The 72,089-nt window shown below is 31.1% G+C and overlaps 6 protein-coding genes across 7 annotated transcripts in view; 1 reads left to right on the top strand and 5 right to left on the bottom strand.

The window, feature by feature from the left end:
- The window catches only part of LOC124928763 (acetolactate synthase 1, chloroplastic-like), an 8,514-nt gene extending 8,309 nt beyond the window's left edge, over window positions 1-205 (bottom strand). The window contains exon 1 of the mRNA XM_047469015.1: window positions 139-205. Within this exon, the coding sequence (XP_047324971.1) occupies window positions 139-205 (67 nt within the window). The remainder of the gene's footprint in view (window positions 1-138) is intronic.
- A 10,725-nt stretch (window positions 206-10,930) lies between these two features.
- Window positions 10,931-15,510, bottom strand: LOC124945111 (nuclear transcription factor Y subunit C-1-like). The gene is made up of 2 exons (XM_047485491.1): window positions 14,707-15,510; window positions 10,931-11,107 (listed from the first exon to the last, which is right to left on the bottom strand). Exons 1-2 carry the CDS (start codon window positions 15,360-15,362, stop codon window positions 11,104-11,106), a joined length of 660 nt encoding a protein of 219 aa, XP_047341447.1. The 5' UTR covers window positions 15,363-15,510; the 3' UTR covers window positions 10,931-11,103.
- Window positions 15,511-20,630: 5,120 nt separating this feature from the next.
- On the bottom strand, window positions 20,631-31,003 carry LOC124945035 (telomerase reverse transcriptase). 2 transcript variants are annotated; one of them, XM_047485404.1, is made up of 13 exons: window positions 30,704-31,003; window positions 30,431-30,508; window positions 29,888-29,953; window positions 29,652-29,808; window positions 28,491-28,559; window positions 28,142-28,350; window positions 27,408-27,534; window positions 27,007-27,151; window positions 26,396-26,534; window positions 24,129-25,355; window positions 22,360-22,874; window positions 21,094-21,366; window positions 20,631-21,005 (listed from the first exon to the last, which is right to left on the bottom strand). In XM_047485404.1, the coding sequence occupies exons 1-13, from the start codon at window positions 31,001-31,003 to the stop codon at window positions 20,732-20,734; spliced, it is 3,579 nt and encodes a 1,192-aa protein (XP_047341360.1). In that variant the 3' UTR covers window positions 20,631-20,731. The 2 variants fall into 2 exon arrangements, with proteins under 2 accessions (XP_047341360.1, XP_047341368.1); XM_047485412.1 differs by having other exon boundaries at window positions 28,142-28,341.
- A 1,131-nt stretch (window positions 31,004-32,134) lies between these two features.
- Window positions 32,135-33,938, bottom strand: LOC124921416 (mitochondrial import inner membrane translocase subunit TIM8). Its single transcript, XM_047462079.1, has 2 exons — window positions 33,789-33,938; window positions 32,135-32,534 (listed from the first exon to the last, which is right to left on the bottom strand). Exons 1-2 carry the CDS (start codon window positions 33,834-33,836, stop codon window positions 32,337-32,339), a joined length of 246 nt encoding a protein of 81 aa, XP_047318035.1. The 5' UTR covers window positions 33,837-33,938; the 3' UTR covers window positions 32,135-32,336.
- Window positions 33,939-35,650: 1,712 nt separating this feature from the next.
- Window positions 35,651-42,615, top strand: LOC124945007 (pyruvate dehydrogenase E1 component subunit beta-1, mitochondrial). The gene is made up of 14 exons (XM_047485370.1): window positions 35,651-35,790; window positions 35,869-35,928; window positions 36,384-36,464; window positions 36,551-36,577; window positions 36,664-36,726; window positions 36,825-36,911; window positions 37,359-37,484; window positions 40,246-40,379; window positions 40,469-40,541; window positions 40,625-40,690; window positions 41,026-41,064; window positions 41,204-41,328; window positions 41,505-41,619; window positions 42,352-42,615. Exons 1-14 carry the CDS (start codon window positions 35,737-35,739, stop codon window positions 42,403-42,405), a joined length of 1,104 nt encoding a protein of 367 aa, XP_047341326.1. The 5' UTR covers window positions 35,651-35,736; the 3' UTR covers window positions 42,406-42,615.
- A 1,757-nt stretch (window positions 42,616-44,372) lies between these two features.
- LOC124920931 (ubiquitin-conjugating enzyme E2 27) lies at window positions 44,373-48,021 on the bottom strand. The gene is made up of 5 exons (XM_047461520.1): window positions 47,791-48,021; window positions 46,533-46,581; window positions 46,220-46,379; window positions 45,432-45,521; window positions 44,373-44,650 (listed from the first exon to the last, which is right to left on the bottom strand). Exons 1-5 carry the CDS (start codon window positions 47,966-47,968, stop codon window positions 44,543-44,545), a joined length of 585 nt encoding a protein of 194 aa, XP_047317476.1. The 5' UTR covers window positions 47,969-48,021; the 3' UTR covers window positions 44,373-44,542.
- Window positions 48,022-72,089: the final 24,068 nt, after the last annotated feature.

Below are 72,089 nucleotides of genomic sequence, written 5' to 3'. Positions count from 1 at the left end.
TAAAGGAGAACCAGAAAGAGCAGAAGGCTCTGATGGCTGCTGAAAGCAAAGGAAAATGGGCCGATAGCGATTCGGACGACTCATAATCCGGCGACAGTGATGATAAAGTTGTTACTTGTTTCATGAATGAGAAAGAATCTGAGGTATTTGATTTCTCCTCTGAAGAATTTACAAGAGATGACTTAACTACTACACTTAATGACATTGTCATTGAGTACAAAAAGTTGTCAGACTCTTTCAATAAAATGAGATTGAAATATGAAACTGATAACTCTTCTTCATCTCAAACTTCTGAACCAAAAGATTTTGAAAACAAAGTGGTTGAGCTCTCTTCCGAGAATGATAATCTCAAGGAAAGGATTCAAACACTTTCGTCTGAAAACTAGTTGACTTATGTGGTTAGTTCCTGGACGATGTCTAGAGATGCAGTCAGACAACATATAAGTATGATGAGGCCTGCCAGATGCAAATCCGGTTTAGAATTTGACAATGCCATCCCAGGAAAGTCTTGTGAAAAGTTAAACCCGATGAAATACAAGCTTAAGACAATAAGTTTTGTTAGGGGTAGTTTAACTGTTAAAGGAACTGATTCAAGCTATGATGATTTGACTTCAAGTGATGAGATGATTTATGTAAAGTCAACTTCAAGCTGGCTGAAACCTGAGAGAAGGACAGCCAATTGGTACGGCAAGGAAAAACTTGATAGGAAGTCAATAAATGTTTACCAAAAATCATCCTTTGAAGCTAAAGAATCATCAACAGGCAGAGAGCAATTTGCCAAATACTGTATACATACACACAACGGGAAGTCTATCAAGATAATCAATGTATGGATTCCCAAGGGACTAATCCATCACGGACCCAAAGAAAAATGGGTATCAGATTTGTTATTGTCTATGAATACAGATAAAGCAGGACTGCATCGTAGAAGATTATGCATGACATATGGACAGCCGGCTGCTGACAAACATAGCATATGGACAGTCGGTTGCTGACAAACATAACATATGAAGGAAACAAACATGAAATGGTTAACATCCTCACTAAGCCACTTCTCAAGTCTAAGTTTTCTTACCTTAAAAATATTTTAGGATTGTTAGATTACAATAATGGCTAATCTAATTTAATTATAAACTCGTCTGGTTTGATAATTTAGTTTAAATAATGAAAAAATGAAAAATTGTTAGAGTAAATTAGTTAATTAACTTAGAATAATTAGTCAACGATTATAAAACTACCAGGTTTTGAGTATTTATTTTAAATAATCAAAAAATGAGAAAATATTATAATATAATTTATGAAAATATTTTAATAATGAATGGATAAAACTAAGTTCAATTATATAAGTTATATATATATATATATAATTGCTAAGACATATCAAGTATATTAATATATTTGAAAATAACAACAAAGTGTTGTAGTACAGTGGTAAGTACTTCCATCTGTCACACGGGAAGATTAAAGGAAGAACAGACAAGGAGAAACTTGATGATCTGGGCTCTCTTGCTAATTAAACTCTCTACAAAAATATATTCAAGCTTTTGCCTTAGCGTTTTCCGTGAGAGACAGTTCATACAAAGCATTGTATTAAGCCTTACATCTGTGTGATTGTTTGTAAGTTGAATAGATAATATTTATTCAACATGTGTTGTGTACTAGGAGTTCGGAAACAGGAAGTGTCTAAGTCTTGGTTGTCCGACTGGGTTTGTATAAGCAGTGTATTCAAACCAAAGTCTTCTAGTGAATATTCTTTCCAAGGTTGAGAAGAATATCCTTCTTGAGGTCAAGAAAAGGGTTGACGTAAGAGAGTTTATTCCGAATATCCATAAACAACTTTTGTGTCTTGTGTTCTTTACTTTCTGAATCTCCCAACCATTTATTTGTCGCTTCAAGTCGAAAAAAATACTTTCGCACTTGACTTCGTTCAAGAGTTTGTGACGGCTTGCGAAGAATAGAAACTGATATTAACTTCTAATAGAGTTAATATCAAATGAAGTGAGTGTGTAAGCGTTCAACGTATTCAAACCTCCGTCTCTATCGTTGATTCCGATCCTAACACTTGGTCAAATCTCGGCTCGAACTCGGTTTGACTGAGCTCGAGTTGAGTCCGAGTAGCTCGATTATAATTGAGCTTTGTATTTGTTGTTCGAGGAGCTCGCCAGTAGCTCATTTTATATATATATATATATATAAACCCTAATTTTATCCTTAGCCGCCACTTTCATTCACAAGCTCTCTCTCACTATAGTCTTCTCATTCCATTCATCCTCAAATGTTGCAAACTCAATTCTTCTCCCATCAATTCCTCCATCAAAGATACTTGAAAGCAATTATTCCGTTACAGATTCTTCTATTAACGGAGTAGTGTCTTTCGTCTTCACCAAACTTTGAGTTCAATGAACAATTTTGTTCCTTAAAATCACTCAAGTACTTCATATTATAGTCTATATTTTTTAGAAAATTTACAAAAAGAAAAAAATATTATTAGTAATAATAGCTCTAACATTATTGAAGGAAGAAAAGTGGTAGTAAGTCGATAGATTTGTGTTTGTGCTGGAAAAAACAAGTATATATAAGCCAATATAATGTTCTTCTTCCTCCATGATCTATTAAACTTACAACAGGTTGGAGAACATGTTCTTTTATTCATTAAATTACAATAAACTTTGTTCTTCTTCCTCTTTGTTTGATCTATTAAACTTTGTTCACAATCTTCTCCAAAATAGTTCAACATTTCACCATTACTACTCATTTTAATTGCTATAGACATTACCCTGTCAAAGCAGTCCTTTATTTTTAACACATAACCCAATCTCAGAGCTTAACGAACATAATATAAGAATATTCAAATTAAAAATAAAAAACTCAGATGATAATCTAGATTTAGATCCCAAATCAAAAAACTGGATAAATTCTAAAAACTAAGGAAGATTAGATAATTAAAATTCTGAAAGAAATCCTAAGCATGAATCCTCTTCTCCATTTCACTAATGGAAATACATGCATACCAAATAAGTATTGACAGAAATGGTACCTTTTGACAGATAAGAAGACCCTTCTTCAATATGGAGAGCGGGATTTGATCCATCTGGAGAATCTACATTGGGAGAGGAGATAGGAAACGACGGCTCAAGGAAATTTCTATACGGTAATCAAGAAAGAAGTGTTGGAAAAGACGGAGCATTTTGCCTGCGAAAAATCAAGATGTTTCGCCAAAATTATGGGTAGACAGTGGTGAACAACTTTTAGTATTTGTGATGAGCATCTTCTAAATATTTTATAATTCTTAAATGATGTTTGTGATTGAATGAACATTTGTTATCTTTAAATTATTTGATGGTATTTACATTTGTTATTTTAAAATAATGTTGTGATTATATGTGTAGTTTGTTAAATATATATTATATTATGTTTGAGATATTGTTTAGTGGCAGTAAAAATATAATTTTAATTAATAAAATTTAATTTTTGAGTTTTTGAGTTCGAGCTCGAGTAGTTCCAATTGTCATCGAGCCGAGTTCGAGTATAAATTTTAATGCTCGATCGAGTTCGAGTATTTATAATATAATTCGAGTTCGAGTTCGAGTAGTATGGTACTCGACTCGACTCGTTTACATCTCTAGATCAGAGTTATCTTCTAACTACTCCCTCTCTAATAATTTCACGTCGGTGGTCTCGAGGATTTAAAAAGTTGTACACATCTCGATTCATTTATCATTTATCATGTTTTTGACCCATTTAACGCACAGTAATATGTATTCGACTAGATTACTACATACATTGAAGGCATTATTATTATTATTTGTTTTTGACATGTTTAACTTATGTTTAGCTTGTTTGTTATATTTTAACATATTTATTATTATACCCTCCTGAATCACTTAATACACATTAGTATAAGTAAGTTTATTTTGTTTTTATATATTTTGTAATTTATTTATAATTTAATTAATGTGATTAATGTTTATTTAAAATAATTTATAAAATAATTTTTTTATAAGTAATAAATTATTAATATAACATGACTCAAAATAAAAACATTAAAAAATATCATCTAAAAAAGTTAAAAGAACTACTTTTATAGTTATTCTTATAAATAAGATAAAACAAAAATGAATAAATCTAATGTATAATCGGATCTCAAAGTTTTTCATTTAAATTTATTAGATTAATCAACAAGTTAAAATAAGTAGTACTTGTTAATTAATTGTTTCAAATATCTGGATAATTCCGATAATTTGAACACAACCCAAATCAAATTGTCTTGTTCAAATAGTTAGTCAGGTTTTATTTGAAGCTTTTTTGTTTTATTTTTAATTCAACTAGCATTTAGTTCCGTGCATTTGCACGATTAATAATATAAAAAATCGTGAAAAAAAATTACGGATAACATTTTTAATTTTATTTTTAATCGTTTTAAGTTTATGGGTGGGTCAACCCACAATCCGACCCAAGTATTCATTTACTCAACATCATATTATATTATATTATATTATATATATTAGTTAGTTAAAAAATTGAATTTATATTAATGTTAAAACGTCCTGTGTTTATCAAATTTGGTGTTGAATTTAAAATATAAAGTCTTTGTAACCTAGTTGGTTAAAGAGTTGTACTTGTTCTGTTATGTTGCAAATTCGAAACATACCTCTAGCATTTTTAATTTTATTTTTAACCGTTTTAAATTTAAAGACGGGTCAACCCACAATCCGACCTAACTATCCAAATTAACCCCAGCTCTCGACTCGGCAATCCGGATACTTTAAAAATTAAGAATTATATATATATATAGATTAGTTAGTTAAAAAGTTGAACTTATATTAATATTAAAAGGTCCCGCGTTTATCAAATTTAGTGTTGATTTTAAAATATAAATTCTTTGTAGCCTAGTTGGTTAAAGAGTTGTATTTGTTTTGTTAGGTTGCAAGTTCGAAACATACCTCTAGCATTTTTAATTTTATTTTTAACCGTTTTAAATTTAAAGGCGGGTCAACCTACAATCCGACCCAAGTATCCAAATTAACCACAGCTCTCAACCCGGCAATCCAGACACTTTAAAAATTAAGCATCATTATATATATAGACTATAATAAAATATTATTTATCTCCTCTCTCCTCTCTCATCTATTACATTAAACAATTTATGAATCAAAATATTAAATACTTTCAATTTAAAAATAAAAATTTATCATTACATATTAATATTTTTAAAATTTTTTACCCATTAAAAACTCATTTATTTAAATTTATCAATCAATTAAGTGAGCAAAAAGAAGTTATTGAGTGAGTTAGGCAGTGAATTGAGTCTCTAACAACTTCCTCATTTATCTTCAACCATGGGGACCTCCTCTATGCAACATTTTTTACAACTTTTTATTTTTAAATATTTTAAAACATATTTTTATCACATTAAAAAAATATATTATTAACAAATAAAAGAAAATTGGAAGAATACTATTTATTATAGGAAAGTTGCTACTAAACCAAATTATAATATTTTAATTAGAAAAATAAAATAAAATAATTTATTTGATAAAAAAAATTATATAATTACATTAATGTGTGAATGTGATTTGGTTGACAATTAATTATCATTTATTTATGTGTACTATTCATTTATATAACAAACTAGTTTCTTTTATAAATGAATTTTCATTACAAATATTATATTACATTTATTTTAAAAATATAATTATATAAAATAATTTAAACTTTTTAATAAAAATACAAACAATGTAATTCTAATAAAAAAAATTATATTTAACATGTATAAATTACAAACAAACTTTCAATATATTGGTAAAATTAAAAATCTAATTCTTAGTATTTGTTTATCTTTTGTGTTAATATAACTAAAATATGATATATTAGTATATTATATGACAATAGTAAAAAATTATAAAAAATAATTTTAGACAAGTAATTTTATATCTATAGAATAAGTAATATTTTATGTATACATAAATATATATATATATATATATACATAAATATATATATATATATATATATATACATATATACATATATATATATACATAAATACATATATATATATATATATATATATTTATGTATATATATAATAAATAAGTTTACATTTATTTATAGAAATTTTTCTATTGATATATTTTTACACTTTTTTTTTCTTAGGTTATTATTTCTCTTAATTCACCTTATTAAAAAATAATAAATGTATTTTTAATTGACGAAAGAGTACACGTATATAAAAAATTATATAATTGATAATGTTATTTTTTATATATATTATATATAAAAGAAATAAATTAAGAAAAATATTATTTTATATCTACAAAATTTATTATAAGATTGAGATACTTGAAATTTCTTAAATTCACAATCATATCTACCACGTTTTGAGTTAGGTCTCTACAACATAAACAAAAATTGTCATCAGCTGAAATTGTTATTCTCTCAAATTCCCACCTATCTATAAAATTAAGTTTTTATAAGAGAAAATGTTGTTTCAATTAATCATGTTCTCTCAAAATCACATATATCACCTCTTTTGGGTTAGATCTTGACAAAGAGAATATAATTCTCATTTAAGCTGAATCATCATTCTCCCAAATATGCACGCTAGTAACAATTTAAAAATTAGAGTTTGATGGTTTTGGAAAAAGAATTAAGGTGGATTTATAAAAATAGAAAAAAAAAATTATAAATAAACCGAGTGAGTGAATGAATGTGAGTTTTACTTTTAATAAAATATAAAAACAAAATATAAATTAAATTGAAAAAAAAAGGTGAAACTAACGTAAAAAAATTATTATTATTAATTAATTTTTTCAGTGTGGATTGAAGTCTATCTCAGCCTAGTAGGTTTGTCTCTACGCACCAACATGTCTTATATACCATTAATTGAATTAGGTATCTATAATGGAGAATGTCGAATCACTATTATCTTAAATACACACCCACTTATATTATATATTGGGTTAGGTATTCACAAAGAGAAGACATCTTACACTTCATTTCGAACAATTAATCTCTCAATTTTGCACACATATATTATCATAATTGTTGTATTAGTCTTTATAATATTCGTCTAACACTTATCTATAAGATTTATGAAATATGAACCTATTTTAATAGTGTGTAATTGTTGAATTATATTTATAATTTTATATATTAGGAAGAGAATATATATATATATATATATATATATATATATATATATATATATATATATATATATATATATATATATATATATATATATATATTATATGTTATATTAAAAAATACATAAGATAATATTTTTTTCTTAAAAAGAAGTGATTACAAAATATTTATTTAAATTTGTCTCTCCATACTTATTATGTATGATTTGTAAAACCTCTAATTTATTATTATATATATTTCAAACTTTTGCAAACCTAGGATACAAATAATGTATTTTTAGATAAATTGAATAATTAACTCAAATTATAAAACTTATACAAATAAGTTCACTTTAATTTAAAACATAATGTTTCACAATTTATCTAGACACAAATCAAGAAAATATTTAAAAAGATTGCCAATATTTGTAATAAAAAAAAATTAAAAAACATATAAGTGACTAAAATAACACCAAACTAATGCAACGAAACTAAGTCAAACTCAAAAGATGGGTTAAACAATCAACAGAAATGGAGAATAATGGAGAACTTTAGAAATTAGAGTTTGAGAGATTAGAAGAATAGTTGAGAGTTCTAGAGATTTAGAGATTAGGTTTTGAGAAATTAGAAAACCTACATTTTCTCTTTGAGAGCTTTCACATTATAAATACTAACAAAATAAACAAACAAGTCCCTTAAGTTATGAGGTAAATATAAAATGAGAATGATAAAAACAGTAATAATAAAACGGAAATAATTCTTCACACTTCTCCCTCAAGATGAAAATCTTGTAGATAAAGCTTGGAACGTAAATCATCAAATTGAGTACCATTCAAAGCCTTAGTAAAAATGTCCGCAACTTGATTTTTGGTTGAGATATGTCAAAGATCAATAAAGTCGGTTTTGTATTTGTCCCGAACTACGTGACAATCGATGTCAATGTGTTTTGTACGCTCATGGAAGACGGGGTTTTGAGTGATATGAACTGCAGCCTGGTTGTCGCACCAAAGAGGAATAGAATTTGTAGTTTGACGCCCATATCCGAGAGTAAGTACGATATCCATTACAATTCACAAACAGTTGATGCAAGACTATGATACTCTACTTCAGTAGAAGATCGAGATATTGTGGTTTGCTTCTTCGTTTTCCAAGATATAGGTGCAGTCCCTAATTTGATACAATATCCCGTAAGCGATCGTCGACTATCCGAGCACTTTGCTCAGTCAGCATCAGAAAAAGCTTCAAGAACAACAGAATTAGAAAAAGGAAAAAAATTCCAAGGGAAGGTGTTCCTTTGAGGTACCTAACAATTTGTAAACCAGCATCCCAATGAACTTTAGTTGGTTTGTGCATGTATTGACTTAGTTGTTGAACTGCGAATGCAATGTCCGGCCGTGTAAAATTTAGGTAAATTAACCAGCCAATGAGTCTACGAAATGATTCTGGTTCAACAAAGACACTTTGTGAATCTGGTTCAAGTTTGATGCCTTTAAGCATCGGGGATTTAGCCGACTTAACTTCAATGAGTCCAACATCAGCAATGATGTCAAGAATGTATTTTCTTTGATTGACAAACAAACCTTTAGAGGTTTTGCCAATTTCAATACCAAGGAAGTACTTTGCTTCCTTTAAGTCTTTAATAGGAAATTTAGAGTCAATGAATGCTTTTGTTTAAGATATTTCATCAAGAATGTTACCAGCCACTAAAGCATCATCAACATAAATCAATACCACAGTAATAGTAGAGTTCATTTGTTTGATGAACAAACAGTGATCATGAGATGATTGAACAAAACCAAAACTAGTAAGATTATTTGAAAATTCGGTATTTCATTGTCTAGAAGCCTGCTTGAGTCCATAAAGACTTCTTTTTAATTTGCAATCTTGATTTGGATTCCCTTCAATATCACCATTTGGTTGTTGCATATAAATGTCTTCCTCTAAATGACCATGGAGAAAAGCATTATACACATCAATTTGATGAAGAAACCAATTTTTAGCAGCACTTAATGCAATTAAAAGTCGTACAATCACAAGTTTTGCTACTGGAGCAAAACTTTGATGAAAATCAATGTCATTTATTTGATTATATCCTTTGGCAACTAACCAAGCTTTAAATTTGTCGATTGTACCATCTGAATTTAATTTGGTTTATAAATCCACTTGCTGCCAATAGCCTTTTTACCATGTGGAAGAGTGGTAATTTCCCAAGTTTTATTGGCTTTCAAGACTCAAATTTCATCATTCATAACTTTGATCCAATTAGAATTAAGAGATGCTTCTTTGTATATTTTTGGTTCACAGACATTTGAAATGTTAGATAGAAAACATTTATAAATAGTATTTGTGCAATTAAAAATAAAAAGAAATGTTGGTGGAAGCATATGATTTGTGTTTTGTGTAGCCATGATATGATTAATCATATAGTCATCAAACCAGTGAGGCTTATTTCGAATTGCCAAAAGATATAAGGATTGTCAGCATTAGCACAATAGCAAAGTTGGAAAAAAAAAAGTATTAATGAAGGTTTTTGTTGACAATATTAAAATATAAGGAGTTACTTCTGACTATTTTCTAGTTCAAATATTTTTTTATTTTGAGAAATTAAAAAGTTATTTTATTTTTATTTTTTTGTTCTCTAATTTTCTAACCTCGAATGATGTCTCTTTACTTTTTTTATTATTCAGATTTGAGTTTGTGTTATATTTTGTTTGATGCGACATTTTATTTTACCGGATTAGATTTGTCGTCTCGAATTTTTGTAATTTGAATAATACTCTCAATATTTGGTGGGTCGTCTACGGTTTATACCCTCCAATCGTGTTGAGTATCATTTATCGTGTCCGTCTCTTTCTTTGTAACAAAAAAAAAATAATGATGCAGTCGGATATGGAGTTATTGTTTGTTTTTGTTAATAAAGAGGTTGTATTTCATCTTTTATTTGAAGGTTCTTTTATAGATATACTATTGGATGGGCAGTTATCATTTGACCTAATTTTTTTTTAATAAAGAGGTTGTATTTTCATTTTTGTTGTTTAAAATTATAACTATGACATAGCGAGGGAGATAAGATTGAACCAAATTATTCAAGGTTTTGTTGACTATGATTATGACAATTGGGATGATGTTAATATTCTATATTTAAAAAACAAAAACAAATTATTTCTACATTCTATTTTTTATTTCCATATTCTTTCTCATGTGCACTAGAAAATCTTCAATTCTAATAAGAAACAAAATTTAGTTATTCAAAGTTAATAACATAATTATACCTATAAATGAATGGTTTGATTAATCAATTTTTTAGTTCAGATATTTTTTACAAAATTATCAAGAGAATAAAGTTATCACTAACTTAAGGAAGACAAGTTAGTAAGGAAATGAAATTATCATTTATAGGTATAATTGTGAATGCTTTTATCGGAAATGAAATTATTTAAATTACATATATATATATATATTATTTCAATATAACATCATAATTTAAGATTAATGAATTTAAAAAATGTCACTATTGACTGCCATTATAAACTATAAAAGCATTAACATTAAATTGTTAACATAAAAAACACAAATGCATGTAAAATATAGTTTCTCTACTCTCAAATACATTTAACCTTAAAATAATGCTTGATCTAAGTCCATCTTACAAATAAATATTAAGTATGAAAAAATATAATATTTATAGGTCAATTCTTTTACGTCGAAATCATTTGTAACAATTGACTTGACCTCGCCTTAAGTATTCTAATAAGTTAAAATCCAACATAAACAACATACTTACTACTAGATGGCAAACAACATTAACATAAAAACTAATTATTTAATAGTACTTGAACAAACCAAGTCTAATAAGTTAACTTACAATAAGTACACTCTCCATCATAGTTTGTTTCACAAGATTAAGATAAAAGTGAAAAACAACAATAACAACTGCCAATTTGCTTCAGCATCAACAAGTCAAACAATCCAAGTTTTAACTGCAAATCAGAAATAAATCAACCATTAATACAAATAAACAAGGAGTTTTTTTAAAAAAGCGTTGTCAGGGTCAGCGCTTTCGCGCACAACAACCCATATTCATGTGACATCTATATTCAGTTAGTTGCGCTAATCCAATCCTCTTTTGTGCTCAACCAATTGAAGAATTAAGTCGTATTCACATGACATTCCACTTCTACTTTTCAGTAAAAATGCATACAAATTTTGATTATATTAAATTTAACCTTCAACAGTTAGCTATACAGTGACCTCACCATTCTTGTTTGTTTAGATACATTATTACTTCAACAACACTAACAAGGTCTCTATATGTATACATGTTTTTGAGAGAAAACTCAATATAGCAAAAAATTGTTGTATACCTATGATATCCTACTTTTGCATTTATGTGTTTAATACGTCTAAAAGAATTGGTTTCTTTCAAAATAACTTGAATGAATTTGAACAGATAATTGAGGAGTAACCATTAGACAAACATAATTGATTGCAAAGAAGCAAGTACCAGAAAATTAAATACTCCAAACATTTATTTAACTTCAAAAGAGCTAATAATGATAACAAGTTTCTCAACTTTTTGGTCACTTAGTGTAAAAACAGAAAAGAAGAAAAACTATATATTCAATGGTAGTGGAGTGAGGAAGAATTTTTCTTACAGACTTGACACAGATAATATGGATTCTCAGTCACATAAAATGGACCATCCTGAAAATCTTGTAGTTATACATTGTATTTTTGTCACCAATTAGATTAATAATGGGATGTTTAGATATGCATTTATTCAAATGACTCCAACAAATCTTTATTATGATACATAAAACAATCTCTATAAATAAAGCAGAAAATCACACTCTATAGTTTAGATTATTATCCAAAAAACAATAGTTATATCAAATGAAACAAAAAAAAACATTATACAAAAATGAAAAAGTGATCACTTTTCTAGTTTTAACTTTGGTCATTTTTCAATGAAATCATAATTGTGACAAAATAACTGTTTTCAAATAGGCTCAAAATAGTTGATGCTCCCACATAAGTTGTACCTTTTTTAGTTGCTAGAGAAAGAGAAAAGTTGTCTAAATGAAAATATTTTCTTTAAGAACAAATTAGATATTTACAACAATCATCTTTACAATCAAGAATATATGATGTTATTGGTTCATTATGAGGAATTTGGCTTGAGTTGTTTTAAACATTTTATCATAGTTAATTAATCAACCAATCATAATATCAACCTTATTAATAAAAATTTAACTACAAGAAATTAATTGTTTAAACAACCAATATTTTTTTCTGATTTTAGTTAAATAATTATGAAATATTATTTAAATCCTCAGAATCCTCACTCTGCATCTGAAGTACAAGTACTGCTCTTCTCACCATAGAAGAAACTCATTTTTCTATTAAAACTTGAAACAGGAAACAATAATTGTTCTCCCTAACAACATACCAAAAAAATAACATAAAGTGCATGATCTATTAACATTACACATAATAATTTCTATCTATTTGCAATTACAAATCTGAAAATGTGGTTTTTTGGGACAACTGATCTCTGTCTCTTTTAATTTTCATATTTAAATATAAAGAAATGGGGTCAGTAGTATGTATGCCTAGGTTTCAAATTTAGCCAGGTTTAATGGTGATGCAGAAAAGTTAATGTTTCGTAATGGTAACATTAGGAAACAGTTTTCATTTGAAAACTGGCTCCACGAAGATACTGTCCATAATTTATGAATATGAGTCACACTAAGTTCAATTTCTACAAGAAATGTGGTAGAATTGATCCATTTCAATCCACACCAAGATATCTAAATGGAATCACATTTGGAAACAAGGTATATCTGAACTTAATATGACCCAGATTCAAAAATTAATTGAAAATTTCTCTGTATTCTGAGAAGTCTAATATGATGTTGCATTTCAAATAGCTTATAAATGTTCACTTATGAGTTTATTTGACATGTTAAACTTAGTTATCTTATTTTGAAACAATACATATAAGGTTATTTAAGAAAGTTCACAGTTTCTTTATTCAAAGATGACAGAGCAAAAAATATTTTTTTACCATAGATGTAGAGATGATAGATAACAAAAACCCAACTAAGCTCAAATGTGACATTTTTAACTATTTGCTAACCCAATTGAAAAAACAACCAAGTTATCTCAAACCCGAGCCTCATCTTACACTACCATTTCATGATATTTCACACAATTTGTTTGATGTCACTAAACCCACTTGAGAACGCTTGAAATGAATAAGTGGTTAAAAAGTGAGCAATTGTTACTCACAAGCTACTATTCTTATTGTCAAATAAACAATACAGGCAAAAAAAATTTGAAACAATTTGAGTTTGCTAAAGATGTTTTAGTCAGTCATGAACCTAAGTAAAAGAAAATCAGTAATATCAACACCAGTTTGGACTTTGGACAAACAAAGAAAAAAAGTTAACATATTGATCCAAAGGCATCGCTCATAAAAATAATTATCTTTAATAAGTAAACAACTTTTCAAGTTAGATTCTCAGAAAGTATAGACTTCCATTTTTTTTATTTTGAGACTTCTGATTATCTCTAATATTCTTCAGCTTTTATAGCGATGATTATAATCTAGAAAATCTACATTGGTTATATTTGTAAAAAAACACAAATCCATAATGATATATAAAATAATTTGATCATAATTCATATTAAAATCTCCATACCAAATGAAGTAAAAAAATATATTATAAAAAATAATTTGTATAGCAAATGAAGTAACAAAAATTACACTACTGTAATCTCGATCATGATCCACAAAAAAACTTATACATAACAGGAAAAATGTTCATTTTCAGTTTTAATTTCTAAAATTGTCTCAAGTATCATGACTGCAAAATACCAATTTTCAAATAACCTTCACATGTCAATGGAAAAACAATTAAAGATCATCAACAATTGTTTATTCTGATAAAAAGAATTTCTGGAATATATATATATATATAATAGATAGATATGTAATCGAACTCTGGGTCATTGTAACCAGATGAATACCATGACAATAACTTAAAAAACATATCTTTACTAAAATACAGGTAAGTATAATGATTAGGGGAAGCATTAATGATTAGTTAAGAGCTTTGTTTGAATATCTTTCATTTGCCACCATTTTACATAATATCACATCATCAGTATGCTTCATCATCATTTACTAGTTAAGAAGTAAAAGTTGGATAAATTTGTATACTGTCCTGTCCATATACCTTGTTGTATAGCTTTGTAACTCTTTTAAATACCAATTTTGCAGTAAATATCAGGGTTTGGCCGAGAGAGAGATTTGGAAATACACAATATCTGTATTTTTGTATTGTTTGATTGAATGAATAAACACATGCACTGATGAACAACATATAAGAAGACCAAACAGCCTAATAAAAGACCAATGAAATCTACAGGAAGCTACTATATAGAGATCTAAGAGATGAGCAAAGCAAGCAAGAAAGAAAGAAAACACATAATCCCCACAAAATGATAGCAATTATTAAACTTAATCATCAGCATTAGCATTAGAAAACATGAAAGAGTGAGAAAGAGAGCATACCCTTGACCATCTAGGTTTCCCGTCCCATTGCTGCTACCACTCCCATAGGGAACTTCATCTGAGGGATTCTGCTGCCAAACAGACTGCCAAGCTTGCGAAGGGGGTTGCACATACATTCCAGGATCCACACCAGGCAACGCAGGCCGACCCATCATGACTCCAGGCGGAGCCGGCTGTCCCATCGGCGGGTAATAATACGGAACTCCACTAGCTGTAGCACCCATAAGTGCACCCATTCCAGCACCCTCATCCTTGATCTCATCTCTTGGGACAATATCAACAAGGAAATCAAATATATCGGTGCGAGTAATAGCAGCAGCGATGTCATTCTTCTGGAGTGTCCTACGCTTGTTTTCCTCAGCGTGGATCCAAGATCTGATTGTGAGTTCAAGAATGAAGAGCTCACAAGCTTTGGAGAACAAAATCGGAGCTTCTGCTGAAATCATACGGACGTCTTCATCTGCCTTCATAATCTTCTTAATCCTTGCCAAAGGGAGTTGGTGGTTCTTGAAATCGTTGACTTGTTCGATCTCTTGCCTTTGAATGTTCCAAAAGGCCTGAAGTTGTTGTTGCTGTTGCTGGAGGAGGTGGTGGTAGGGTTGTTGAGGAGGGAACGAAGTGGGTGGCGGTGGCTGCTGCTGGTTGTTGTTGTCCATATTGATTGATGGGTTTTGTTCAAAATCAAAGTGGAGAGTAGATTTGAGGATGAAGAAGAAGAAAGAAGACCACCACGAGAAAGAGAGGGTTTTGAGAAGGAAAAGGGGCTTCTTCAGGTAAAGGTAACAGTTGTTGGCTTGAGATTCGCCATTGTTTATTTCTTTTACTCTTTAATAACTAGTCATCTAATCGGGAAATTGGACGAAATGACCCTAAAAATTGGGTTATTTGCCTCCGTGGTCACCCAATAATAAATTTGATCTGGTGACCACTTTATTTTTTTTAGACGAAATTACCCTTTTCGCGTAACGCGAAGGGACTTCGCAAAACGCGAAGTGAAACAGTGTGAATATATATACTAAAATTTTTTCATTTTCTTCATTTCGTTTCTCTCTCTTCTCTCTCTCCTCTCTCTCCTCTCTCTTCTCTCTCTTCTCTCTCTGTTCTTGTTCGTCGGCGGCGGCGGTGGCGGCGAAGCGACGGCGAGGGCGCCTACGGAAAACAACATCAAATGAAAGATAAGTAAACTTAACCTAACCTGAATCGATTTTCATCATACACATCCATGTTTCAAACCAAAACTCTAACCCTAAATCGTTTAATCTATTCATATTGGTTAATATTTGTTTATATTTGGTTGATATTGGTTGATATTTGTTGGTATTTGTTGATATTTGTTGATATTTGGTTCATTATTCTTCATATTGGTTGATATTTTGGTTCATTATTGTTCATGATGATATTTGCAGCTCATTAGAGTTCCGTTTCAGGGAAGATTCGCGTCTCCCGTCTCGCTAAGCACTTAGCGATTCGTTAAGCACTTAGCGTTACGCAAAGCACTTAACGTTTCGTTAAGCACTTAGCGTAACGCTAAGGCGCGCATATGAAGAGGTTTGACTGGTTATCAAAGAAGAATCTCAGAGCAGGATATTTCTTATGGGCAATGATTGCATATGGATTAGGTATTTGTCACTATCTCTATCATCATACTCACAAATTCACAATCTTGTTGAGAAATTACCAAACATAAAATTAAAAGTGATTTTTCTTCCTTTGGTTATGATCCAGATAGTGTAGTTTTGGTTACTTCATTTGGTTATACTCATTCAGCTTATTTGTACTTTCATAATCAAGATCTTATTGAAAAATTACCAATTATTTTCTCTTATCATAATCAAGATCTTATTGGAAATTGGACGAAGCCTTAGCGTTTCGCTAAGCCTTAGCGTTTCGCTAAGACCTTCTCGTTTCTTTCTTAATCATCAATCACATCTATTTACCAATTTCCAATAAGATCTTGATAAAATAGTTCCCTTAATAATTTTAATGATAAAATTAGCATTCTTCCCAACTATTATTATTATTATATATGAATAATTTATTATATATAATATTATGAAAGTACTTCGTATATTCTATTTCGCTTTTTTTTACTAAATTTTGAAGTTAGAATTAAAATATTATATATAAATTTAATTGAAGGGGTGAGATTTAAACAAAAAATAATTAAAATAATATTATTTTTATTTTTATTTTTCTTGTCTAACTCAATATTTCAAAAGAATATTTTTTTTTTTATATTCTAGTTATGGCCTTGTTTGAATTCGGCTATTTAAATGACCTGATTATTTAAATAATTGATGATAATTTTGAGGTGGTTATTTCTTTTTAGTAAAAAGACTTAAATATTAATATATAATGATAAATAAAAAATAATAATTTAAAATAAAAGTTATTTTAATATTTTGATTAATGAATTGAGTGATGTAATGAAAGAGATTAAAAGTGATATGATATATTTTTGTTATTGTTATTCAAATAACTATAATGTATTATAATGTATGCTTATGTTTAATGGTTGAAATATTCTACTTTTGAACTTTGTTAGAGGGAATTCCCTATTATTAATAAAAAATAATGAAATTTTTATAAAATAAATTAAATTTTGTATGATACATTTTTTTCCAACCAAATATATTTTAGTATGAATTAAAAAAAATGAAAAACTTTAAATAGTTCGTAATTAGTATAAGAATATTTTTTTTGTGATAAAATAAATTACTTAAAAAGCTAAGTTATGAATTAAATGGTTACTAATTGAATTAATATTTAACAATAATAGGAAATCTAAAGATATTAGACCATCTTTAATCAAAAAATTCATTTTCAAACTCATTTTGGTGTAAATGTAATTATTTTTCAACCGAAAAACTCATTCTCAAACTCAAAAAAATATTCTTATAATATTCTTCTTTACATCAACTTTTATAACTTTTTAATATCACCCCGTATATTTTACAATGTTATAAATTATACCATAATATTTTAATATCATCCCATTATTTTAAATTTGATTGTAATTTATTATAAAAATTCATTAAAATTTCAAAATTTACTATACACAAACTAAATAAAACCATCATTTGTATTTTTGTGTATTATTGTAATATATTTTACGTATTTTTCCTAATTGTTTTTGTTATTTTTTAGTTATTTTTATTAATATTATTCATTATTATAAATTTATGATATTTAAAAAAATATTAATAAAAATATATATGATAAAATCAAAAAATTATATATATAAATAAAATATATAAAAAATTAAATATAAAATTTACTCAAATTAAAAGTTAAAAGATTAAATGAAAGGTGTGAAATAAATAATATAAAAAAGTTAAATATTCAAATTAAAATATTTTAAACTTCAGAGTTGTTTTAAAATTTTATAAAGAAATTTGCATTTATGAACATTACAAACGCATTGGAATTCCATTGGGGGAGAGAAAGAAGAAATACCCATTTTGGGTATAAATTTGTCCTCCGTTAGAGTGGAAAAGAGATTTTTGATATGAGTTTGGTGTTCGATAGGAGATGGTCTTATATATGAAAGTCAAGGTTTTTAAAAGAGTTCAACTCCACGTGAACTTGGATGTCATTATCCTAGTTAAGTTTTGAACTTTTTTTTGTTTTCAAAATTCACATTGTACATACAGCGATTTGATTTTTCTTATATTTTTTTTTTTATCTTGGCTTGATTCTTATTATTCCTACATTTTTTTTAAGACTTTGACCTTAACGAACGTGGTACCCTAGTTTCAATATCAATTATTTTTTTTTCATAAAAATAAATTTTGCCTAAGACTAAATTGTGAATTGTAAGTTTAACATGTTAACTAAGTACATAAATCAAATGTATTTAAGGTATAAGAAAAAAGACGGATTTACGTTAGAGCTCTAATTTTTTTTTAACAATAAAGTGTGACATGACCTACTTATATATATATATATATATATTTTTTTTTTAATTCTCAAAAAAAAAAAAATTTGGTTCATTCACCCGTTTCATTTATAATTTTTTCTTCATTTTCAAAATTTAAATCTAATTTCTGGATTCATCATGAATCCTTATCCTAGGATACTCCTTATCTCCGCCATCTTTAAGACAAGGATTTGACAAGGCAGGCAGGACTCTCTCTATCCGACCATGCATCATCTTCAACCTTTTGGCAGCTTCTTTTAATTAATTCATTTGAAGGAAAGTTAGTACAACCAAAAGAAGCCAAAAATTTTGGTAAAAATTCCTATCTTTTGCAATTATATATTATGTCATCTTTAAACAATGATTGTGGACATATGTTTGATTTCATTCAAAAAAAAAATGTTTTTACCAAACTATATATGTTTATAATCTTTTCATGAAATTTTGGATAAAGGATACATGCTTTTAATAAAACTAGTATCTTTTGCACGAGTAATAATATAAAAAATCGTGAAAAAAATATTATGGTATAAATGTTTATGGGCGGGTCAACCTACAATCCGACCCAAGTATTCATTTACTCTCACATATATCCAAATTAATCACAGCTCTCGATCCGGCAATCCGGACACTTTAAAAATTAAGCATATATATATATATATATATATATATATATATATATATATATATATATATATATATATATATATATATATATATATATATATATTAGTTAGTTAAAAAGTTGAACTTATATTGTTAAAATATCCCGTGTTCATCAAATTTAGTATTGAATTTAAAATAAAAAGTGTTATTAGTCTAGTTGGTTAAAGAGTTGTATTTTTTTTGTTAGGTTGCAAGTTTGAACCATATTTATATCATTTTTAATTATATTTTTTAACCGTTTTAAGTTAATGGGCGGGTCAACCTACAATCCGACCCAAATATTCATTTACTCTCACATATATATTCAAACTAACCACAGCTCTCGACTCGACAATCCGAACACTTTATGAATTTATGATCAATGATCTAAAACAATTTGAAACGCCTATATGGACATGGTTACCACTTAAAATGGCTATAAAAATTGAACTTTTTCTTATGAACAATAATTAAAAAACAGTTTAAGTCGTCTATAGCAACGATCAAAAAAATTAGTGGTTTGAATGAAAAGGGTTAAGTACTCAGAGGTAAAAAAAAAAAAAAAAAAAAAAGGGAATTATTGAAATTTTTTTTTTTTTTTTAACAAAGAGAAACATTTTTGTTTTTTAAATATAATATTTAGAAACAATAATATACTTTTGACTATATTTGTTATGATAAATGTAGTTTGATAAAATATATATTCATTTAGAAATAGTTTTTTAGTATATATATTTACTCTTAAATATTTTTTTTATTACTTTTGTATACAATTAGTTTTATTTTTTTATTATGATTCATAGAAAACAAAACACTCATTTTCTACATAGACACGTGATCAACTCTATTAAATATTTAAATGTATACATTTTGTTTGTCATATATTGAATATATCTTCCTTTATAAAATATTATTATTAAAATTGAGATGTATAGTTTTAAAAACAATGTAAACATACAAATTTGACAACATAAATATGAAAAAATAAAAATATATTGAAATAAGGAGGTAATATACATGCATCAAAATGAAATCAGCTAAATGAATTTTGTTAATTTAGATAAAATGAAATCATTTTATAAAATCATGGATATATATGCTACGATTTTTAGTTTGGGATAAATTTAATTATAAATTTGGTATTTAACCCAATAAAATTAAAAGTTAAAAAAACATAACAAAAAAAAAGAAGTGTGACCCTTCTTTTTCCTTATTTTTTTTTCTCAATTTATTACTTTATATTTTCTAAACAAAGTGAGAAAAATATTAAGAATTAAAAAAGATAAGATGTGGATTCAAAGATATAAATATATAGAACATTTCTTGACATCCAAAAACAAAATGACCACAAACTAACATTGTCTAAAACAATCCCAAATATCAAAAACACCAATCATCCATCCTTGTAATACCAACACAAACATAATTAGTACACAAAAAGACAGCATAGAATCCTTGGTTCTAATATTTGATATTCCAAAAAACCGATGAATGAGAATCATCGACGGCATACTTGAGATCTTCGGAGACACAACTTGTGGCATTCTCATGTGCTAATAACTTCCTTCTCAGCAACAACAATAAATCCTTGTACCGAGATTGTTTTCTCTTCAAAATCCGAATGTAAGCAACAAAGCCAAGCCACACAACCTCTCTTTTCTTTATCTGAAGAATGGGATTCATACACTCTTGTTTCTTTGAGCGCATCCTCCTCTTAAGCAATTTATGCATAAACCTAATAGTAAAAGAAATACATAAATATGTGTATTAGTCGAGAATTATATTAATCCAAATAACACAATTACATTTGTAGACATACATACCTCAAGGACTTTTCAATACTGTCAATATAAGATTTTGGATTAAATTTGCAGAGACCAGAAATGTCGCGAACATAACAATGGAACTTCATTGCGCATAATAAGAACACTTGATAAATATTCAGTCTAACGACAGCCGCTGAGTTGATATTTGAGTCGTAGAAAATAGGATGGCACTTCGGAAGAAGGTAGTCGCGTAGTTTACGCTTCAAATGTTTGCCTGGTTTACCTTGCCAGTTTACAGTGAGGGTTGAACTCAAATGAGTCTCCAGATATCTGTTCATTATTTAGAAAACCAAACAATGGTAAAAAATATTACAAAGTTCAATCATAAAAGGTAAATTCAATTAATGGATCATTTTGGTGAAGAAAAATTCATGCAATTTATTTTAAAGCACGCTAACAACAATTGTTATCTGGATATTTTTAATGTTTTCGTAAAGGGTTCCATATGAACCAAACACTAGGGTGAGGCGAACTTGGTGCGCCTAAACCACAGCACCTCTTTTCAGAATATTTTTTCCTAAATGGTGTAACCATTTCATAAAAAAAATGTAAAGGAGAAGAATTCCCTTTGTAATATGGAATATTAGTAGTACAGGGGTAATATAGTAATTAATAGTAGCATAAGGGTAGTATGATAATTAGTAATAGTGTAAGGGTAATAGGGTCAGGGCCAGCTCTAGGGTGAGGCGAACTAGGCGACCGCCTATGGCCACTTTCTCTGTTACATTTTCTTAATTTGTTTATATAATGTTATTCTAGTTCAGGGTCGGCCCTAGGGTGAGGCGAACTTGGAGAGTGCCTAGGGACTCCCAACCCCTTTTCAGAATTAAAAATAAATACTTACAAAGTTTGAAGTTAGTCTATAAAATTCTAAAGAAAAATTAACCAACTACACTATACAATTTTTTTTATAATTTTTGACACTACAATATTATATATCTTAATTTTTTCTTAATAGGGTGATTAATAGTATAGGCATAGTAGAGTAAGTTGGTAAATTAGAGGGTTAGTAGCCTATAAATAGTAGAGGTATGTATTATTTGGAGTACATAATGAAATAGTATTGAATGTTGTTTATCTCCTCTAAACGCTTAGGCCATTCTCGTATCATCAACATTTCTTATACAAATCCTGGTATCTAGGCCGGTATGTTACATATGTTTCCACAAATACTATAATACCAGATTGCCAAGAACAAAAATTTTAATCATATATACTGAGATGTTACCAAATAACACGAGGGAAAAGAAAAGGAGGGCACACCTGGTATAATCGGCCTGAACTTCTAGGGTACTACAGTTGATAAACATCCCACTCCATCGGAGAAACGGGACACCATCTTCTCCTTTATATACTCTTTTCGATTCATTTCCTGATACTTGCTCAACGTCAAAATTCATACCAAACTTTTGCTTGTTCATATAACAGTTGTACTCCGGAAATCCTTTCTGCAATTTAGTGAACATGTTTGTAGCTTGCTTCTTTGAAGTGGATATAAATATGATGTCATCGATAAACCTAAGCAATACATACTTAGAGCGTACATAGGGAGGTTCATCTATACAGCTGTGTTTAGCAGTACTTTTGAGGAATGGTAGAAGTATACTATTTTCCATGTGTCCATAATAAAATGAGCAGAGAAGAGAAGACAGAATACTTCCTTGAGGTATTCCAATATTTTGCTTGTAGAACTTTTTATTGAAACGGAGTATGTTGTTATTCACATGTTCTTTCAGGATGGAAGAAATCTCATGTCCCCATATCCTTTTGCTCCAATCCTGAAAAAGTTAAAAGTATTTTAATGTATGAACCCAAAGTCTCCCAGATGTAAACCGCAACTTTGCTAATGGATAAAAGCATTCTAAAATAATCAACTTTTTCATCAAACAGTTTTTTCCCCAAGAAAATGGATACAAAAAACTACAACAAGATCTTAATCTACTGAAGTCAAATGAGCAAAGAAACAAAAGAGAGTAAGAAGCGTACAAATTTAATGTAATTGAAGCCAAAATGATGCAAAGGTATATGTTGCAAACATCCAAATATGACTATCTACTTCAAAATACAAAATTATACATCTATCACAGTACAAACTCCACCCACTGAAAGTAGATAATGCACAACTAAAAACCAGTAAATACTTTGACTGTTACATTATTTTATTGACAAAAAGAAGATGAGTAGGAATTTGTACACCACTTAAAGTAGTTCCTAAGTATATTTGTACTCTAGACGTTCATGTATATATTTTTGGAAAGTTCATGTGCAAACTGTATATATATATATATATATATATATATATATATATATATATATATATATATATATATATGTGTGCTTCTCCTTATAAATATTATAAATTATCAAAATAACATGAAACTATAATACTTCATATTTTCTAAAAACTATTTATCTGGTTTTAATAATTAAAATACATGCTATTAAACCTTCAAATTTTAATATTTCTTCGCTTTTTTTTTTAAGAGCCGGGCCAGAAGAATAGAATTAAGAGCTTATTTGGGTTATTTGAAGGTTTATGAATCAAAATCTTGTTTGATAAAAAAAATGGATTTTTTGGGATTACTTGAGTTAATTTACAAAAATATCCTTTTGTATTAAAAATTATAATTTATAAGGATATTTGTGTGGTTTAGTTCATAAATTAAGTGATGTGATGGTTTAAAAAATAGATGATGCGATAGAAAGTTTTTTTTGAAACTCCCTGATCAAACCGTCCCGTATAAAGATAAAAAAAAGGACTAAGAATTTATTTGCTGAAAATCATAATGATAAGTTTTTAAAGAATTATATTTGTAAAAAAATAATTTACTAAATGTTTTTTTTAGCTTACCTAGGTTCACTTTGAAGGTTATATATGTCAAAGAAAAATTAATAATTTAAAACCCCAATTTTAAATAACTTGGAGCATATAGAATTAAACTTTTCACCATCAAGTTGAATAAATAACACCCCTACCCCCAAAAAAATAAAAATAAATAAGCTGTCATTTCAAAGAAGTCCAATCTTAATACCTGCCTGATGAGTACACTCTGGAATGAACCATTTGGATAAACTGGGACTTCAGCCGATCCACTCATGTCTCTATTAACAAGAACTAGGTTAGGATGTACCCATAAAGATTTTTTTGCACACACAACTTGTTGGAACCTTTTTAAAATATAGTCATCATCCAATAGAACAGTCCTCATTATAGTAAGCAGTTTGTCCTGATAAATGGAATCAAAAGCTCCAGATACGTCAGCGACAACAACGAATACATCAGGCTTGGTAGCTGACTTACTCATTAAATCAGTTAAGAACAAAAATAGCTTTTTGTGAACATCATTGTAATCAAATACTGATGAGCCTAACTTCTCTGGTTCTTCAGTTTGCAAACCTTTGAGGATGGCATGAAAATCGCGCAAGACAATGTTGACAGGCTTGAAAGACTTATATCTGACCTGTTTATGCAAACCCATTTTCCTATTAGACACCTGCTTACTAACTCGCAAAGGATGCTCCTCAAGAGGAATCCTTGATGATGATTTAAGATTAGCAAGTACTCTTACTCCATTTCCCTTTGGACAAAGTCTAATCTTTGAAAAACCAAATGCCCTTCTGCTTGTAATCATCCTAACCGATGAGTCAGTGATTGGGGAATAGTTCTCATTTTCCAAGTCACTTACTGCCTGGGTCTTGAACTTCTCCCATACTGATAATCGATAATAAAATACATCTAGCTTCCCATGATCATGTTCTGTAACATAGAAGTTGGCTTGCACCAAGGGCATCACTAAATTTGAAAATAGCCAAAAAATCCAACTTTCTAAAACGTTACGTTTGATAGAATGAACATGATAGTGTGATTGGCTGTTTGTTCTATTGATGTTGCAGAAAGAGTGTTTAGTCGAGAGAAATGGAAACTTAGATATCTTCAACCCATGCATGCACTGCTTTAAAGAGAACTTTTCATATCTTCGGAGATGAATAAATCTGGTGATGTTTCTTCTCAAAATTCTCCAATTGGAAGGCAATCCAAGCATATCTTCAGGAACTATACTCCTACAAACAGCCCAAATTAACGAAACCACCTGATTCTTTGAACAATATGCTTGACTTAAATCAAACTGAGAGTTAGCAGCTTCTGAGGATCCATCACAAACTTTAGTATTCAAACCAGGAACATTTTCAACTGGTTTCTTCTGATGTTTCACATGTACGTTTCCCATAAACTCTATCCCTGATTTATTCTCTTGAGACTGTGTATAAATATTGTTTGGCCAGAAACATAAAGCAAAAGGTTATCAGTAGTTTTACTCGAATTTTAGTACATTCAACACATAGCATAAAGCAAAATGGATGTCCTATATAATGAAGTTATAGAGGGAAAGTGAAAGGATGAACTAGAAATAATAACATGTCTCAAATCAAGAAACATTTCCGGAAAATTCAACAAGATAACAAGCATAATTGAAACCAGAAAATATGGCAACATCATAATTTAAAATACTTGTAAACCAAAAACTGTCTTTACATTGGATGATTTGGTGATACTAGAGAGAAGTGTCTTAGGACTTGTTTGATGAAAGGCTATTTGAATTTAATCATCCAAATAACCTTTTATCCCATCATCAATCAAATCATTAAATTATCATCTAAAATACTAAAATAATCTTACTTTATTTGTATAACACTTTAATATAGTAAATCCAAAGGTATATTTTAATCATTTAAATCAAATAATCCACTTTCTTCACCAAACAATATTTTTTTTCTTTCAAATAACGAATATTATTTCCAAATAACGAATACATCAAACAAGCTCTTGGATATTTGAGATAAGTGAATCTCGAAATGCTTTAACCTATTTAAATTGTGTTTATCTAAATTATTTTTAATAATAAATTTGACTATGTATACCCTAAATAGCTAAAATGCCAACAAGAATGTTCCAACAAAGATAACTAAAGGAAAACATAAATAACACAGCATTTTCTCTGTCAAGGTTATTCATACTGAAGCTACCAAGAAAATCCACATAAGAACAAGCCATAAAACGTCAGTAAAGACAAAGAAACAAGGCAAACAAATTTAAAGGAAAATAAAAATAAGATTCTAGTGTCCTGGGTTTAATATAAAAATAAATACTGATACCAAACAAAGGAGTGAATAGACCATCATTTGCACATGCAACAAAAAGAGGAGCTCGTGAAGTTGGCATGACCTAAAAATGTTTCTTTTTTCATCGTTTCTGCAGCAATAGGAAACTAACATGAGAAATTCGCTGATAAATGCCAACCTGAAAGGTGGAGCCACTTGAAAGTCCAACATTTTGCTCTATAGATGTAATAGAACAATGCTTTTCCAACAGCTTTGCATGTTTGCAACAGTGAGCTCTACGAATCAGAGCTTTTAGCAATTTGGTAACTGAATGATATCTGGAGAACCAACATTAAAACATTCAGAGAAAATGACTTGCACAAAAATGAATAAAAGCATGCAGTACTGTTTCACATTTGCAGCAGATGAAATTCTTGAACTGCTAGACATAAATTTGACAAGCATGTAAATTATTTTCTACTCTTACAAACACTTGCTACCTTTATTTAATAGTTCAGAATCTTTAAGAGATCAAGGTCATATTTCCTTTCCCATCTCAACATGGCATAATCATCTTTTATATTAAAGGGGAAATCCTTCTTTCTTTTCAAACCCACAGGTGCCTTCTATATTAAGCTGGGACAATAAATACAGCATAAACAGTCATCATCAATCATACATAGTTTCTACATGACCAACACCAATGAACACCAGATCATACACAACACAACCAAAAGCATATATAAGTTGGAAGAACACACATTTTGCACTAACAAACTTTAGACATCATATTGCTCCTCCATTACTTACATGCACTTAGAATTGGTGTGGCAACAATTAATATTTGGAGGGCTTGAACATGATGGAGCACAAATATTAGCATCAGCTATGCCAAATATGTCTTTAAAGAGAATATTTGCACCTGACAAATTGGCCTTCAAAGAATTCAGTAAATCTGAAGATTGTCAAGGCATTGCTAACTTCTTTGTAACATTAGAACAGGGTTGCAAGATAAATTCTTATCATTTGCTTAAAGGAAAATAAATAAATAAAGAGATCTTTTAAAGAGGAATTAATACATCACTATCCTTCAATATAAGAAGATGCAAGATAATAATCAAATCACTAGTAAAACATAACACTACATAAGAGTCAAAGAAAACATACTCCATGTTAGGGGGAAAAGGAAAATTTAACTGTAAGGAGGATACTTTTTCTAGGAAGGATAAATGAGGAACATTCCTGGCTATAGAACATGGATTTCCTAACAATCTGAGCCTCACTATCCAATTGCCGAAGGTTTTCAAACAAAGCACAACAGTGGCACTGTAATGGCATCTGCATAGACACATTCACCAGTAGGGTATTAGAACAAGAAAAAATAGGGAAAAAGCTGACAACAAAAACATATCATTGTTTGTAGTATTCCATTAGCTTCTGCTTCCCAGGAAACTGATGTGTCATAAAGTGATATTTGTAATAAGCTAGTAATAATATTAATAGCCTATCACACATATCACTTTAATAGACATATCAGAAACCTTATTTTGAATTTCATATTGAATAAGGGCAAGGAAGGGAAAGAATAACAAGAATAGTGGGGAATATGAGTTGGTATTAACCTTGGTGGAAGGATGAAGGGGGGCATTAAGAATATTGAAATGATAATGTTCACATAAATTGGTAATAAATTCAGTGCAAGGAAATTTATACTGTTCTTAAACATTTTGAATTGATAGGTTGCTGCCAGATGTCAAAAAAGAATGCACGTTGTGCTTTTTCTGTAGTCATAAAAGCATTCAAACTCATTTCTATGTGAAAAGCCCACAGTTCCATTTTCTTCTAATAACATGTTCAATATAATCCAAATTTTCTTCAAAAGGAACGCTTACTTCCACCTGACTTCAAAACAAACTGAAAATACTATATTTTGCCTGCCAATCACCTGTTTAGTCTGTTTATGTTCAAATTTGTTATCCGGACATATTGAGCTTTTTTCTGCAATAATATCTCTTGAAGATGACAACAGTATAGGGATTTCTCTAATGTCCAACTTCCGATTCCTTTTGCGTCTCTGCAACCTAGGTTCCCTAGAACGCTTTTTAGACTTCTCTACTGCCATCTGACTTCCTTGCTTTTCCCTTTCTGCATTTCCTTCAATATTAACATTACCAATTTAAGTATGAATATTTGTTTCTCTAAGTAACAGTTTCTAATGCTCATTTTCTCTTAATGCCCATCCACTTTGAGTGAAGTTGTATCACCAATGCCAAAGTATTGGAAAGAGCCACTACCTTGAGAGATGGCAACTTGCGTTTTATTTGTAATTAAAACAGCTTCATCGTCTATTTTCCTTCGTTTGCCTGCCAAAAAAATGATTTCAAGTAATCTGGAGTACCTTGCCTTACTGGTGTTACAATATTGGAAAGTGACAGATTGCCAGATAATCTTTAGACAAAAAGTGATTGCACAAACTGATAGAGAACAGTGCATAACTATTATAAAAGAGAAGGATAGAAGAATACAGAATATTAATGTGATAAGAAATCAGGCCAAAGCAGCCAAGAAAAGCATCTAACTGGGTACTTAAAGTTGCTATCATTACTGTAGCTGATAATTAACAAATAGATCATTCATTTAGTAGTTGTACAGCTCTATATAATCTTGATCATATTGACCCTCTTTTTTACCTATGAGACGGTTTTCCTCTTCAAAAAACAGCTAAGGAAGAAAATTTGGTAACCTTTATTGATTATTATCAGTATCAATCTAAAATCAACTATTCAGTGCCTAGAAAAAGACAATAAATTCTAGGCTCTAGCAAGTTTTGGTAGAAAACTCATGGCACAAGAATAGAAGTTACTCTGTTCGAAGGATAATATAGTCTCTGTAGAAGATAAATAATGCAGAATAGCTTATTTTTTTCTTTCTAAATGTCAACTTTTTATTAGAAAGAAAATGCAAGATGCGTTTAAGGAATTACAAATTGAAGGGAGAAGAGAAACAAAAACAAAAAGAAAAGAACGAGAAAATATAATCTAAATGCCAATAAGATCAAAAAATTCTCAACCCGTACAAGAGTTGTAGTCTCTCATAAGTTCCTTATGGCCAACTATATCCATCTAAATATATGTTACAGTCTATGAAAGAAAAAGAAAACAGATAAACAAAAAGGGGAAGAAGCTATGTTTCACTAAAGCCGTGAACCAATGTCTACTCCAGTCATTCATCGGAAGACGTGCAATTTTGCTAAAGAACTAATTTGATACTCTCATACAATGTAGAATTATTGAGAAAATATATATATATATATATATGTATATATGACCCATATACTAAAAATCCTGAATTAATAATCGAATAAAAGCTCTATCTAAGAAGATAAAAGTATATAAATCAATCCTACAATACAAGTCTTGTTTAAATTTTCACAAACTTCATAAACTCTTGCTTACAAGGGTGAGGTTGCTTTTCAGGCAGCACTGTATGCTTCAAATTGAAACAGAAATTACTTATAGGAAGGCCTGCCACCTGATGATATCCTCCTCTCTCGGGAAATGGCAAAAATATTGATGAGAATTTTAACAGATGTAACATAATCATATCACCAACCTGCATTTTAAAGAGTTGTTAGTTTTGTCATAAGTATTATGAATGAGATGCAATCATCCAATGCAAGCAGAAAGCCTACCCTTTTCAAAAGAAGATGCCATTCAGAACTTGATAGGATCTCTACAATTGGGCTTGAACGTTTTAGCTGTCAGATATCACTTGTAGAAAATTAGTGTCTTGCATATACGTCTGATGCAAGAATCTTGTAACATACCACCATAAAAAACAGAGTATTTGTGTATCATCATCATCATGAAAAACAACACAGTAATTGTGTATTGAAAATTGTTCATTCTCCAGAACACTTTCCATATTTTTGGTAATGTGTTAACTAACTAACTAAATGTGAAAGCACGTTTGCTAGCAATCAAATTCAATTGAACTAGTGAATCTGAACAGTGTTATTCCAGACCTTGTGAATATATGGTAAGCATAAGAAAATGGAAAGACGAGAAACTAGTAAATATAATTTGAATAATTAGAGTAACATCAAACAAGAAAGTAGTGACCCATCCATGGTTATGGTATGAACATCTTGTATCAAACATTCCATGGAAAAGTGAAGAATAAGCATGGTTGAAGTAACAAAAGAGCAGCAGAAATGCAGAATAGAATAGTAAACCTTATAGTAGTCAACGCACAATACATTATGTGGTGTGGGTCGTTGAAGCATGATCGATTCGATAGTTCTCTTCACAAACTGAAACAAAATCCAATGTTCAGCAGCATCCAATATTATTAAATAAAGGATATGTTTTTCTTATAGGAAGAATGAAAAGCTATATATAGGATGTTTAATGTAACATCTAACTTGATACAGAAAGAAATCATGATCAAATATTGAATCCTAGTAAATGAAAGTATCTATGAAAAAGAGTAAAAAAGAAAGAGAGACCTCATGTTGGGTAAAGATACTACCGGCCCAGAGAAGCGAGAATGGAGGAGCATTTTCAGAGACGACAACGAAACAGCGGTTCAAGAGGGACCGATAGTGAGGGGGATCGGATGGAGTGATTATGAGAGATAGAGCGTCTTCCGGTCCAATGCAGAGGAGACATGTATTTCCTTTACAGATGCATTCGGAAGGTAATGAGGGCTTAGAAGGAAGCAGTGAGATGATAGTATCAGCTAGGGTTCTAGCTCGGTTATGGAAGATCTTCCATAGAACTTCAGGGACTCGGCGTTTCTTCGCCATTATGGAAGAGAGAAAGAAAGAATATGATAATATTCAAATTTCTACTCTACTCATGAACTAGTTTATATTTCCAATAGGGGATTGATTGATAGTTCAACGCTCATGGGCTTCAGTCATTTGAATGATTTTTTTTTTTTAACGTGAAAACGGATTACAAATTTTTTTTTCGGCGGGCTTGAATTCAGAAACTTAAATTTACCTTTATATTGTCGATGGATAGAAGAGGGGATTGTTTATTTTTTAATTGTAGTTACTTAAAATAATTAAATTATTAAGAGACTCAATATTTTGTGGTAACACCAATAGACTTCTTTTATTTTGGGAAATTTAACGAAATGATCATAAAAATGACCTTAAATGCGTTGGTTAATTGGGCTGTAATCACTTCAAAATATTATGACGAAAATATCCCGTCGCATAACGTAAAATGTAGGATCGTCTCGCGATGAAAAACATGGTCAGTCTATAATTGCATTAATTCAATGGTTTCGCCGCGAGACGATCTTATCATTTGCGTTACGATTTTGCCCTCTGTATTACAATCTTGTCATTCACCTCTCTCTCCTCACTGCTTTGTCTTCTTCCCTCTTTTCTCTCTCCTCATTGCTTTGTTTCGCAAAACGATCCTGTTATACGCGTTACGCAATAATTTCATCAAAATATTTTAAAGTAGTCACTCAAATATCCCTTTATTTGAGAGAAGTTATAATATTTATATAATAAAAACAAACTACATTATAAAAGAAGTTATAATATTTATTTTTTAGGTTATTTAGTGTAACAATGTTTATATTTTAAAAAAAAGAAAAAATTGAATATTTTTTTTTTGGCTCTTTCTATGCATTTTTTATTATAATTCACATTTGAGTTACCCAAGTTAATATGTAATGTAAATGGTTAATTATCATTATGATGTAATTTCTTCATTTATCCTTAATAATCTCCAATAATTCACATTTTTATAGATACATGTTTTTCAATAACCCTAATCATTTTATTCAAATACACCATTTTTTTACATCAAACCATTTTTTTTTACAACAAACCTCTCCATAACCAAGCTCTAAGCCAACAACTGTTTCACCTTTTGATGGAAATAAAATAGAGAATCATAAAAGAATAACAAATCAACAACAACAACATAAAACAGTCAATATTGAAAAAGGTTTTAAGGGATTAAAATGATTTAAACTTGCAAATAGGGTCATGCAGATATACACTACAAACAAGTGATTTCAAATTGAAATGGATAGAAATTTAGAAATAAAAATGCATCTCAAGGGGCTCAAAACCAGGATTATTAATGAGAACGATAGACCTCGATCAATGGATTTCATTGCATAGAATCCATTGACTGAAAGCGTTTCATGATGATCATACTCATGTCCATGTAGCGTTGGGCACAATTTGAAAGACACGATGCTTCGCTCGAGCTGAACTTGCTTCCAGGAGTGCTTGTTATACACTTGTCCCAGCACAGACTTGTCAGTTTTGCTACCATTTCATTAAGCATAGCCTTTTGTTTTTCTTGCTGCATTTTGTTTAGTAGAGATATTAGGAGCTCAAAATTTGAAATACAAACTGACCCATCTTCTACAAGATATATATTCAAATAACACCAAGCATATGAAGGTCTACAAATAATTTAAGGGCTTATTTAAAGCAATATTGCTTCATCAAATCGTCAACTAAAATATCAAAATACTCTTATTTTAATCATTATACTGTTATAAAAAATCAAATAACAAGTATGTTATGGTTGTTTATTTGACCCAAATAAGCCAAACAAATATTAAGGCCTTCTAAGATGAATTCGTGTTTATTTGGATAACAAGTGAGTTATTTCAAAAAATAACCTTGTTCGGTGTATATTTGTGTTGTTTGGAGTTATTTGGATAATATTTTAGGGTATTTTGGTTGATGATTTGAACGATGTAGTTGATTAATTGGCATAAACATAGACTTGAAAGGACAAAAATAGGCAGCCAAAAGGGTATTCAGATTACTAGTTATACTATTAAATGCTCAAACAGTCGCAATACATCCCTCTCAATAGGACTATGGGCATGTTTGTTTCATGAAGGAATTAAAAGGGATGCAGAAGATTGAATGAACATACAGTATCTTAAACTGGACTACGGGTTAAACATACTTGTCTTGAATCTTCATTAGCAGAATTCTACACATTAGAAGAACTAAGATATTCTACATTCTCTTGAAACACAAGGATGCAGAATCTACACAACTTGCTTTGCAATAGATTAGATGCATGACAAAAGTTAAGAAAATAAATCAAATGAAATCGTACTTCCATCAGTTGGACTGGAAATAACAAGTTGGATTTCTAGTTCTGGTTGTTGATGAAAAAAGGAAAATAAAGAAATCCTAAATACTAAATAACAAAAAGTGAGTAACAACATCAATTCACCAGAAATTCATAACCCTATAACTTTGCGTTCATCTCAATTCAGTTTAATCTTTTCGTATTCTTATCAAATAAATGACCAGACAGGAAATCACCGAATCAAGAACAAACGATGAATTCAAAAGTTCATGTATTTGAACAAATGGAACGTAAATGAGCCATTTGAGACAAGAAAAACGAATCTTCATCAAAAATATATTCACAAATAACATCAACAAGCCAGCACAAATTGTCCATCTCCTTTCAATTGAAAATATATATCAGGAATGCGCGTATAATGGATCGATCGTATGAACATATTGAAAATATAACGAGCTGAAGCAAAAAGGGAAAATTATATAGTGGGAGAAAGATACTTACATTGAGGAAGTTTTGCAACTCAGGGGAGTTAAGAGCGGAAGGATCCATTTTAGAGAGTGCTGAGATGATGGATGCTTCTTTTCAATTCAAAAACACAGTTTCCCTTTTGAATCCTCCAAAAACCCTAATGTGCCGCTTAAGAAAGGAGAAGAAGAAGAATTGAAGACGAAGATATTAGATGGGCCGTTTATTATTTGTTTTGATTAAATGGGCTTTTTATTAATTGTCAAATAGGCCCAGATTTAAATGAATCCGAATAAAAATTTGTTTTTGAGAAAAAAAAAATAAATTACTTAAAACTCAAATAATTATATGATTTTATACAATTTTACAAAAATTAAATGTATTTATATTTATAAATTTTAAAAATAAATTAGAGAAAAATATACATAAGTACAATGTGGTTTCACCCTTTCTTAATAAATTATTATTTATTTAAATAAATAAAATATGTTAATTGATTTTATAATTATTTCATTTTTTAGTCTTATTAATTTTTTTTTATTTTTTAGATTTAATATTATATATAAATAATAATATATAACTTTCTTTTAAATAAACTCTTACCATTTAAAATAACTCTCCATTTTATAATTTTATAAATGACTGATAATTGAAATAAATTATTAATTTTGAAAAAACAATATTTATTAAACAAATTTTATTATTAAAAATATATATTTATGTTTTCTGATTGAATATATGATACCCATGAAATATCATATTTATTTATAAATTTAATGAAATGGGTTAAATTTGTTGATTATATTAAAAATATTTTATTCTTATGTACGAAGAATGTTAGTCCCAGCTACTGAACCACGTGACAAATAAAATTCATATTAAATAATTATTTTTTATAATATATTATTGATATTATAACTTATATTTTATATAAGGATAACAATTTGAGACCTTTCATGATAACTGATTCGAACCAATTTATATGATTTTTTCTGTTTATGATTGGGGATCGGGACGAAAAATTCGAAATATGTTTACCCGAATTTCGGGACGAATATGATATTTAAATATCCCGCATCGAATACTCATTAAAAAAAATTATTTAACAATTTGAGACCGTTCATGATAACTGATTCGAACCGATTGGTATGATTTTCCCTGTTTATGATTGGGGATCAGGACGAATTTAAAAAAATCCGAAATATGTTTACCCGAGTTTCGGGACGGAGATGATATTTAAATGTCCCGCATCGAATACTTATTTAATGAGATTATTAACAATTTTTTTCTTTTCATTAAAAAAAAATTATTTATCTTTATAAATCCTGTCCCAGAGGGAGATGGTTCTTATCTAAAATTCTCGTAAGAAAATGTGAATATCCTCTGCTTCCTCAAAAGGTTTTGGGTTCGAGTCCCGTCAGGCGACAAATTTTATGCTTCATTAAATGGTTAATTGTTATTGTTTGCGGGTTATGTGTAACTTTTTTTGTTTTTTTTTTTTTTTTTTTTTTGTTTCATTTTTTTTATATAAATAAATTTAACATAGATACTAATTTTATAAACAAATAGGATATTCTTCTTTTGGTAACTTCTCAATAAAATTATCACCGAATCATTCATTCTTTATTAAGTAAAAGCAAGTTTTTTTTTTTTTTTAAGAAAAGCATAGATTTTTCGTGCTAAGATGCCGCAACTTGATTAGCTCTCTCTTTCTCTCTCGCCTGGCCAATCTACCTCAATCGTGTTGATCCCGTTTCATTCCTTCTCCGGCGAATACTTTACTCACCTGTATCTGTCCGGATCTTTTCATCTTCTTCGTCGGCGGCATCAATCCAATCTCATTTTTTCTCTTGGTGTTATCATCCACTTAACGTACGCGATTCTCATCATATAAATACTCTTTGATGATTAATATTTTGATTTATTGCTTTTCTAGATTAGTTTCGTCGACTGATACGTTCTGTTGAGTTGATCATACAGGAATATGTTGGGGATTGCGAAGCAGAAAATTGCCTCCATAGCCATTATTGGCGCTTCTGTAATCACTCGGAAAACCATCTCTTTAGTTATTTTGTCTTCACTATTTATTTACTTAAGATTCATTTTGTTCTTGTAGAGGATTGGGATTTCGCGTGCGCTGTGCGTGTCAAGAAGCTATTCCTCTTCCTCGAAAGAGGTGACCGTTGCTTGCTGCATCATATTAAATGTTCTAATTGCGCTTCTCTTTGAGTAAATTGGCTTTTTTTTTGGTGTTCTAGAAACATGGATTCGTTGCTTTTTATTCCATTATCATAGATTTAGCGACTACTATCTTCATTTAGAAGGATGTGAGACTGGAAAGAACAAGCCACAAATAATACAACAAGAGACAGATGTCATTTCTATACCATAGAAAATGGATTGAGGAGTGATTCCTAGAATTCATTTAAAGATTCAAGCTAGTTAGCCTGATATTTTACTCACTCTTTCCTTAGTTGCTCATCTACCATAATTCAGCATAACCAACAAAAACTACAAATAGTCAATATGGAATCTGGTTGAATTATTGGATTTAATTACAAATTGTTTTTTGGTGCAAGTATTATTGCAAGAATTCTTATTCTCTTTATCTATTTGCATTTTTCTTCGTAGATGACAGTACGGGATGCACTAAACTCTGCACTTGATGAAGAAATGGCTGCAGACCCTAAAGTATTTTTGATGGGAGAAGAGGTTTGTATGAATTTGAGTCTTTGAGAGGCTGCTTCATATATTTTCTACTTCTATTGATGGGTTATTGGCTATGGAATTTTGTTCAGGTTGGAGAATATCAGGGTGCATATAAGGTCAGAAATGCATGCGAAAAGTAGCCCAGTAATTTACGTTTCTGAAATATATGTTCTAAAATCGCTTGTGAACTTAATTTCATTAGATTACAAAAGGTCTTCTGGCAAAGTATGGTCCAGAGAGAGTTGTTGATACGCCAATTACAGAGGTTGATACTTATAAGTGGAACTACTGAGTTTTATTTCTTCTGCTTTCAATCTCAATAGAAAAATCTAACAACATACAACTTCCATTGGAACATGAAAGGCTGGCTTTACTGGAATTGGTGTTGGAGCTGCTTACTACGGCCTGCGGCCTATTATAGAGTTCATGACATTTAATTTCGCCATGCAGGTTAGCATTACATATAAGCTTTAGTTGAGTAAATCTCTATCCTTACCAACTATTCATTTTGATGCTACCAAAGGCTATATCATATGTTGAGTTGTAGATTTAATTACCCTACTGGGATCTCTTGCTTTACAGTGTCTCTTGCTTTATAGTGTGTTAAGACTGAGTAAATTGTAGAGATTTACTTGATTCAATTGCGGGATATGGAATTGTCTTTTTGTGCAATTTAGTATTAAAGTCTCTCTTGGACTGCATTGGTGTGGGAAATTCTCCAACACTTTTTGTTGAGAGTATTTACAAAAAGGAGTGGCGTGTTTTGCATCTTTTTTTTCTCGTTTAGTTAAAGGAAGATTACTTTGTTGTCTGCTGGCACCATTTGTTTATGTTGTCAAGTGCAATGAAGGGTTTCTTCTTTGTGCATCTACTAATCAGCTTTGGATTTCACTGCAGGCAATAGACCACATAATTAATTCAGCTGCAAAATCGAACTACATGTCTGCTGGTCAAATATCTGTTCCTATTGTGTTCAGAGGACCTAATGGCGCTGCTGCTGGAGTTGGTGCCCAGCACTCCCAGGTATGTTATTCATCAAATATTTTAAAAAATATAAGTGACTGAAACTTCTTGGTAGTTACTTATCTTCCCTTCCACTGTCAAGATCAGAATGGGTCAAATGTAACCCTTCTATTTCCCATCTCCCCCCCCTGGTTTCATTCCACCTATGATTTGCTCCTTCATGAGGATTGAGATGTGTACTTTGGTCAGGAAACAAAAAATTAATCTGTAGAAATCAACCTTTTTGGTAGGCACGCTGCCCTTTATGGCTTGTAGTAAATGATCTGGATTTTATATTGCGGGTTTGGCTGGAACCTGTGGAACTTGAACAGATCCTGTCAGTATGATGGGCTTGAGCTACTTCTAAAATTCACTCTAACATTGGCAGTATAATTCTGTTTCTGCTCATGAACTTGTGGCAATATTCTTTTTCGTTGTGCTGATGTGTTGTAAAACACAAACATATTTATTGATAGCAAATTTTATTGCTACGAAATCGATACAATGTCTACAATGATGGGCCACATAAAGGTAAAAATAATGTACTACTGTACTTTGCCCCCCAAAAAAAGGTAATCTAAAACATTTCAATTCCTGTATACATGGGGGATTCTCCTTCCATGGTTCACAAAGTTATATGAAGCGTTTTGTGTGATGCACAAAAGTGGAGTTTTTACTAAAGATCAAGTTGGGTTTAGTTTGTAGATATCTGGAAGAGTATATACTCCTTTCTTTGGACGAGTTGCTAGGAAATATGTTCCATAGTCTAAAGAGAGGGATGGGCCTTTTTTGAAATAAATAATGCAACAAATGTGAAGCAATTTTCAAGATCTGAAATATCTGCTTATGTTTCAAAGCATAAAGCTTTGGCCCTGTTAGGTTCAACATCATTTTAATATCTTTTGGGTTTTTATGACTTCAAGAGACATTCTTTGGTAAAAAACTGACGTGGATAACTAAATAACCTCTACAATGGGATTTCACTGTTCTAATAAGTTGAGTTGAAAAAGCTGCTTCATGAATGTCGACCTGTTGTGGGTCAAACAGCTGATGGAACTAAAAACAGTGAAAGACAATATCTTCATGCTGAAATGAAATTGCTGGGGTGCTTTTCATTGTTATAAGCGCACTTTATATGTCATTGTTTCTGTTCATGAACTTGTGGCAATATTCTTTTTCGTTGTGCTGATGTGTTGTAAAACACAAACATATTTATTGATAGCAAATTTTATTGCTACGAAATCGATACAATTTCTACAATGATGTGCCTCATAAAGGTAAAAATAATGTACTACTGTACTTTGCCCCCCCCCCCCCCCCCAAAAAAAAAAATTTCAAATCCTGTATACATGGGGGATTCTCCTTCCAATGGTTCACAAAGTTATATGAAGCGTTTTGTGTGATGCACAAAAGTGGAGTTTTTCCTAAAGATCAAGTTGGGTTTAGTTTGTAGATATCTGGAAGAGTATATACTCCTTTCTTTGGACGAGTTGCTAGGAAATATGTTCCATAGTCTAAAGAGAGGGATGGGCCTTTTTTTGAAATAATGCAACAAATGTGAAGCAATTTTCAAGATCTGAAATATCTGCTTATGTTTCAAAGCATAAAGCTTTGGCCCCCGTTAGGTTCAGCATCATTTTAATATCTTTTGGGTTTTTATGGCTTCAAGAGACATTCTTTGGTAAAAAACTGACGTGGATAACTAAATAACCTCTTCAATGGGATTTCACTGTTCTAATAAGTTGAGTTGAAAAAGCTTCTTCATGAATGTCGACCTGTTGTGGGTCAAACAGCTGATGGAACTAAAAACAGTGAAAGACAATATCTTCATGTTGAAATGAAATTGCTGGGGTGCTTTTCATTGTTATAAGCGCACTTTATATGTCATTGTTTCTCTTCATGAACTTGTGGCAATATTCTTTTTCGTTGTGCTGATGTGTTGTCAAACACAAACATATTTATTGATAGCAAATTTTATTGCTACGAAATCGATACAATTTCTACAATGATGTGCCTCATAAAGGTAAAAATAATGTACTACTGTACTTTGCCCCCCAAAAAAAGGTAATCTAAAACATTTCAAATTCTGTATACATGGGGGATTCTCCTTCCATGGTTCACAAAGTTATATGAAGCGTTTTGTGTGATGCACTAAAGTGGAGTTTTTCCTAAAGATCAAGTTGGGTTTAGTTTGTAGATATCTGGAAGAGTATATACTCCTTTCTTTGGACGAGTTGCTAGGAAATATGTTCCATAGTCTAAAGAGAGGGATGGGCCTTTTTTTGAAATAATGCAACAAATGTGAAGCAATTTTCAAGATCTGAAATATCTGCTTATGTTTCAAAGCATAAAGCTTTGGCCTCCGTTAGGTTCAGCATCATTTTAATATCTTTTGGGTTTTTATGGCTTCAAGAGACATTCTTTGGTAAAAAATGACGTGGATAACTAAATAACCTCTACAATGGGATTTCACTGTTCTAATAAGTTGAGTTGAAAAAGCTGCTTCATGAATGTCGACCTGTTGTGGGTCAAACAGCTGATGGAACTAAAAACAGTGAAAGACAATATCTTCATGTTGAAATGAAATTGCTGGGGTGCTTTTCATTGTTATAAGCGCACTTTATATGTCATTGTTTGCTTAATATTTGGATTGAACAACGAAGCTCTCGTTATGTCCTGATTGTACAATGGAGCTTTCTTGTAATGATTTTTTATGCATAATATGTTTGAAGAAATTTTAAATAAGAAAACGAGATGACATATGTTCTGTTAATTTGTGCAGTGTTATGCAGCATGGTACGCATCTTGTCCTGGTCTGAAAGTTCTGTCTCCATACTCCTCAGAAGATGCACGTGGCCTTCTCAAGGCTGCCATTAGGGACCCTGATCCTGTCGTATTCCTAGAAAATGAGTTGATGTAAGCCTTTTTTATATGTTTTTCTTGATATTCTTCTGTAAGACTGATTTGACTTTAGATTTATGTCCATTGTGGATTGTGCATTGCAGATATGGAGAATCATTCCCTATTTCAGCAGAAGCTCTTGACGCTAGTTTTGTTCTTCCAATAGGCAAAGCTAAGGTAATATTCCAACTCTCTAATATAACGAAATATCTTTCATGTTCCCTTGCATGCATCTATCCTCACAATGCAGGTATTCACAGATAGAACGTGAAGGGAAAGATGTTACCATTACTGCATACTCAAAGATGGTCGGTTTTTCCCTCAAGGTTGGTCTTCTTTTGTTCAGTATATATGATCAATCAAATATTAGTGCCAGTCACCCACCGAGTGTAGCTCAATGGTAAGAGTCTTGAACTTGAGGTCTCAAGTTCGACTCCCATTAAAGAACCTTGATTGAAATGGTATTGGCGGTGGGATGATGTGCTAGCCTCCTCAAGGAAAAAAACCCTGGTCTAAAAAAAGTAATAAATAATAATAGTGTAGTCATTATCTTCAGATCCAGTCAAATATGACTGTTTGATTGTCTTTTCCAAAGATAAATCTTCTAAGTTTATTGTATTTCAAATTTTGGATTTAAAACTTACTAGTGTGTAACATTCAGGCAGCTGAAATTCTCGAGAAGGAAGGAATTAGCGCGGAGGTAATATTTCCATAAGATTTTGCTAAACTATGTTGCATTTTGATTTATTCAAGCTGGGCATAAGACAACCCTTAAACCCCCAAAAAATAAGTCGAAAGTAAAAATAAAATAAAATGATAATCTCTCTACTTTTGTACAGGTTATCAACTTGCTGTCAATTCGTCCTCTTGATCGAGCAACCATCAATGCTTCTGTGAGAAAAACCAACAGACTCGTAACTGTTGAAGAAGGATTCCCTCAACATGGTGTTGGTGCAGAAATCTGGTTGATCTATTTCTTTAGTCCTTCAATGAAAATTATATTTCTTTTTTAAAAAAAAGCCTTAAAAAAATGGTGCTTTTAAGTGTTAGAGCCCATTGACATCTGATGTCACATTTACAAGCGTATCTTTCTCTATACATCACACTCAACTGATTTTTGGTCATTTTCGCTTTCCATAGTGCATCGGTAGTTGAGGAAAGTTTTGAGTATCTGGATGCTCCAGTTGAGAGGATTGCTGGAGCAGATGTGCCAATGCCTTATGCTGCAAATCTAGAGAGATTGGCCCTTCCACAGGTTTGTCTTTTTTCAACTCTTTCCTTTACTATCTTCACAATTATCTGTTCCATGAATTACATAGTAAATGGTTGTTAATCAATCCAATTTAACTTTCCTATTTAGGAAGTAACCAATTATTTGTAAATTGTTATTACCTCTCAATTTTTTATGTTACATATGTGAGAATCTTGTCAAGTTTCAATTGAATAGGGGCTATTTGTAATTAATCTCAAAATACACCCCCCCCCCCCCCCACACACACACACATCAAACAAAGCCTAAGAGCTTGTTTGATCCGATTTATTTGGATTAAATGATCAAAATATCTTTAGTATTTAAAATGTTATAACAATATAGTAAGTGTATTTTGAGTTATAATTTGAATGATTGGTCTGAAGAAGTGATTGTTGATGAGATAATGGTTTATTTGAATTAAATCCAAATAAATCACATCAAACAAACCCTAAAGAATCTGAATTCTATGGCTCAAACTTGCATAACTATTGTTTAGTATAAAATTTACGATTTACCAATTATTCATATTATACTCCCTTTTTTAATATCATTTACTTTGTTATGTTTGTGCTCTGGAACACTTTACCCAAAACAACAATGTCAAATGCAGATTAATCTAAAAAGTTTCTATGAAATCATGAAGTGGATCACATTTGCATAATGCAGAATTTATGATATATCATGGAAGTCCTAAATAATTTTGTGATGTGGGTTATTTAATTTTGGTTGAAACAGATTGAAGATATTGTTCGAGCTGCAAAGAGAGCCTGCTATAGGGCAACTGCTTAAGGGGTGGGAGAAGGCTGTTAATCATTTGGTTATCTTTCTGTCCCAAACAATTGTCTTTTTGTATAAGTTAATTTCTTGCATGTAATTCCTATAAAGATTGGCAATTAACTGATTGCTAGAAAGTCGAGAATAAGTGCATGACAAGTCGAGATTATGTTGGGATGATCAATAAGAATTCAATGACTAAATCAAATTGATTTGAATTTGTTATTGACTGAACTTTAGTTGAAGATAAAGATGGAAGCTTTTCATATATTGGATCAGCTTTAGGTTTTCTATTATGGTCATAGATGATGTAGATAAGTTATAAGTAACTATTAATTAGAGCTTTATATGAGCAATTAATGGCTAATTTGAGTGATTAGTTGTGTATATCCAATAAACAAAATGGAGTAAATGCAATGCTTGAGAACAAGTGGCATTAAGGTTTTTTTCTTAATTTGAAATTTGGTTATCATTTTGGACCATCTAAGAGAGTAAGAAAGTTTACGTTTGTTATGTTTTATGGAACATACGGAATTACAGAGTTAATTGCATTTATTTAAGAGAGTTTTAAAAGATGTTGAAGTGGTAAGAACGAAAGCAAAAGAGATGGAATAATTTCAATCACAAACAGAGACTTTATGATTTATTTTGGAATAAACTAACTTTTTCCTATGAGCGAAATTGTCTTCTTATATCTTTGTTATTCGGAGGAGAGGGTAGGAGCAATTAGGGTTCTCTGCGTTTGATCTACTTGGCAGGAGATATAATTTAGATGTGAATAAACTATTGAGAATAAGCTGAAGCAAACGGAGCCTCATTGGTTTAGACAAATAAGCTGAAAAAAATTATCAAGAAATAAAAATAAGAGCGATTAGCGGATAATCTAGATCAAATAAGTTAATCAAACTATTTCTTTGTGTTGATTTTTGGTATGGTGCCAAGCTGATTAACATGTTCATCTTTGGTTAGAATTTAGTTGTAAAATGTATAGTTAATTTCCTCACAAAAATGTGTTGATAAACTTTGTGAATGGAATTGTAACAACTAATTGAAAAATGATTATGTTTTATCTTTCTATAAAGTTTGTGGAGTCGGTTAGGTAGTTCATCATCCTTTTTTAGCTTTCTAATCTTTTAGTGCCTAAAAAACTATCGATCTATTTTTTATTTTTCATTTACCATTTTTGAAAAACAACTAAGAGAAAAAAACACATATTTTATGTGACTAACCAGATGTCCAACTCCAAAACAATTAAGGGTTCTTGTGAGGTTGGATGAAAATTTCCTTGTGAATAAGACTGCCAATCTCAAGATCAATTAGGGTTCTTTTGTTTAAGGTGGAATTTTCTTTGGAATAAATTATAATTCAATTTCAATTTTTCCATCCAAATACAAAAAATATTTAAAATTTGTTGGCCATTTTTGATTTTTGAGAAGGAATCTCTTTCTTATTGCAATCATATTATATCATTTTTCAACTACAAACCAAGAATGTCTGTCGCTTTGTTTAGAATATGCACTTCTGATAACTGTAATATAAAAAAAAACATTTCAAGTTTAGTCGCAAGTACATGAAAAAAACAATCTGTTTACACATTGTAAAACATTTGAAAAATTAGAAAAATTGTTTCATCCAACCTCACATGAATAATAAAGAAAGAAGAAAAATGACATGTTAAGAACATAATAACTGAATAAAAGAATATCAAATTAGATCATTCAGGCATAAGTCCTATGCAAAAGTCTATTAAAATCATTAATCAAGAACACCAATTATACCTCTAAGTAGCTTGTGTACTATATGCATATCTCATAACTACTACTTTCCGAACTATTTTTCATATTTTAACTTTAAAACCGAAATAGTATCGATACAGTCTAAACACTGTTAATGCCTCAATTTTCAGCCAAGAAACTCAAAGCACAAGATGCTGAATGATTAGAATAGAACATGAATAAAAATATTTAAAAAAAAAGGATAAATGAACTCAAGCTTCTTCTTTAAACTAAAACACCACAAATTGCATTGTGAATGGTAGAATAGCTAGGCACAAGACCAATATGAGAAGTTATTGATCAAAAAGTAAAATCAAGTATGAAGCAAATAGAAACCATGAACCTTCTTGATTCTAATATAAAGGATAAACTAAATTCTAGCCAGAGCAAAGCTTTTCTAGAGCCAAGTTTTCATCACCACCAACACTCTCCAGAGTCTTCTTCACCAAAGCTTTAGGAAAACCCATCTCTGCAAGTTTCTCCACCTACATTACAATATCATCTTCACTGTCACATAATAGATATTAAAGAAAGCCATCATTCTTGTATATATTTAACTCCCTCTTTCATGTGAACTGTAAGAGCTTGATTTGAAATAAATGGTTTTCTTTTTTGGGAAAGTGGATTATTTGGATCAAATGACCATAATATTATAAAGGGTGTTTTATTTAATGATTATGAATGATTTGATTTAATCCAAATCGTCCACACCAAATAAGGACCATAATAGTAATTAGTCGGACAATTCAACTGACCAAAAATGTTACCTTGTTTGATGAAGAGTTATCTGGGATTGTTTCCAAATAACACCCACAATCTAATCAACTATCTATTCATCAATCATATCATCAACAGCCAAAATACCTTATATTTTTCTTTTAAAAAGTAAGAAATGAAAAGGATTCATTATATATTTATACTTTAATACCTCTCAAATAGCTTTATTTTTCATAACCTACATTAAACGGGGTTATTTGAAAATAATCACCTCGTTATTCAAATAACCACAGTACCAAGAAGACCTCAGTTTCAAGGATAATCAATTTTGAAGTAATTGGTTTGATGGGAAAAGTATTAGTTTTAGGGAAAAAAAAAGTGATGGAAATAACATTTTCTTAAACATAAAATGGGACACTTTTAATGGAATTATCGTCAGCATAAAATGAGACAAGATGTACATCATCATGGCACAAATAAAGGCATCTTAATGATTAAGGGATAAAAAATAAAAGAGAGAAAAGTTTACTCAACAAAAAAAATAGTTACCTTTTCATCCATTCCAAGAGATGATGGCTTAGCAAATGTTTCTGTCCAGTAATGCGCTGTGGACGCAAATGTCTGATAGTCTTTGAGATACTGGAGTAGAATATAGATTAAAGTTTAGATGTAGATGAGCAATAACAATCAGGCATCAACCAGAAATCCATATGAAAATAATATTAAATCAACCTGTTTTTAGTAAGTTAAAAGGTTATTTGGATTCTTCTAGAGAATTTGACAATTGTTTTTAATAAAATGCAATCAAGTTTGAGTTCCTATTGATCTTCGTTTATTTCATAATTTTCTTAATCAACTACAGTTAGAAGAATCAATCAATTGAAGTATACTTCTACATAGTGATAATTGCCAAAGTAAAGAGTGAAAATGACTTTTTGGTATAACCGTTTGGAAACTAAAATTTTGTCGCAATCACCGTCTCAATCACAATTACATTGAAAAATCGCCAAATGTAAGAAAGTGATTTTTTTTTTTTTGCATTTGGTATGGAAAGTGGTATTATAACAAATTTTGACAACTTTTTAGTTTTTATTTTTACCCTTACTATTAGACGGTTGGGGATTTGGGAGTAATGACAAGAGGGTAATTGGGACAAATCATATTTTCCTACTTTTTTTTTACTTAGTAGCATTTGGAGGAGTGAGCCAAAATTTGTGCCAAATTTTTGGATTGTTGGCCGGAAATGTTTTGGGATCACAAGTTTGAGCCAAATGTAGAATTTTTAGTTATTTTTGGCATAGTGAAAAAATATGTAATAGAAAATCACAAGACTAAACCTGCTGAGCAACAACAGCATCTTGTGGATCATCAGGCTGAGGAGAAGAAAGCAATGCCTGCACAGAAAGGAGTGCTGTTTTGAGAGTAAGAGCAGGACTCCATTGGTCCTTCAAGATATCCAGGCATATGGCTCCACTCTGACTACTGATATTGGGGTGCCTTCAAGGATTACAGAGCATAAATGTAAATCAAACAATTATCTTTCTGGATATACAAAAAGTAAAGACAAAATAATTTAAGGCTGACATGCTATATGTGATAACTTAAACTGGGGGAGCTCAAGGAATAAATGAAGCCATAAGATTGACATACCAAACTTTTGTAATGAATTTCATTCCTGGAGGTTCAAAGGGGTACCCATCTGCAAAATGGACACAAGAATAATGTAAATAAAACGTTATATGGTCTACAGTATCTCAATCTAGCAGCAATTGATTTAAGGTACAGTTTTGAAATGGTCCATTACACTATCTTAACCATCCAAAATACTCAAACACATTTTTTGTTTTGTTTTGAGATATGAAAATTTCAATAAAACCATAGTCAATGCGAAAGTCGCATCGACTATGGTAGAAATATAAAAAACCTTGAGACACATGTAAGAAGACCTTGTCAAAGACCAAGGTCCATGGTATCCATACTCAAGACCTTGAGAAAGGTCAAAGGTATAGAATGTCCAAACGAAAGTATAATCAGAGTTATGAACAATTCATGACATGTGTCATCAGGAATTCAAAGAGATAGAAGCAAACTTCTTCCCAAAAGTCAAAATCGGACTTAAGCCACCAATCACAAAATGATGCTCATTTTTTAACATCATAGTTGATCCCAGACTAGAATGGATCTTTTCAAATAATCACTTGAATACAGTTCAGTGACCCAGTATAGTTTTTCCCTCAAAAACCTTTTGTGTATTATATTTTAAGCCCAATTTCATTACAAGAAGGAATGAACAATATATAGCATCATGATTGTGAATTTGTGGTAGGGATTGAACATATGAGAATAGGTTAATAGAAAGTTGGGGAATAAGTGAATTAGTGTAGATGAATGGAGAACACTTGTAAATAGATAAGTAAGAATGAGGTATAAGTAGATTAATGACACTTTTACTAATAGGCTGGTTAATAGAATTCTTCTACTTCCCATTTTCTTCCTTCTCTCCAAAATTCATTCCTCATTCTACCAGTTTCAAAAAACAAACATGTATCAGGTTTGCAAGCAGACATACAAAACTGCAGTGAAATTCCCAAATGACCCTATTACATAATAGAAAGATGACAGGTACTGAATCCAAGACCACTTGACTGTTAATTAGCAATGAAACTCATTGAGTGGAAGAGAAAACAATCAAGTATATCAATGTGAGGTAAAATTCATATTGCTACATGATAACCAGATTACAAAATGATCCAACAACAAAAGAGTCTTTATTTAATTGGCCATTGTTACAGTAATTTCAGGTACACAAATCATACATACACGTTTACATCAAAGAATTAACAAAAGGGTATTCGTTAACAAGAAAGGTATGATAAAATCAACATAAAAAAAAAAAGAGAAACATTACCAAGCAAGACGATATCGATATCGAAAACACCGCCTTCATAAGGAGTGCCAGTAGGTCCAGGGATTGTACCGATCAAATGCGTAAGCTTATCGCCTTTGGGCTTGATGCTTATGCCCGAACACTGGGAGTCTCTGCCGCATTCTTGAAGCTCCTTCTGTACCCGAGAGAAATCCACCATTTTCGCTTGAAACCCAATTTTCTGCGAGGTTTATTATATCTTTTCTTTATGGACCCTGGCTTTCGAGTTTTATAGTAAATGAAAACACTATAGTGTGAATGGCTTCTAGAAAGTGAAAAATTAATTGAATGAAAAATAAGAGATATACACACAATGTTGTGGAAGAGTCACATAGTGGGTGGGTATCATCAAGATTTACTTTAAAAATATAAAGATTGTAGTTATACAAAATTATGAAACATTTTTATTAATGCAAACAAAAATAAAAATACAACTCATATTTTATAATGAATAATAGAATAAAACTAAAATAATATAATTATTATTACTTTACTTTATTTATTAAACAAGTATAAAATATATATATTTTTATTAATTTTAAAAGCAGTTAATATATTTTTATTTTTATTTTTTGTAAAATTTTGTAAATTTTCTTATTTAATAATATATATTTTTAAATAATAATATTAATTATTAAAATAATATATATATATACCTATCAACTATATGAAAATATCATTTATTAACTATTATTTTTATATTTATATTTTAAAATTATTAATTAATAGTACTCATAATATATATATATAATATATATTCAAATATTAATACTATATATATATTTTTTAAATTAAACTAACTAAATAAACAATAAACATAACTTAAGATTGAAAATTTTGAATAAATTATAAAAACTATCAAAATCATATCAAACTTTATATGAGAAATGATAAAGTAGCGACTCTCACTTAACATATTGTGCGTGCGTGCCTTTTCTTCCCAAAATATTAAACATAACATTCTTTGTCCATGATGTTGTTTTCTTCGTTTATCTTCTTACTACCTTTCAATAAAAAGTCATATATTTATTGAAATATATTTGACAATTGTATATTCATTACAAAACGAGACTGAACTTCTTAATATTATTGAAAACTTCTTTATACGTGTTTCTGTTTTTTCTATTTTAATTCGAGCATATTGAAGCTTCATCTTCAAGAATATCAAGAATGAGTTTTATAATCATCATTCGAAATTTGTGGTATTTTTGATGTATTTTAAATTAAAAATCAATTTAAATAAATAAAAAAAACAATTAATCTTAAACTTGAAATGGAACTTTAACATTTAAAAAAAAAATAATTTATTTTCCAAAAAAAAAAAACGTGAAGTTACATGCATTTAAATAATCTCAAATTCCTTAATCAAATGTAAAATTTATACAACTAGATTAATCTAAAAAAATAAGTAACATAAATAAAAATTATAGAATTTTTCCACAATATTTTCATATTTATAATTCTCCTTCTAAAATTTTCTCATATTTAATATTATAGAATTCTTTTGAAGTGGTTAATTTTCACTTTGTACATTTAATGTTTTCAAAAAAATAAATTATTGTAAATAGAACCCTGATTTGATTTTAGGTAAATTTTGACCCAAATATTATAGCTGAAATTGGTCACTAAAAAATTAATTGATGACCTAAATAAATTAAAATAATAAGTTGGACGATTTGATTGCATACTATGTGGTCAGAATTAACATAATGTCAAATTAATGAACTTTTTTTAATAATTAAAATGTTTGGAAAAACTATATTAGAAGGTAAAAATGAAGTATGTGAACAAATTTTATTTTTGTTTACGTTGTATTATTATTTATTACTAAAACTTTAATTTAAAAATATTTAATTATAATAATTAATAATTTAACTATATTATTAAAAATGAAGTATGATGCCTAAATTTAGAAAAATTAAGTAATATTTTAACATAATATTAAAATATATAATAACATACTAGTTAATAGCATATTTATAGATTTATTTGTAGAAGTTATTATTGGATCATTCTAATATAGGGATGCACGATGCCTCGCAAAGTGCAAAGTGATAGATGAAGGGTTTGGTTATTGGTTTTGTGTATCTTGACTGAGATTGGTTACTGAGAAGACGACCGATCATGTTGAAGAGCGCGCGAGACAATTATTGAGAAGATCATTAAGAAGATTCAAGATCATGATTCTTCGTCTTTTTTCGATTCCGATGACAATAAGAAGTCTCTCACCAAGTGGTAGAACGAAGGGTTTGGTTATCGGATCTGTGTATCCCAACTAAGATCTGTTATTGAGGAGATGTTCGATCATGTTGAAAAGTGCGCGAGACATTTATTGAGAAGATTGATGATAAGATTCACGATCACGATTCTTCGTCTTCTTCCAATTCCGACGACGATAAGAAGCCTTCCGCCCCTTCTTCTAATTTTGAGGCCAAGGTTTTTCGGCTCTATGTATCACATCTGAGATATGTTAATGAAAGATGTCTGGTCACATTGAAGAGGGTGCGAGACATTTATTGAGATGATCGCTAAAAAGATTCACAATTACGATTCTTCGTCTTCTTCTGATTACAACGACGATAAGAAGCCTCTCACCAAGTGGTAGAACGAATGGTTTGGTTATTGGCTTTATGTATCCCGACTAAGATCTGTTACTAAGATCAGGGGCAGAGCTAAGATTTCAAGTCTATCCGGGCTAAAATCATTTTCATAAAAAATTATATAACACGATATTTTTTTTTTTTAATATTCTATTATATATTAAACGTTCTTAATAACACAATATTTTGCTAGCACCATCATATCCCTAACGTCTAGGATTTCCTTTTAAACTTTGTGTGACGTATACTTTGCATTTCCTAGAGCTTTCTCTGAGATAATATTACCAATATTATCATTTCATTTTCCTAAGAGCTTTAACATCTTAATAAAATTACCTTGATTTTGGAAATCTAAAGATTCATCGTGACCTCTTAATGCACATGCTTGCAAACTTAGCCAACGAACACTCTCAATTGTTGTTGCAAGCCTTAATCGATTCTTTTGAATTTGTTCAGAAGATTCTCAATTCATAACTTTATATATATATGTCGAGATACATTCATCAAATCCACAACAAAATTTGAAAATTTATTGTGCAATGAGTTAGAACTCCTCTCGTGAGACAAAAGGCACACTTCCTCCATCATTAACACATTTCCAACTTTTGAAACCTTCAACTGTAAATGCAGATTGTTGGGATTTACCTGATTCAAAGAGATAACATGGAAAACAAAATACAACATCCTTCGAAGGAGAGTACTCCAATCATGAGAACTTTTTAAACCAAGAGTATTGAAATCGACGTTGTTGCTTTCCAAATTCAGATCTTGGAAACTCCGACAACATAGGTTGATATGGTCACATTTTAATGTAAGTTCGTCTAATTTTATCGTCATGATTTACAGGATGTCTCCACATAAAAATATGTAATACATGATCTCGTTCAAAGGTAGTTTCATCAAACTCAACTCTTTGAGATTTAGAAGGAGATTCTAAATTCTTATCTGAAATTACTGTATTTAGTTCGATTGACTCAGATAATGAAGGATTATCAATTTTGGCTTAAAAAAAAGATAAAATATTGTTTTTTCTCAACTTACAAATTTTGAGATTAAAATTTGACATTAAATACTCTGAATTTGATATTAAAAATTGTTGAGTTTTGAGATTCTCAACCTACAAATTTATTAAATTCTAAGAAAATTATCATCGAAACATGAATAATGTAAAAACGATTCACATAGACACAAATTACTATAAAATTGAAATTATACAAACTTGGTGAGAGAATGAATTTCAATCTAAACCGACAAAATACGCTCCTCCATGTTAACCTAATGAGTAGTAAGAATTCAAATTTTAAAATTATGACCGTGACTATTATTGTTAAGAACATATTTTCTTAGTTAAGTTGGATAAATTATATATAGCTTATATATAGGTAATTAGATTTAATTAGGAATGAATAAGTTAAAGATTTTTAATTAGAAAGTAATAGATTATATATTATTGCGTCAATTATTTATTTAGGAATTAATAAATTAGGATATTTTTATTTATTTATGAATAAATATAATATATAATATTTTCTTATTGACTAGTAATTTTCTTTTTATTTATTTAAGAATTAATAAATTAGATTCAAGTGGTTTAAATAGAATAAATATACTATAAAATATATTAATTAGAATTAGATGTTATATAGAATAAATATATTATAGAATATATTAGTTAAAATTAAATGTTAAATTGAATAAATATAATATATAATATATATTTAGTTATCTAGTGGAGCCTCCGGGCTATAATAGAGAAAGAGTAATGATAGAGAACGGGAAAAAAGTTGACTAGGAAATGAGGTGTCATTTTTTAATTGGACTGAAAATCTGAAAATTCTCTCTCCTATTAAATTTTTAATCAAAGTGACACCTACTTCCCTATACATTCCTGTTAACTTTTTTCTCGCTCCCTATCATTACTCAATAGAGAAGTTAGTAAATTCGACAGTTATATAATTATATATTATATATTAAAGTACTACTAACTATTAAGCACGCTATGAGTGCCTCCGCCCCTTACTAAGAAGATGGTCATTCAAGTTGAAGAGCGTGCGAAACATTTATTGAGTAAATCGCTGAGAAGATTCACGATCACAATTCTTCGTCTTCTTTCGATTTCGATGATAGTAAAAAATCTCTCACCAAGTGGTAGAAGGAAGGGTTTTGTTATCGACTCTTTGTATTCCGAATGAGATATGTTACTGAGAAAATGGTCGATCACATTGAAGAGCGCGTGAGATATTTATTGAGGATATTGCTAAGAAGTTTCACAATCATGATTCTTCGCCTGCCTTCTTTTGATTCCGACGTCGATAAAAAGCCTCTCACCAAGTGATAGAATAAAGGATTCGATTATCGACTTTGTGTATCCCGACTAAGATCGGGTACTTAGAAGATGACCGATCACGTTGAAGAGCGCGCAAGAGATTAATTGAGTAGACCGTTGAGAATATTCATGATCACGAATGTTCATCTTTTTCTAATTCTAACGACGAGAAGAAGCCTCTCACCAAGTGGTTGATGAAGGGTTTGATTATCGGCTTTGTGTATTCCAACTTAAATTTTCTACTGAAAAGATGGACGATCATGTTGAAGAACGCGTGAGACATTTATTGAGAAAATAACTAAGAAGATTCACGATAACGATTCTTTGTCTTCTTCTAATTCTAACGACGATAAGAAGCCTCTCACCAAGTGGTAGAACGAAGGGTTTGGTTATCGACTCTGTTTATCCCGACTAAGATCAATCTGTTACAAAAAATATGGTCAATCACGTTGAATAGCGTGCGAGATATTCATTGAGAGATCGCTGCTTTGATTCACTATAATGATTCTTTGTCTTTTTCCGATTACGATGACGATAAGAAGTATTTTGCCCCACTTTTACTCTCGAGGCCAATGTCTTTTGGCTCTTTGTATCCCGACTAAGATTTGTTACTAAGAAGATGGTCGCTCACAATGAAGAGCACGCAAGGCATTTATTGAGAAGATCGCTAGAAGATTTACGGTCATGATTATTCATCTTCTTCCAATCCGACGACGATAAGATACCTCTCACTAAGTGGTAGATTAAGGGTTTGGTTATCGACTCTATGTATCTCGACTAAGATTTGTTATTGAGAAGATAACTGATCACGTTGAAGAGCACTCTCAAGACATTAATTGAGAAGATTTTAAAGAAGATTCAAGATCAAGAATCTTCATGTTATTTCGATTCCGAAGACGATAAGAAATCTCTCACCAAGTGGTAGAACAAAAGTTTTGGTTATCGACTTTGTGTATCTCGATTAAGATCTATTATTGAGAAAATGAATGATCACATTGAAGAGCGTGCAAGACATTTATTGAAAAGATCGCTAATAATATTCACGATCATGATTCTTAGTCTTCTTCCAATTCCGATGACGATAAGAAGCCTCCGTCCCTTATTTTACTTTGAGGACAAGGTCTTTCGGCTCTGTGTATCCCAAGTAAGATTTGTTACTATAAGATGATCGATCACAATGAAGAGAACACAAGAAATTTATTGAGATGATCACTAAGAAGATTCACGATCATGATTCTTTGTCTACTTTTGATTTTGACGACGATAAGAAGCTTTCTGCCCTTTTTTCTACTTTTAAGGCCAATGACTTTTAGCTTTGTGTATACCTATTGAGATCTATTAATGAGAAGATGGTCGATCACGTTGAAAAGTGCGCGAGACATTTATTGAGAAGATCATTGAAAAAATACACTATCACCATTCTCTATCTTCTTCTAATTCAAGCCTTCCACCAAGTGGTAGAATGTAGGGTTTGGTTATCGGTTTTGTGTATCCCGATTGAGATCTGTTACTAAAAAGATGGTTGATCATGTTGAAGAGTGCGCAAAACATTTATTGAGAAGATCGATGAGAAGATTCACGATTACAATTCTTTGTCTTCTTCTGATTACGACGACGATAAGAAGTCTCTCACCAAGTGGTAGAACGAATGGTTTGGTTATCGGCTATGTGTATCCCGACTAAGATTGTTTACTGAGAAGATGGTCGATCATGTTGAAGAGCATGCAATACATTTATTGAGAATATTCACAATCACGATTCTTCGTCTTCTTCCGAATCTGGCGACGACAAGAAACCTCTCACCAAGTGGTTGAACAAAGGGTTATGTTATCGGATTTGTGCATCTCTGTTGAGATATATTACTAAGAAGATGGTCGATCACATTGAAGAGTGTGAAACCAAGGCTGTCAAAATCGAGAGTTTACGTAGAATCGTTTTCTAATTGTAAACTCGTAAAATCTAGAGTTTACATAAAATCATAAGAGTTTAATTCGAAAAAATAATAGTTATATATTATTATTATTTATATATATAATTAAGTATTTTATACTTAGCCAATTTAAAAAAATTATATATTTAAATATAAAATTAAATAAAAAATAATAATAAGTAAATAAAACACTAAAAAAATTATACTTACAAAATTAATTACATTAATTAATTTATTTAAATAAATAATAACTTTATTTTTTAATTTTTAAATATAAATTTGTTTTTTAAAGTAAAATCGTATAGAATTGTAAAATCGAAATTATTTATAAACTTGTAAAATCATAAAATCTTATTATCGTCAATTTTAAATCGTAAGAGTTTACATATTTAAGAGTTTACTTAAAATCAGAATCGTTAGTCTAATGTAAAATCGTAAAATTGTAAGATTTTAAGAGTCAACTCGAGATTTTGACAGCCTTATGTGAGACATTTATTGAGGAGATCCTAAGAAGATTCACAATCATGATTCTTTGTCTTCTTCCAATTCTGACGATGATAAGAATCCTCTAACTAAGTGGTAGAACGAATGGTTTGGTTATCGGTTTTGTGTTTACCAACCGAGATCTGTTATTAAGGAGATGGACGATCATTTTGAAGAGCTCGCGAGACATTTATTGAGTAAACCGCTGAGAAGTTTTGCGATCACGATTCTTCGTCTTCTTCCGATTCTGACATGCCTTTCGCTCCTTCTTCTACTTTCGAGGCCAAGGTCTTTCGTGAGATGATTCATGATCACAATTCTTGGTGTTATTCTAATTCCGACGACGAAAAGAAGCCTCTCAACAAGTGTTAGAACAAAGAATTTGGTTATTGGTTCTGTGTATCTTAACCGAAATTTTCTATTGAGAAGATGATCGATCACGTTGAAGAGCGTGCGAGACATTTATTGAGAATATCGCTGACAAGATTCATGGTCAATATTCTTCGTCTTCTTCCGATTCCAACGACGATAAGAAGCTTTATACCCCTTCTTTTACTTCTGAGGCCAAGGTATTTCGGCTCTGTGTATCCCGATTGAGATCTGTTACTGAGAAGATGGCTGATCACGATGAAGAGTGTGTTAGAAATTTATTGATAAGATCGATAAGAAGATTCACGATCATGATTCTTCATCTTTTTCCGATTTCGACACAATTAGAAGCCTTCCGCCCTTTTTCTACTTTTCAAGGCCAAGGTCTTTCGACTCTTTGTATCTCGACTGAGATTTGTTACTAAGAAGATGGTTGATCACATTGAAGAGCGCACGAGATATTTATTGAGAAAATCGTTGCGAAGATTCACAATCACGATTCTTCGTATTCTTCAGATTCCGACGACGAAAAGAAGAAGCCTCTCACCAAGTGGTAGAACGAAGAGTTTGGTTATGATTGAGACATTTATTGAGAAGATCAATGAGAAAATTCACGATTACGCTTCTTTGTTTTCTTCCAATTACGACAACGATAAGAAGTCTCTCACCAAGTGGTAGAACAAAAGGTTTGGTTATTGGCCCTGTGTAACTCAACTGAGATTTGTTAATGAGAAGATGGTCAATCACGTTAAGAGCACACGAGACATTTATTAAGAAGATTGCTGAGAAGATTCACAATAACAATTCTTTCACCAAGTGGTAGAATGAAGGGTTTGGTTATCGGCTGTGTTTATTCCGACTGAGATATATTACTAAGAAGATGATCGATAACGTTGAAGAGCACGTGAGACATTTATTGAGAAGATCGCCGAGAAGATTCACGATCACGATTCTCCATCTTTTTTTCGATTCTGACGACGATAAGAACCTTCCCACCAAGTGGTAGAGAGAACAATTTGGTTATTGACTATGTGTATCCTAACTAGGGCTACAAATAAGTCGAGCCAAGCTCAAGCTTATTGGAGCTCGAGCTCGACTCGATTAAGTATTTATTAGCTCGACTCGATCTCAAGCTCGAACAATCTTATAAATTTGAGCTCGAGTTCGACTCGACTATATTACGTACGAGCTCGGCTCGACTCGAGAGCTTGAACAAAAATTGAATTTTCAATTTCAAACTCGAGCTCGAGTTCGAGCTCGAACTCGAACTCCAACTCAAACCAAATTTATTTTCAAAATGAAAATATCAAACTTTCTCACATATTCAACATTTATAACATGATATTTCAAAATTAAAATATAAAACAATCATAAAAATTCAAAATTTCAAAACATGATTGTCCAAAACATCAAACTACAATTACTAATTAAAATTCTAAAATACATCATTCCAAAACTATATAAATTGATTGAAACATTCAATATATTAATTTTTTTGTACTCATGTTTTTCAATCATAGCACACGTATTGCCTGCATTCAATAATATGAAATGTGTTAAACTTAAAAAAAATACATATAAAAATAAATAACTAAAATTTAACTTACTAAAATTTAACCAAAATTATATTAAAAATTACATTTTTTTTATCCCTTATTATATATAATATAATATATTATTTTTTTTATCTCTTTTAATATTATATATAGTATACTTTTATTATATATAATATATTAATATTTTTTATTATTTTTTCAATATTAAATATATTATACTAATTATTATACATCTGATATTCACTTTTATTATATATAATGAATTGATATTTTTTCAATATTATATATAATATATAATTTTATTATATATAATATATTAACATTTTTTTTTATCTATTTCAATATTATATATAATATACTCATTATTACATTCTTAATATTTACTTTTATTATATATAATATATTAATATTTTTTTATCTATTTAATATTATATATAATATATTAGTTATTATATCCCTAATATTTAATTTTATTTTATATAATATATTAACCTTTATTTATCTTTTTCATTATTATTTATAATAAACTTTTATTATATATATAATATATTAACTTTTTTTTTTATCTTTTTCAATATTATATATAATATATAAATTAATATAATATTATCTACTATTATTTTTTATACTTATTCAACTCTATCTATATAAACATAAAAGTTCTCCTAATACATGAAGAAAGCATACTCTATCTATATAAACATAAAAATTCTCCTAATACATGAAGAAAGCATAAAGAAAAGCACGAAGAATATAAACTTATACAAACTTACCGATGTTAACCAACAAAATAATTGTTTTCTTCTTTTCTTTGTCGCCAGATTTACTTAAAACAAAAAGAAATCAAAATTATTTAAAAGAAAAAACAATAACTATAAAAGAAGTTAAAATAAATTCTAATTACTGGTAAACTTTTGTGAATTAATGAGATGTGAAGACTGAAGAAATAAGAAGAAAAATAAGAATTAAAAAGTAAGAAGAGATAAAAGCTAAAGAAAATATATAAGAGTGATTGAAGAAGAAGAATAACTGAAGAATAAGAGATAAAAGCTAAAGAAGAATATATAAGAGTGATTGAAGAATAAGAATAATTGAAGAAAAAGAAAAAAAAAAAAAGAGATAAAAGTGATTGAAGAAGAAGATTAATTGAAGAAAAAAAAAAGAGATAAGAGTGATTGAAGAAGAAGAATAACTGAAGAAGAAAAAGAAGAGTAACTAAAGAAGAAAAAGAAGATCGAGTAACTGAAAATGAAGAAGAAAAAGAAGATCGAGTAATTGAAAAAGAAGAAGATATGATGAAGAAGATATGATGATAAAGAAGGAGAGATGAAGAGTCACCGTCGTCCGTATAATATTATGAATTAACAATATATTAAGAATTAGAGTTTTACTTTAAGGGTTAATGGGCCTTATATGGGCTTTGAAGAGAGAGATGGAAGAAAAAAAACATTGTTTAAAATTTTAATACTAAATGAATAAAAAATATTTATATATTACGAGGCTCGAAAAAGCTCAACAACCCATTCACCAAGCTTTATATGAGTTCGAGTTCGACTCGAATAATAAATGAGTTAGCTCGAGCTCGGCTCGAACTCGGTCAAAATCAAGTTTAAGTCGAGCTTTAAATTAGCAGCTTGCGAGCGGCTCACGAGCGGCTTGACTCATTTGCAGCCTAATCCCGACTGAGATCTGCTACTAAAAAGATGGTCGATCACGTTGAATAGCCGCGAGATATTTATTGAGAAGATCACTAAGAAGATTCACAATCACAATTCTTCGTCTTCTTCCAATTTTGATGATGATAAAAAATTCTCTCACTAAATAGTAGAATGAAAGGTTTTGTTATCGCCTTTATGTATCTCAAATGAGATCTGTTATTAAGAAAATTGTTGATCACGTTGAAGAGTGTGCGAGACATTTATTAAAAAGGTCGCTAAGAAGATTCACTATCACGATTCTTTGTTTTCTTCCGATTCTGGCAACGATAAGAAACCTCTCACCAATTGTTAGATTGGAGGGTTTGGTTATGGATTTTGTGTATCCCGACTAAGATCTGTTACTAAGAAAATGGACGATCACTTTAAAGAGCGCAAGGCAATTATTGAGAAGATTGCTGAGAAGACTCACGATTCTTCCTTTCTTTCAATTTCTACAAATTTCATAATTATTTTTTAAAATAACAGATAACTCGACATACATTTATTAATATATTTTATTTTATTTAAATGCACGTTATATTGCCTTGCAGCCCGAGTATAATATATATATATATATATATATATATATATATATATATATATATTATTACTAAAAAATGATAGCTCCTCAGTGATTGTCCACGTGAAATTTTTAACTTTTTTTATAAAAATAGCACGCTCTTCCCCAAAAATCAAAACCTACCACTCTATCTCGTCTCTTCCTCTTCCCACCTGTAGTAAAAATAAAATATAATGATAGTTCGAAGAAGGCGCAAGTAGGAGGAGAATAGGCGACGAATCGATGTTGATGATGAGGAAGGTGTTGTTGGGGTTAGGGTTTTGGGTGCAAGAACTAAGGTTATTTCCATGGAAATTTAAAGTTTAAAGTTCCTCCAAAATTTTGCGAATGTACCTATGGAAACACACCTGATGATCCTCGTTAGAGAAAACCAAACTTAACGAAGGAAAAGGAGTTACTTGGTTGGGAACCGAAAGTGAATTTGAGGGATGATATTCCTCTAATAGAGGAGGACTTTCGCCTAAAGCTCGAAATTCCCAAGAAGGGATGAAGGAATGTAGTATTTTATACCGACAAAGGTTGTAGTCTACTATCTATATTGGAGTATCTTATATTTCTCTTTAATAACTTTTGTTTTTGTTTTACCCTTATCTGAATAAATTTTTTTTTTATACATTAAACTCTTCCTAAGTCCAAGTTAACTATTTTTTGTTTATGGTATGTTTTTGTTTGAAACAGGTAATTGTTGAGATTTTTTGGAAGAAAAATGATATATACAACACCCTTATACAACACGTTTATATAGTACATACTTGATTTGGTAAGAAAGAGAAAATATATCATGAAAAAAATATCAGAGAGAAAAATATTTTTTTTTTATTTGAAATACATAATATATATATATATATTTTCAGTTATCATTATAAGTCTTTTATTTTATTTTTCTAAGAAAACTCAAAGATTATTTTATTTGGAGGAAGCTAGCAAAGATAATTATTTATTTGGGTAAAAAAATATTAAATGTGTACTTATAGTAAAGATATGAACTAAATAAAGAATGTTGAACAAAACTATATTCTATTAAGATAAATATCTTTAAGTGTACAACAAATTTTAAATGCTTTAACATTGATTATACATCCCCAATACTCAAGCTTAATAACAAGCACAAGTTGTGTGGTTACTCTTATGACAAAAAAAATTTAAGCTGCTTACACATCAATTTTAGTACTCTTCGGAATTTTCTGCTCGTAAAAACATTACATTTTTATTTTAAAAATATTACATTTCAGTTTTAAAAACATCATATTATAGTTTAAAAACATTACTTTTTAATTTAAAAATTATAACATTTCAGTTTTAAAAATATTACACAGTTTAAATTTTTTTTTTCGGAAAATGATTTAAATCATTTCATTAAAATCCCAAAAGCGGGAGGGTCAATGATTAAAAATAGGCAAATCTAGCTATGATCAAATGATGACAATCAAACGACCCTAAAAAAATCTGATCAGTAGCAATCAAATATACAAACAAAGATTACAAACTGTGTAAAATCTTAATTATCCCAATCATAAATTTTATTTCCATACCAACCGTGAAAAGGTTGATGAATATTGTCTATTCTCATTTTGATTTTTTTTCTTTATATGAATTCATTCTAATTTGACATAAAGAATTATTTTTCAGGATTTCCGAGTTCTTTACCTCGTTGTTCCTAACTTGAATTTCTAGATCACTGTCTTTATTTCCTTCAACTTTAACTTTGGAATCATCAGCAACTTTGGATTCCTCTGTATCAATTTTGAAATTTTCTTCTTTATCTTCCTCTCAATTTTAAAAGAAACATTATATATAGTACAATTTAGAAAAAACATTGCAGTTCAATTTTAAAAAACATTACATTAAATTTATAAAACAATATTTTTCAGTTTAGAAAACATAACATTTCAGTTTTAAAATTCGGAAAACTTGGATTGCTCACAAACATCTAAAACCATGCGGCAATGTCGTTTTGGATAACAATGAAGATTTGCTACCAACAAGAATTGAAATTTACAAACATAACCTACTTTAAAGTGTGACCTAAAACATATTGAAGACAATTTGAAGTCAAATACTAAAGATAATAAATTCATTGAGCAATACAGAGTACGAACATAAATGTGTAATTAAAGATAAACTTAAAGAGAGGAAGAGAGACCTTCAACTCCGAGATTGACTGCTAGAAGAAGGGGTTAGAGGAATTTGTAACCGAGGGCGAATGATCAATTCAGTGGTGGAGGAGAAGAAAACTGTTGTTGTTGCTATTGCTATACATTGTTATTGTTGCTGAATAATATTTTTTCAATTGTAAAACTGATCTTCAAGATCTATATTAATATAATTTCAAGTTTTGAGAGAGAGTGTTTGATTTGAGAGAGAGGGTTTTGTGGGAAATGGAAGAGGAAGAGAGGAGCGCTATTTTTGTAAAAAAATTGATTTATTTTTTTAATTTCCACATGGCATATCGTTGGGAGAGTCGCTCCCCTTGTCATTTCTCATATATAATATCGAAAGGTTTAAACCCCAGTCCAGTGTTGGCCCCGAGTTTTGGGCTGTCTTAGCCTCGGATAGAAAAAAGATCGATAATTTTGTTGTTGCCCTAAGTCTAATAAATTTTTATAAAAAAAATAGTTTTTGATGAGATTTAAACCCATGACTAACTAAAACTTTTATATTCTTATCTTCCACTATTATACTACAACCCTTTATGTTTAAAATTATAACAAATTTAATAAAAATATCTTACTATTTTTAATAAATGGGCTGTCCTAGCCCAAGGGCTTGTCGGACTTACCCCAGAACCGGCCCTGAACCCTACAACGAAAGGTGGCTCTGTCTCTGTATAACCTAATTATAATGAATTCTTTTACATAGAGTAAACATGCATAATATCTTTGCATGACCCGATTGTAATGAATTCTTCGACACAAAGTAAACATGCATCACAACATGTAATATTTTTTCAGAATGAGTTCTTTCACATAGACATAGGTCAGACATGAATTAAAATGATGTTTTTTTAAAATTTTCTCACAATCATGAGTTCATCCTCATTTGTAATATTTTTCATTTTTTGAAAAATAATATTCTTTATTTTATTCACTCATTTCTTTATTTGACCGAGGATAGTGATCCACAATAAATCAGTATCATTGTGATCTCTTCACAAACTAGCGTGGTAACTAATCAATGGTGCAATATGGCACAACATGGGTCTCAAATACACCATTTTCTCCCAAGTAAATTGCTGTGTTAATAGAGTTAAAATTGATCAATAAAATATGATTTCAGCCCCTTATTTATTTGTTGTTTTTGTAATAGTTTGTTTTATTATTAGGAGATTGTGGCCCTTACGAGCTTATTTGGACTCTTTGTTTAGTTTTTCATTATACAAAGTGTTAAAATATATTATGTGGCCCAACCCATCTAAAGGTTTCAGCCCATCTACAACCCATCTACAAGTTGCCCTAACTTGGGCGTTAAGATCAATCTTTTATATATATATATATATATATATATATATATATATATATATATATATATATATATATATATATATATATATATATATATATATATTATAACTATGTATTATCGATCATTCAATACAATCTTTTTCTCTATATTCTTACATAGTATCAGAGCTGCTATCGTTAGATTTTGATTTTATCTACCGCAATCTAGTTTAGCTTCGATCATCGACGCAACAATGCAGTCAAATTTTGAATCTTTTGATTTGGATTTTTCCTTTATATCTCTTAATATGGATCGTATGGAGACATCTGGTATTACTGTTATGTTGTCAGAAGACAACTATGATTTGTGGTCCGAATCTATGAAGAGTTTTTTGATTGGTAAGAAGTTATGGCGATATGTCACTAGAGATTTCACTATACCAATAAAGCCTGTCGGATCCTCCTTTACTCCGCCGACTACAAAAGAAACTAACGATTATTGTGTGGCTATTGATGACTGGGACAATAAGAATCATACTATTCTTACTTAAATTCGAAATACGTCATCTATGAATATCCAAATCCAGCTTCAACGAATGAATAAGGTAGAGTCATAGGGAGAGGTAGTAAACCCATACTAAATAAGTGTTGAGCTGAACTTGGCAAACCAAGCTCGTGGTGCTGGTTTCAGACCATAAAGAGCACGACGTAGCTTACATACCTTCCCTGAAATGTCTGAACCCGAAGGTGGACTCATATAAACCTCCTCCGAAAGATCTCCATGAAAAAAAAATTCTTTACATCCAACTAGTGAAGAAATCATCGACGAGCAATAGCAATAGCCAAAAGACAACGAACAAAAGTCAAACGGGCAACGAGAGCCAAAAACTCTTTGGTCAGCCACCAGTTTACTCCATTCTTCGACCATTTGGTTATGTCAGTTTTGTCCACCTCCCCCCGCATGAACGAAACAAATTGGAGCCTCAGAATCGTTTGTGTTGTTTTTTGGGATATGGGGTAGAGCATAAGGGCTATTGTTGTTGGGATCCTTTGTCAAATCGGATTTGTGTTTCTCGTTATGTCACCTTTTGAAAATATAAGATGTTCTCTTCTGAGTCCAAGTTTACCACTCCTTTTCAGACTAATTCCCCATTTTTTGTTTTAGATCCATCCCCTTCTTTTAAAGGTCCTAAGATCACACAAAATTCTATTGACACTATCGTTTCTCCCCCATCACCCCTAGCTGACTCACCTGCATCTCTTAAACAAGTACCTGACCCACATGCATCTCCTAAACAAATACCTGATCAAATACCTTAGGTCCCTGCTGCCACTGGTCGACATTCTACCCGGGTACGTTGTCTTCCTCATAATCTCCAAGATTACCATTGCTTTTCTACCATTCTTGCTAACCATGAGCTTAAGACCTTTCGTGAGGCAAATTTGATCCAATGTGGCGTGAGGCTATGTAAGAGGAACTATAGGCTCTTAAAAAGATTGGGACTTGGGATATCGTTGATCTACCACTTGGAAAGAAATCTATTAGTTGCAAATGGATTTACAAGATCATAACAAATTCCGATGGATCTGTTGAGTGCTACAAAGCTTGTCTTGTGGCCAGGGGTTTCTTGCACTTTTGCTCCCGTTGCCCGTTTGACTTCTGTTCGTTGTCTTTTGGATATTGTTGTTGCTCGTCGATGGTCTCTTCACCAATTGGATGTAAAGAATGTTTTCTTCATGGAGATCTTTCTGAGGAGGTTTATATGAGTCCACCGCCGGGTTTAGACATTTCAGGGAAGGTATGTAAGCTACGTCATGCTCTTTATGGTCTGAAACAAGCACCACGAGCTTAGTTTGCCAAGTTCAGCTCAACACTTATTCAGTATGTGAAAGGATCGGTGGCACCAATAGAGATGGGGGTCTAACTATTGATGACAACTTCGGAACAAAAACGGTTCGATAGAAATCATGTTAGGGATTAATATCACTTTCTATTCTTCACAAACTTTCGCAAACTCTTGAAACGATTCAAGTGCGAAAACGTTTGCTTGGGTTTGAAGCTAATAAAGAATGAAAGAATGAAGGACATAATGTAAACGATACAAAAAGTTGTTTATGGATGTTCGGAGCAAAACTCTCCTACGTCACCCCTTCTTCCAACCACCGGAAGGATTCACTATAATTTTCTTAGAATCAAATACAGTTGCAATGTTAGCTCACTGTTGAACAGAACAGACTCTGTTCAACTTACAATATATTGAAGAATATCACTCAGCTAGACAATATTTTGATTTTATCTCTCTCTTGATGTACAAACACTGTAAGCAAGAAAGCAATTCGTAAGATCGATTGTGAGTTCAGCAAACGAGCCTTGTGTGCGGCCATTCGTCCGTTGTCCTTGAGGATCTTTAAATAGAGAACATGTACCAACGGTCGAATCTTCTATAATGACACGTGGCAAATCCCTATTGGAAAGCCTCCATAGTACACATGTACAACATACACTTTGCACAAAGATCTTGGCCGTACCAATCTGGTAGTGCGCCAAATATTCTTCTAGGAGTGTCCTGCAAAAAACAAGAAGTAGGAAGAATATTTGCTTACGTGGCATTAATTAATTGGATATAACTGGTTGTCGTACTGATCTGCACGGATTAATGGAGCCAGAGTAGCGTACAACTAGTTGATCGTGGGTAGACGGATGCTAACTTAAGGCAACTGCTGAAGCGAGGCATTAGACGTACTCCATTAGACTACGAAGTCTAATGAAGTTAGTCGCCTCCGTCTAATAGCAGGATCCATTAGACCACCAAGTCGAATGAAGTTAGACGACACATCTAACTAACTACATGTCCCTTCAGACTGCACGTCTAACTTTCATTTGTTAGACTGCACGTCTAACTACGTCTGTTAGACTGCACGTCTAACTACGTCTGTTAGACTACACGTCTAACTATTTATTTGTTAGACTGCACGTCTAACTTTCATCTATTAGACTGCACGTCTAACTACATTGTTAGACTGCACGTCTAACTACGTCTGTTAGACTACACGACTAACTACATCTGTTAAACTGCACGTCTAACTACGTATCCGTTAGACTGTATGTCTAACTACGTCTGTTAGACTGCACGTCTAATTACATATCCGTTAGACTGCACGTCTAACTACGTATCCGTTAGACTATACGTCTAACTACGTATTCGTTAGACTACACGTCTAACTACGTATTCGTTAGACTGCATATCTAATTACGTCTCTGTTAGACTACACGTCTGACTATGTATCTATTAGACTACACATCTAACTACGTCTATTAGACTACACGTCTAACTACGTATCAGTTAGACTACACATCTAACTATGTCTATTAGACTGCACGTCTAACTACGTATCTGTTAGACTGCACATCTAACTACGTCTCTATTAGACTTCATGTCTAACTATGTATCTGTTAGATTGCACGTCTAACTATGTTTGTTACACTGCACGTCTAACTACGTATCTGTTAAACTACACGTCTAACTATGTCTATTAGACTACACGTCTAACTACGTATCTGTTAGATTGCATGTCTAACTACGTATCTGTTAGACTGCATGTCTAACTACGTCTGTCTAATAACCAATACGTCTAATGAACCTGATTCAAGATAAGTCAAACTTAGCATGTTTTGATGCACCTGTACAAAAACAATTAGACGGCTTAGTTTCCTTTTTATTTAAGTTTTATACAAACTCATCATCAAAATACCGTTAGTCAGAATAGTTTGACCTTTAGTCAAAATAATTTGACCCCAACAATTTCCCCCTTTTTGATGATGATGTTAAAACTTTGCGCAATTAAAAGATTAGAATATTCAATAACGCAGTAGATAGGAACAGACTGTTCATACTTCATAGCAAATGATAACTTAAATCGAAACAACAGGAATTTTTTCAAAAGTGAATATAGAAAAACATTAAAAAACATAACAGGTTTCCTTCCCCAAAAACATCAAAAGATTTTCTTCCCCCTAAATGTAAGGCTAATCTTTTCCCTTTCTTTCCCCCTTTTTAACATCATTCGGAAATGGAGTCTACGGCCATGTCTAGAGCTAAACTTAAAGCCGATTTAGAGGCTTCCCTGTTTCGTTTCTTTGACCTGAGCCTACCCACCCGAAGAACATAGTCAAGAACCCTCGGACTGTTCAAAACTTTAATTGGATTGAACTGAAACTCGTGACCAGGTTTAGTAAGGAGACAACAAAGGAGTGCGCTAAGGGGAGCATCGTATCCGTAGATCTTCTTTCGAGAGGAAATCATTTTTACTAGATTGTTGAAAAGAACTTTGGACCAGTTGATGGCTACACCTCTTGTGATTGCCACCATTATTTCAAAGACTTCGTACAGTAGATGTAGGAAGAGTCCTTCGCAAGAATGAATTTGGAGATAATGTCATTGAGTATGGCATACTCAACCTTCAGACAGTTATTCTTTCTGTGAGATGAGACCGGAAGGAGTTGCCCTTCAAAGTATTGATATGAGAAAACGAACGTCATCTCAGACAGGATGTCATTGGAGGATGGAGGAAACTCATACATCCCTTCGGTTGGAAGTCTAAAGAACATCCCAAATGTTTCTTCAGAAAAGCAGATATTATTGCCAAGTACATTCGCACGAATGTACTTGTTATGATGGAAACCAGTAGTTTCAAAGAATTCACGAACCACATGTTCGTGAAAGATGCAGTAGATACGCAGAAATTTCTTGAGCCCGAAGGCTTTTAAAGATTCAAACATTAAAACCATTTCTGGAATCACTAGAGTGGAGACAGACTTAAAGTCTATTTGTAGAGATTTCGGAGAAAGAGAAGACATTTTGGCAAGATGAACACAGGATCATGGCGATTCGAATTCTAGAGAGAGAAATAAAGATTTAGAGATACTCAACCCTTTGAGTATGACCGTTTATTAAATACAGGAAAGCTAAAATGTGACTATTAACTTCATGATTATATTAACCGTCAAAAATTTCAGAAGCCTATTCCCAAGAGATGCAACCATCATTTAATGTTAATCATGAAAGAGTACTATTAATATTAGACGTATAGTGGAAAGTTATTAGAAATTTTAGTCACTCTTTAAACATTGAAAGACACATGTCTTCAATTCATTTGAGAAGTGACTGGTTTATTTTTGGCGGGAAAAGTACATAGACAGACACAGTGGAAGAGGACAACTGTCCCAATAGCCAAAAGATGAAAAGTCTAAGTACACAAGTAGTTAGACGTTTAATTTACTTTCCACATTCTTTACTTCTAATTAAGAAATGCGTCAATTAGACGTTAACGTCTAATCACGCTTGTCTTATAGATGGTCACAAGTCTATTAGACTTGGAACGTCTAATTACGCATAAACACCATGTGCTAGACATGTGTTCGATTAGACGTGATCTTCCGATTGCTCTAGTCTTATAAACGTCTAACGTCTATTAGACGTCAACGTCTAACCGTGCAGGTCATTAACCAAGAAAAGAATCCAAAAGAAGATAAAAACTGCTTGAGTAGACATACGTCTAAGTAGTTATGCTTCTTAAATTACTGATCCATTGGATGTATTGAGACCTCTGTCTACTTGTCTGTCCAGTTACATTTGAGCAATATGTTCCCCCTCAGTTCATGTACATAATAAAATCAATCAAGATCAACAAGTCCTAAAATATTTCTAAAGTGAAAAAACTTAGTCTCGGGTAGAAGCTTCATGAAGATGTCTGCAGTTTGTTGATCTATAGGGATGTATTCAAGGCGAATCTGCTTCTGATTGACATGCTCTCGGATAAAATGATGTCTGATTTCGATGTGCCTTGTCCGATAGTGCAAAACTGGATTGTAGGTGATTGCGATAGCACTTGTGTTGTCGCAGAAAATTGGAGATTCTTCTGCCTCAATCCCATAGTCCCTTAGCTGTTGTTGAACCCACAAGAGTTGAGAACAGCAACTACCTGCAGCAAGATACTCTACTTCAGATGTAGACATAGCAACCGACGTTTGCTTTTTGTTGAACCATGAGATAAGACGATCTCCAAGGAACTAGCAAGTTCCACTCGTGCTCTTTCTATCAACTTTGCAACCTGCATAATCTGCATATAAGAAACTAGTTAAATTGAAACTGGAATCCTTCGGATACCACAGTCCCACATTTTGAGTTCCCTTCAAATATTTTAAAATGCGTTTAGCAGCAGTAAAGTGAAAAAGTTTATGATTAGCCTGGAATCTTCCACAGACACCAACAACAAATTGGATGTCTAGCCAGCTGGTAGTGAGGTAGAGAAAGGATCCGATGAGACCTCTATAGGCTGTGATGTCTACACTTTGACTATCATCATCTTTATCTAGCTTACTGGAGGAGCTCATTAGAGTAGCTGCAGCAGAGCAGTTCTCCATCCCGAACTTTTTTAGTAACTCTTTGGTGTACTTGGTTTGATTGATGAAAGTTCATTTTTTCAGCTGACGAACTTGAAGACCGAGGAAGAAAGTTAATTCTCCCATCATGCTCATTTCAAATCTGTCCTGCATCATCTTGACAAATTTCTCACACAATTTGGGGTTAGTTGATTCAAATATAATGTCATCAATATATACTTGACAAGCAGGATGTGAGAGTCTTTAGTAAATCTAAATAGTGTTTTGTCAACAGTTCCAATAACAAAGTCATGATAAAACAAAAATTTAGTCAAAGTATCACACTAAGCTCTAGGAGCTTGTTTCAAACAATATAATGCTTTGGCAAGTTTAAAAACATGATTTGGTAAAGTGTGATCTATAAAACCAGGTGGTTGCTTAACATAGGCATCTTTATTTAGTTTACCATTTAAAAATGCACTTTTCATATCCATTTGAAAAACTTTAAAATTCTTAAATGATGCATAAGTCAAGAAGATTCTAATTGACTCGAGTCTAGCTACAGGTGAAAATGACTCATCAAAGTCGATGCCTTCCTCCTATCTATATCCTAGAGCAACTAATCGGGCTTTGTTCCTAATAACTAGGACATCTTCACTAAGCTTGTTTCTAAAGACCCATCTTGTTCCAATGATTGACTGATTAGTCGGTCTTGGAGTTAGATGCCACACTTTATTTCTCACAAATTGATTTAACTCCTCCTACATAGCATTGATTCAATCTGGATTAAGCACTACTTCACCAATTTTCTTGGGTTCAATTTGAGAAATAAAGGTAGAATTGGTCATTTCATCCATCAATTGACGTCTTGTCCTATGAGGAGAGTTAGGATTTTCGATAATCAATTCTGGTGGATGATTCTTATTCCATCTGAAGTTTGTTCCCAAAGGATTAGTCATCTGATCGGATGGCTCCGCGACGTCTGAACTCTCAACGTTTTGTTGAACAAGAGTTTGAACGTCTAGTTGGATTTCAACCGCATCAGCCACATGATCAGTTAACGAAATTCGTTTAGCTAGAACTTCATCCTCATTCAGACTCAAGACTTGTCGCTTCTAATTTGTTAGCAAAGTCGATGTGATCGATGGAGTTACTTTCAACAGACTCATCGAAGACAACATGTAGGGATTCCTCAACGGTTTGAGTTCTATTATTATATACTCTATAATCCTTGCTTACTAAGGAGTATCCCAGCATGAATCCAGCATCTGCTTTAGCATCAAACGTGGTCAGATAATCCTTCTCATTGTTATGGATAAAACATTTACACCTGAATACTTTAAAATATGAAACTGTAGGAATTCTTCCATAAAACAATTCATAGGGTGTTTTGTCAAAACGTTTGTTAATTATTGACCGATTTTGTGTGTAGCAAGCTATGTTTATGACTTCTGCCCAGTATCTCTGAGCAACATCTGATTCAGCAAGCATAGATCCCGCTGCTTCCTTTAGAGTTCTCACTCTTCTCTCAGCAATGTCATTCTGCTTTGGAGTTCTGGCATTAGACAACTCGTGCCTAATACTAGACTCCTCAAGATAATGTTAGTGAATTCAGTTCCCTGATCACTTCTAATGCAAGCAATAGTTAAAGATTTTTGATTCTGAATTCTTCTAAAGATTTTAATCAAATTTTCAGCAGTTTTATCATTTGATTGTAAAAATGCTACCCATGTAAATCGTGAGAAATCATCAATAACAATTAGGGTGAACCTCATTCCTCTTATGCTCTTTACAGGAATTGGACCAAACAGATCCATGTGTAACAGTTCTAAGCAGCGGCTGGATTGAGATTTCCCTTTACTTTTGAACGATGTTCTGCCCTATTTTCCTAACTGGTAAGCAGGACATACCTTGTCCTTAGAAAACTATAGTTTAGGAAAACCGAACACTAAGTTATTCGAACATATGTTGTTGATGGTTTTAAAATTTAGATGGTTTAATCTCTTATGCCATAACCATTTCTGGTCATTCTTGGCAATCATGCACATAGGGTTAGATGAATTATTTTGCTAGTTCATTTTATATGAGTTTCCTACTCTACTTCCAATTAATAAAGTATTACCATGTTGATCCTTAACTAGGCATGCATGAGTTTGGAAATCAACTGATAGACCGTTATCACATAGTTGACTAATACTAATCAAGTTATAGCACAAATTGTCAACAAGTAACACATCATTAATGGTTAGATTACCATGGATAATCTTACTCTTACTCATGGTTTTACCCTTCTTGTTATCACCAAAGGTGATCTTAGGTCCTGAACAATCTGCTATATCAGTGAGAAATCGTCTGTTTCCTGTCATATGTCTGGAACATTCGCTATCCAAATACCAGACAGAATCCTCCTGGTAGTCACTCACATGTACCTTGGATTGATCATCTGCCATCAAGAATTTGACGACTGTATCCTTTTCAATAGGAGAATCCTCTAAATCGCTATCAGCCCATTAGAACTTATTTTCATCACACATAAAAATTTTCTGATCTTTCTGGTTCTTCTTGGTTTGAACGTTTTGGCCATATATCTGAATCAGCTTCTCCCAAATATCTTTAGCAGAGGTGCAAGATTTGATTTCGTAGAATATGTTCATGTTGATCGATTGATACAGGATATTTTGGCAACGTTGTCCAGATTGTTGGTCATCTTATCTTCAGTTGTCCACTCACATATTGGTTTTGCAATTTTTATGGGACCATCAGTGATGACACTCCACATATCACAATCAAGAGCAGCCAAGTGAGCTTGCATTCTCATCATCCAATAATCGAAGTTTTTTTCGAAAGAAGAGGGATCTTGTTGATGATAGACATGATTCTGGTTCTTAAAGCTTGAGAATAGAAAACGGGGCTCTGAT

The sequence above is a fragment of the Impatiens glandulifera genome, chromosome 1, assembly GCF_907164915.1.
Source record: "Impatiens glandulifera chromosome 1, dImpGla2.1, whole genome shotgun sequence".
Classification (NCBI taxonomy): domain Eukaryota; kingdom Viridiplantae; phylum Streptophyta; class Magnoliopsida; order Ericales; family Balsaminaceae; genus Impatiens; species Impatiens glandulifera.
This window is presented reverse-complemented; position numbering and strand designations above follow the sequence as displayed.

Coding starts and splice junctions, on each gene's coding strand:
- LOC124945111 (XM_047485491.1), bottom strand. CDS start 15,362: ATGGACAACAACAACCAGCAGCAGCCACCGCCACCCACTTCGTTCCCT.
- LOC124945035 (XM_047485404.1), bottom strand. CDS start 31,003: ATGGCGAAGAAACGCCGAGTCCCTGAAGTTCTATGGAAGATCTTCCAT. Junction 22,875..24,128: donor AGAGTGTACTCATCAGGCAG/GTATTAAGATTG, acceptor TAACTTTTTCAG/GATTGGAGCAAAAGGATATG. Junction 21,006..21,093: donor AGTATTGAAAAGTCCTTGAG/GTATGTATGTCT, acceptor TTTTACTATTAG/GTTTATGCATAAATTGCTTA.
- LOC124921416 (XM_047462079.1), bottom strand. CDS start 33,836: ATGGATCCTTCCGCTCTTAACTCCCCTGAGTTGCAAAACTTCCTCAAT. Junction 32,535..33,788: donor AGTTGCAAAACTTCCTCAAT/GTAAGTATCTTT, acceptor AACAAAATGCAG/CAAGAAAAACAAAAGGCTAT.
- LOC124945007 (XM_047485370.1), top strand. CDS start 35,737: ATGTTGGGGATTGCGAAGCAGAAAATTGCCTCCATAGCCATTATTGGC. Junction 40,691..41,025: donor TGGTCGGTTTTTCCCTCAAG/GTTGGTCTTCTT, acceptor TGTAACATTCAG/GCAGCTGAAATTCTCGAGAA. Junction 41,329..41,504: donor GGTGTTGGTGCAGAAATCTG/GTTGATCTATTT, acceptor CGCTTTCCATAG/TGCATCGGTAGTTGAGGAAA.
- LOC124920931 (XM_047461520.1), bottom strand. CDS start 47,968: ATGGTGGATTTCTCTCGGGTACAGAAGGAGCTTCAAGAATGCGGCAGA. Junction 45,522..46,219: donor ATGCTGTTGTTGCTCAGCAG/GTTTAGTCTTGT, acceptor ATTCTACTCCAG/TATCTCAAAGACTATCAGAC. Junction 44,651..45,431: donor CTCTTGGAATGGATGAAAAG/GTAACTATTTTT, acceptor ATTGTAATGTAG/GTGGAGAAACTTGCAGAGAT.